The sequence below is a fragment of the Gadus chalcogrammus genome, chromosome 20, assembly GCF_026213295.1.
Source record: "Gadus chalcogrammus isolate NIFS_2021 chromosome 20, NIFS_Gcha_1.0, whole genome shotgun sequence".
NCBI lineage: Eukaryota > Metazoa > Chordata > Actinopteri > Gadiformes > Gadidae > Gadus > Gadus chalcogrammus.
The window spans coordinates 9,434,278-9,501,812 of record NC_079431.1 but is presented as its reverse complement, the minus strand read 5'-3'; the positions used below and the strand labels follow the sequence as shown (position 1 = coordinate 9,501,812).

At 43.9% G+C, this 67,535-nt stretch overlaps 1 protein-coding gene across 1 annotated transcript; it reads right to left on the bottom strand.

The window, feature by feature from the left end:
* Positions 1-7,094: 7,094 nt before the first annotated feature.
* On the bottom strand, positions 7,095-59,233 carry LOC130373611 (contactin-associated protein-like 5). The gene is made up of 23 exons (XM_056580226.1): positions 59,142-59,233; positions 54,205-54,398; positions 47,655-47,802; positions 44,352-44,564; positions 43,543-43,730; positions 42,921-43,064; positions 40,635-40,929; positions 37,820-37,963; positions 36,341-36,512; positions 34,329-34,435; positions 33,149-33,268; positions 31,295-31,495; positions 27,333-27,489; positions 25,877-26,004; positions 25,052-25,222; positions 23,977-24,195; positions 21,980-22,219; positions 14,763-14,987; positions 14,082-14,215; positions 13,294-13,381; positions 11,321-11,512; positions 10,745-10,810; positions 7,095-7,462 (listed from the first exon to the last, which is right to left on the bottom strand). The coding sequence occupies exons 2-23, from the start codon at positions 54,376-54,378 to the stop codon at positions 7,269-7,271; spliced, it is 3,720 nt and encodes a 1,239-aa protein (XP_056436201.1). The 5' UTR covers positions 54,379-54,398; positions 59,142-59,233; the 3' UTR covers positions 7,095-7,268.
* Between the last annotated feature and the right edge of the window lie 8,302 nt (positions 59,234-67,535).

The following is a 67,535-nucleotide window of genomic DNA, read 5'->3' as shown; positions in this document are numbered from 1 at the left end:
GAACACACCGTCACACCGCAGAGAGGTGAACCATTTAAACATCTACTTATAGCTGCCTGTGTTGTTGACAGATGCACTGTGGTACAGTTTTATTATTAATTTTTTTTTTTTACAAAACACCTCACCAATTATTTCTGAAAACATATGTTGTGAGCTAGCATCATGCCACGGATTCTTTGGCAGCCAAACATATGTACGTTTGGGTAAAATGTTTGGCACCACTCATGGAATATCCCAGGCATGCCTCGGGGTAAGCCTTGGGTGAGGAGGATTGCTGCCCGTTTATGAATATGAAAAATATTACAACTCTGGTAAAGGTCTTTGTGGTTGGTGGAGGATTCACTTTTTTTAACAGTAGGGATGTCGCTGCTTAATATTGTGCTGATTCTTTCAAAGGTCAAGAGTTGGAGGTAAAGGTCACGCATCGTGCATACTTCACCGAGGAAGGTGATGTAAAGTTGTGTTTAAATATTGTCCTCCTTTGTACGAGGGGATTATGTGAACATAAGAAAACCAAGGAATTGAGATGCCCCTGTTTCACAAAAGTATTGTTTTTTGATGAGAAATGAGAAGGCACATAGTAAATATGGTAAGTCAATTATGTAATATTATTACATCTTGTCTCCAACTGTATTCATATGGCAATGGCTTTAAAAAGTTCAATTTAATTAAAGTTTTCACACAAGTGTACACTATAATATTTGGATTGGCCACAATGCAAATAGCAAAGTGCACACACAACACCAAACAAACACCCAGTCCAATTAAGGGGCGGACTACTTTAGCCGCTAGGGTAGACCAAGAATTTTACGGTTCGATCCCTGATGTCCCCAGACTAATTGTTATCATTCCTGAGCAGGGTTCATAAATCCATACCTGTTGCTTAATAACTTGGGCTTTTATTAACCATGAATTGATTTGGATAAAAGCCTTTGTCCTGAATAAAAAAAAAAAGATTTGTTTGGACCCCCAGTGCCGGTTGTACTCAGTGCAGTGAATAATAAGCTGCGTTATGTGCAGGAGGAAAGCTAGAAATACCACCTTCCAGCAGGCTACATTAAAACATATTGCATTGTTCCCATTTTCAGAAGAAAAATCCAGGTCTTTGTTTTGACGTATTATTGTATTATACATCCCTCCCTAATCCATCACTGGTACTGTGCCGTTGACACTCACATATACAATTAACTTTAGCGCCCTTGGAAGTTTACAACATTACGACTCATAATGTGGGTAAATGATTAGTTTGGCACCAGGAACCAGCCAACCACTATTTTGATTTCTATAGTTCAAACGCTGTTAACTTACAAGTGATGGTGTCCTCGCTAATGGGTAATACGGGCAAAACCTACTCACTGAAACCTTAGTTTGATGAAGTTCATTCATCTTTTCCTGCCAGCACTCCTTTTTTAATTTCACTGCTCCCTGACTACACTAACACGGTTCATGACCTAAACCTAGCAGTTAGCTTTCTTTCTTTCATTCTTTCTTTCATTCTTTCTTTCGTTCTCGCTCTCTCTCGCTCTCTTTCTCGTTCTCTCTCTTGCTCTCTCTTTCTCTCTCTCTCTCTGTCCCCACCAGTAAAATGTCAAGGTTTGACATTTTTATTGCACGCTTGAACAATTTCGAACGCACACAGATTTTTTCTGTCTGTCTGTCTGTCTCCATCTGTATGTGTGTGTGTGTTTGTGTGTATGTGTATGTGTGTGTGTGTGTGTGTGTGTGTGTGTGTGTGTGTGTGTGTGTGTGTGTGTGTGTGTGTGTGTGTGTGTGTGTGTGTGTGTGTATGTGTGTGTGTGTGTGTGTTTGTGTGTTTTTTGTGTGTGTCGGTGTCGGTGTGTGTTTGTGCATGCGTGTGTGTGGGTGTCTGTGTTTTGTGTGTGTATGCACCTCTCTCTCACACAATATCTCTTTGCATAGTTTATCGCTATGTAAATCTATTTTCTGCTTTGGAAATAACTTTCCAAGAAATGATGTAACATAAAATATCTATACTAGCTACAAGCACTAATATACTGAAGTCTTTGAATGGAAATATGGGTTTAAAAGCAATACCCAAAGCAACCAGTTGATCAAACCATTTACCCAACCATTTATCCCCTGGCCTCTTTACCTCTGGGAGCTGGAACCTAGCTAGGAGAATCAGACTCCACTTTGAACACAGGTCTCTGGGGCTGGGGGGCAACAGCTGCACGTATTGCGTTTTCATTGTATCTACTGTATATATCCCTTGATACGATAATGCATGCTTGAATTGCATGCACTGTTTGCATCCAAAAGACCCAGACCAAACCTTGTAACTGAGACTGAGAATGTTGCAGCTGCAACATACATGTCAGTTTTATACACAAGAAAAAAAAAAAATATATACCTCTGATTGTGTCTCTCAGACCAAACATGTGCAGAATTGTTTTTTACTTTTACCTTCTGATAGGACACGCACAAAAAAAAGAAGAAGAAAAGTCTTTGAAATGACTGCAGAAATAGCCCATTGTTTTGTTGGAGCTGTCTGTTGACCACTGCCTCTTTATGATGAATGATGCAGAACAACATGATTGGAGGCATTCTTGTATGAATACTAGCTGACATGATGGACAGGAGGACATTTGATAATATGTGCTGCAGAAGCCAACAGTGGGAGTTTGTAATAACTGGGAATATGCAGTTGCTGATTACCCACTTCACAAAATAAGCTTAGTAGGACAGGTCAGGTAATAAATATTGCTTGAATGTTATTCTGCAAAACAGGGCAAACGTTAAGTAAAAATAAACAATTAAGACGATAAAAGACAGGTGAAAAGATACACAAAGAAAAATAAGCTAAAACAAACAACTTTTAACAAAAAATAAAAGAATGAATTACACACTGTTGTCTTCCTTAATTTTGACATGCCTCACTGAAATGAATTGAAGGGCTTTTTCTTTCCTATCTGCTTTCAAATCGAGCCATATCCTAGCCTGCATCCTCCGGAATAATTTGCCCATCATATCATTTTTTTCAAAATAAAACATCTGTTTGGCGACAGCACAGGTGGCCGGCTCCTCTTGCACACACAGCACCTTCCATGCAGCCACATCTGCTGTTAAATATAGGGCCAAATAAAATAAAACAAAAGTAGAATGAGGTCAGAAAACACCAACCCAAAACGAAAACCCAGCATTGCACTTGGAAAGCAGCTTTCTTATAATAAGAGCCTTTAAATATAGAATTTATCATAATCCAGGCCTGATATCTTCAACGTATTCAAGTGCAAGGCGACGTGATATAACGTCGAAGAGATGCTTAACGCATACCATTTTTTGTTCAGGTGTCTTAAAACCCACTTTTTCTCACACCCACTTTCACAGAAATGCGATTAATACGAGAGCGTTATAAGTTGGTTTGCGATTTCAGCAGATGGTCTAGTTGAAACCCTGGAGAACCACTTTAAAGATGCAATTGTTAAGAACATGAAAATGCCCAATTCAACAGCATATAAATTAACAATAGAGACACCTTTTGATAGCAATGAATTCTTACACCTCGGGTGCAGGAGACGACTGTGACGTCTATTTTGGGGACATTGCAGCAATTTACTGCACAAAAAGAATCCCTGGGCGGGAACGCTCGTCGTCACGAAGATGTCAAATCTGATACAAAGCTCATTCCTGCAAGAAGGTGTCATGGCGATAACAATAGGTCTGTTGTATTCCAACAACGTTGTTTTCTTCTCTTCTAAGATTCTGTTACACTTGACAGACATTGTCCAAGATCTCATTGGTCGGTTTAGGAGTCTAACTTCCATTGACAGCTATCAGGTTTTGCTTGCGTTGTACAAGAAGGACTGCCAGGGATGCCGTCAGTGTCTCTGGGTAATCAATGGAGAAATTAAAGGGTTATTCAAAGGCCTTGACGTTGGCTTGTACAAACCGTGAAGGGTCTCATTTAATTCTATGAATAGGCTGTCTGGACCACAAGCCATAAACACATCATTATACTTATTTAGTTTTCACTCTGAGGACACAGACAATATCCACACATGTGATTGTTAAGCTACGTCCGTAGCCCATACATAATTCTCTATGTCGTTTTTCCATTGTTTTACTTTGTATGTTGTATCTTCCCATGTACATGATTCCATTCGACTTTTGAATTAATGGTTTTGGAAAGGTTTCTTCAATGACAAATAAAAATAATAATTTTGCTATACTTTTGTCACTTACTTACATACTTTCTCCAGACAGCTCACCTTATGATTTGAATAGACCATTCTCAAACTCCATCATCTGCTTTAGTATCGTTATATATGGCAACTGTTGAGATGAGTCAACGATATATTTGACATCTATCCAACATCTTGATTCCCACCATGAGATTTATTGGCGATTATATGGCATGTTGAAGATGATTGACAACTATCTGGAGGAGGGAATTCTTTAGGAAAAACTCATAGCATTGGATAACTATATTGTCATTGTCTTTCAAGAAAACACTTGAAGGGTAATACATAAGTAGAAATTCATTTAAAATACACACTTCAAGAATGAATTATGAAGGGTGGATGCACAATAGCTTTTTTTATTTTATTGTTAAAAAGCCAAAGCCAGTATAGATGAAACTTTTTCCGAACCAATTCAAAAATGTATCTGCCCCGATGGTACTGATGACAGATTGTTAACCATGCAGTATTTCTTGTTCTAAACATATATGCTTCTGAGGCTGAAGGCGTTGGGAGATATGCATAGTTGTTAATCATAAATCATAATTTCAAAGAAATATATGCCAAAGATTCCTTCACAAATACTGACGAGAAAAAAATGTATATCAGTGTATGGAACACAACCTTTCAGGAGAATTGCAGGAAACAGGTTTCAGAAGGTAATTTCCTGTAATGTCTACCTTCCTCTATCTCTTATACTCTAAATGTATTTTGATGTCTCTCATTTATGTCATCCAGTCAGTTCCAAACTTTTCATAATTTTCACCAATTTCCATATTGTTATTTTGTGTATGAACACTTTGTATGGAAATGTTCATAATAAATGAATTGTTGATATCAATGGACTAGACCAGGAATGAGCAGAATTTATTAAATGGGTGAAGACAATATTTGGTTGCATTTCAAGCGTGCCATTAATCCTTAAACTACAGGAATAGTTTATCTTTAAATTAGACAAGTGATTGGATGAATGGTTATACGTTGAGGTGACCTTCTTGGCATCAAATGCTGCTGTAAGAGGAATTCATTTATAGATAAAATACCATTTTCAAAACCTCCTGCTCAGGCTCAAAGCAATTTAACACCCTGCTAGCAGCAATTAATGAGACCAGAATCAATTTTGTTCTATATTCACCATTAACATTTCAATTTAAACTCTTACTCTCCCATTTATTATGCGGGAATGAGGGAATAGAAATACAAAATTACAGTGCAACTGAGACTGAGAGGCAGGAGAAATATAAAGAGCGAAACTTCTTCTTTCAAAAGGCAATTCTTATTTTATTAAACATATAATAATAGTATACTTATACAATTATATCCATACAAAACCAGTCCTTTAAATAAACACAATATCAACATGAGTACAAAAAAGGTCTGAGTCTTCCAGGTTGTTTATAACTTGCTGTCAAGGACACTTTAATTGGAAAAAAAACAAGTTTTCAGACACTACTCTTGTCATTTCCTACCGTAAGTGTTTGTCAAACACTTGATAAAAGAAAATACGCTTGTTGGAAAGCCTATGCAGCTCACAAAAGTATTTTTTCATCTTCTGCTTAAATGATCTTCAAATTGCCATCAAGCAGTTACAAACCACGGCATACGCATTTGATTAGAAACAAAGAGCGACAGGGAATCCATACTGTCACAAATTTGTGACACATTCCAGTCTCACTGGACTTTGCAATGTGATCGACTCAATTTGACTGTGAATTCATCTTGCTTATTTCTGCTACATGGCTGTCCATCCATATCTACCTTGGGGAATAAAAGAGAAAGAGAATAAGAAGAACACACAAAGAAACTCAAAACAAACTCTCCAATTTTCTGATGAAAAAGTATCCGTTTCCAATCCACCCCACGTCCTCCATTCAAATAAGAAACAAATCCATAGAGCGTATTATAACAACCCAGCAGCATCTAACACAGGACTGACTGAAACAGACATAAATGAAGTAAAATATATAAAATCATAATATATCATATGGAAGCTAATTTAACACAATCACATTTTGTCTTTAAGGAAATAAAAACAAGGGGGAAAAAACATCTTTGTTGTGTGCGAGAGGTCAGACAGCAGGTGCTACTGTACACGTTGCTAGATTATCCTATTCTTCACTTGCTATGGGTCGGGCCTGCCAACAGTCTTTCAGGACAGGAGCAGCCGACAGAAAAGCAATCGAAAAAAAAAGGGTAAGTCGCTCCCATCGACCTGGCACTCCTTCCTCAATGCGTAAATGCATCTATTCACCACACACATTTTCCCGTGTGGCTTGAAACCGCTCCTTCTGAAAAGAATGACAAGAATTGAAATTGATTGGCCCGAGTGTGATTTGGACGTTGGACATCTCTGCGGTGCAGAATCTTCTAAATGCTGTGTATTTGTTGGGCTCCGTCCTCCAAAGGCCATTTGGGTGGCGTGTCGTTTTTAGACTGTATGCCTCATCCTGGACCACTGCGGCCACGTCCCAGCCAACCGCAGCTGATGCGTTTCGCCTCTGAAATGCCACACAAACCTTTGGCAGCGTTCATAGGTTTCAATCACCTGGCCCCGAGGACTTCTGGTGAACCTGAAGGACACCGATCCACACGTCTGTGTCGCCCGCGGCCCAAATCCTCACCTGCAGATGCCTCCTGTCGCCTGTTGGCAGCGCCGGCTTCGGCTGGGCAGGCACGCGCACACACGCACACGCACGCACACACACACACACGCACACCGATGTCACCGGCTAAATTACCTGTTCTACTGAGAATCTACGTCACAAAGCAGTTGTTGGTATAGTGGGGGGCGACGGCACTGGACATCGGAGATGTCCCCCCTGCACCACCCCCCCTCCCTCCCTCCCCTCATTCTGTTCCTCCCCCTCACGTTATACCGTCAAAAACGGTCCGTCCGTCTAATTTCTTCCTGCCGAGAAAGTCTGCGGACGTGTTTCCCTCCGTGGGGTTTCAAAGTCGGGTCATTTCCAGAGGAGGAAGAGAGCTGAGCGGTGAGTCTGAGAGAGGGGGGGGGTCCCGGAGGCAGAGCGCTTGATGGCGGTGCCCGCTGGCGTGAGTCCCCCCCCCCCGTCATATGTAGTACTCCTTCATGTTGTCCCTGACGCCGGCGCCGTGGAGGTGCAGCTCGGTGCGGTAGGCCGTCTCCAGGGCCTGGCGGTTCTCCTTCTCCTGGAGGCTCCTCCGCTCCGCCCGCTGCTGGTACAGGAAGCGGCTGAGCACCGCCAGCGCGCACAGCGCCACGAAGACCGCCGCCGTCACCACACCTGGGAGTGGGGGGGGAGTCACAGCGTGAGATGTGTATGGATGTAATGTATATACATATGGACGTGGCAATGTTTAAACCTGCGCTGTATCACTTTTCTACTGTGGTTGCTTTCAACTCCATTAAAAAAGTTCTCGACTAGAACGTTTCTCAACTATAAAAACGCGCCCATCCATGAGTCAATCCACCCAGGGAATTGCTCTCGGTGCATGGGTTTTATTCTGGTCCACTTTTGCCCCAATTCCCCACCGTGGGAAAATCGTATAGAGCTGTATCTGTAGCTTCAGCTCAATCCACTAGCCACTTCTAATGAAAAAAATAACGTACACAGGTCTAAAACACAGGTTTTACCCAGTGTTTGTATTTGGTTGAAAAAGAAATGTATCTGTGTGAAAAGGATGTCAAATCATTTAGATGTACTGCTGAGAAGCCGTTTGGGTGTAACTTAACCAACTGAAACTACCGTGATTTGATTTCACCGTGCGCATTCATGTGTGGCTTGTGTTGAAAACAAAACACTAAGCCTGTCTCCCTAGCTCGACCTATCGGCGACTACTTGACACACACCTCAGCCCAGAAGGACAAACTCATTGCCAAACCACTGGGAAGGAAAGCAAGTCTTTGTGTACATCTGGGTGGGCGACCAAGAAAAGGGGTCGTGCAGAGGTCTCCGAAGCAGTGACTTGGATCTTGTGGATGCGTGCTGGAGGCAAAAAGCGTAATTTGGTAGGGAACACGGTTTGGTACCTGAGCAGCAAACAGAGCCTTGACGCAGCACTTATTGCCCACACACATAACCCTTTTATCTCCCACGCAATAATGTCGATATTATACTTAATCCTCCCTTCAATCTGAACTGTGCACTCGCATATCCGCACTCTTGTCTCTCGTCGGCCACAACCAACCAAGTCATACAGGGACGCCTCCTCCATACGGCTTGAGATAACACCTTTATTGATCCGCGCTGGGGAAATGAAGATCAAAGTAAATCAGCGAGCGGCGGCGTGAGCGTGCGGCCGCCGCGGAGGAACATAAGGGGGCACGGAGCCTGCGTTCTCAGGAGGAGCCGCAATGAGGGGGCAGGAGTCTGTTCCCCAGCAGTGTGTTTTGTCATGCTTCAGAGATCTTTAATCATCGCGTCGTTCGTGTGGCTTTTGGAGAAAGGAGGTGCAGCGGCCGACCGATCGCCCTTGCTCTCGTTTTCCGTATGCTTCCCCTGACCACAGGCCCCTGACCAGAACTTCCTGACCGTAACTAAAGCTCACTGGACTACATCACGGTACAGCAGGGTGCAAAATAAGTATCGGTATAGTTCACCGCTCGATTTTCGCTGTCCCCTCATGACGTGACACACTTTTCCCTCGCCCACCCCCCTTGGTCCGTCAAACAGGGCTGTTTATCTTTGTGCACATGTTATCAGGAAAGCACGCTGTGAATGGAATAAGTGGAAAGATGATGTGCACAGCTGGAGTTCTATGCCAGTTGCAAACGACTGAACTGGCGCTGGGATGGAGAACTTAGTACATGAAAGACCGCCCTTACGGTAATGCAAACAGTGATATCTAAATTGACAGACCTTTATGGGAACGGCAGATTTTAAGCAACAAATCGGTTGATACATCTGGTTGGTTTTAAGCTACATTGTTTTGGAGAATTGCATGGTCAGATTAATCACATTGTTTCATTTTACCTTACTTAAATATCCTTATACCATTCAGCTTAATGTCTGCATGGGATCTTGGTTCAGTTACTACAGACCAATGTTGAGCCTGTAGGGAAGATGGGGGCTGGGGTGTGCATTGCATTTTAATTTGAAGCCTTTGTTGTCTCCTTTTCTGCTCAGGTGTCAGAGGCTGTATACCTTTGTCTTTGAGGAGGGCATTTGGCCAAAGCAACTAATTTGGCATCTTGTCTGTTTATTGTTTTGGCCTGGGATCACCCCCGAAGCTCCCCAGCTTGCTTACTCCGCTGATTAATAAATACATGCTCTTCTTTATTGGAACAATGTTGTTTACTTTGAACACACAACTTGTTTGTATCGATGATAATACTCAGGCTCCTGTGGAACAATCCAGCCAGTGTTCTGATGGTGCCGCCTCATTGGTCTCATATTGGGTCTCTGGTTGCCGTGTCAGAACGGAAATTATACTTGTGGTGAGATGGCAAACACACAATCACTTTTGCACAACAACATATATTCTACATCACTGAGCTTTATTAAACACAGACCTTGAGAATGGAGGAGCTATTGAATGGATCTAATGAAAGGGAAAGATGGCATAACATGTTTCCTACTTCAAGGGGCGGTGAACCTCTTTTAACCCGATTAAATGTCTTGTATTTTCCAAAACATAGTAATCAATGCCAATTTGTTGCTGCTCCTTAAAAGGCAGTTATTTTTAGAGAAAACAGGGGTCAAATGGTATGTTTCTGCTACTCTCTGTCAACAGTTTGTGAATGTTCCACTCTGCTCCAAAGGCAGGGAGGTCAATATTTTCATAATGTCTAAGTGCCTTTTAGTGTACTCCTAGATGTCAAAGGGTCACATGCGGCAAAGTGTCTGTGGATGTGTGGAGCTCCTTGTGCGGCAGTTGATGTTGATGGACGCGTCCGAGAGAGGGTGAAGCTCCACTGATATGCCACAGTATGTGGTGGCACATTTTATACATAACTAAGCTCATTATAACTCTCATACACAGAACTCTCATACACTACAAAAAGTATCACAAAGCTGGTTGTAACCATGGCGATAACTTGCCCACCTCTTTTCCAGAACTCTCAATGTGCAAAACACCTCTTTTTGTATCTGATAGTGTTCGAATTGGAGCTGAAACAAAGGGGTTCACTGACACTTTCATACAACATTTTTGGGAAAGTTTAGTGTGTTCTATTCCACACCCACCCCGACCCCGACAACCACCCATTACCTTGAAATCGTCAAATGTGACTCTGAGTCAATTTACAGCATCTTTCTTTGCTTAACAGTGCAAATAACATCCTCTTCATTTGTAATTGCTTGGCCTGACCCCCTCCCCCCACACACACACACACACGCACGCAAACACAAACGCCTGAATAGTACCGCATTATCCTGACTTGACAGACACACAATATTTGGAAGGAAATGTCAGCAAGAGAAAGAGAAAGCGTGAGAGAGAGAGCACATAAGATAGAAAGAGAGAGAAATGGAGAGGGAGAGAGGCAGTGATAGCCAGAGCTTATTTCACAGGAGACTGATTTTGGCAATTGAGCGCTTTAACAACTCGCCGATCTGAAAACTCACCTCCAATTACTGCCGAGTTACTTTGAGAGGCATTCCTCAATGGTTCCTTGCCTCTGTCAACCGTCTCTGAGAAATGTGGCGTGGCGGCGTTGGGAAACAGGGAGGGGACGACGTCGTTAGAAATGGATTCATTCATCAATTATTTTGTTTTGTTTTGGCAATGTTGCAGATCACAGCCCAGTAATAACAACAGACAAACGCGCCACGCTACGGATGATTTGGAGGTTGATTGGTGATAGAGAGTAGAGTCAGAGAGTAAGCATTTAATTTAATGTCTGACTTGGAAAGACATTTTAATCAACTATTTGATGCACATTGCTTGAGTCCAAAGGAAATGCAAAGTGAACCCTCTTTAATGCTAGTTTATCATCCTTATATTGGACAGGCACCCAAATCAGAAGTGTCTCCAATGACTTGTATGTTAAATGAGTAGCACTGTCAGGTAAGTGTTTTAATGCCATATATCTTGATACAAGTGGTCGTTTTCATATCCATATCGATAACCTGTTATTTGGGACTCAACACATTCCTGTTGATAAATCCTAAACTATCCAGTGTAGCATTAGATCGTCATACCTGAAACTTTGGAGTCGGCAAGCACACCGCAGTTTGATTCGACCAGCTGGCCGCGCACACTGACCAATGAGCTTCCTCGGTTGAGGAGTGCTGCCTTCAGTGGCGCGATGTGATTGAACTGCACTGAGGAGAGGCAGCCAATGAAGCCTTTCAACCCCGCCTGTCTCACCGCTGCGTCGGTGATGTGAAGCCCTGGATCGTAACGATGAGAATGAACACAGAAAGGTTTGGCATGTCTTTATCTTGCTTTTATTGACTTAGCTCGTGATGAATGCAATGCAAAACATTAAAATACAATTAGTTGGTTCTGCACTGGCAGTAATTCAGTAATATGTCAGTATATTTCATTTCTGGTCCGCCTTATCGGACATCAATATATATCCTCCTAAGTCATTTAGCAGACCAAGTGTATTTTAATAATATGCATCAACAACATTCATTCAATACAAACATAATAAGATTGTAGATTTAATTCTTGTGGCTCAGGAAGCCAGCATAATTTGTATGTGTGGATGATTTCTATCAGTAATTTAGTGCATGATGCTGTATTGAGATATTGACCTTTGCACTTGAGCATGCTATTTCCAAATAGGAAATGAATGGTGTACGCATGTTTGTTAAAGTACAAGCATAATTTCCCACCTCCAAACTTTACCTGTTAATTAGGAGCATTAGTTTGCTCCTGTCCCCCTGATAAAACAAAATGTGTGCTGTGTGATTTAAGAGAATACATAATAAAATTGGGATGAAATCTATTATTTCCATCATTTTCCCTATGGAGGTCATTAATAAGGGGTAACATGTCTCGCAAAACTTGGATAGATTATGGCCACTATGTTTGCGAGAGTGAGTCTTTCTCGGGCGCAGACGTTCATTTGAACCTAATGAATCCCTGGGAGACATAACCCAAACCAAGGAGGTAAAAAAGCCTGCTTTGATCGCTGGCTTGTACATATCACAGATAAAATAAGAGCTTGTTTGTGTTGTTATTCTGGCGAAGTCAAATGAGCGCAGCACTTTAATATAGAGAGCAGCTGCAGGGATGGCTATCGCGATGGATCCCAGATAATAGCCTCACAATGCTTTACCCCAATTGAGCTGTGCTTCCGCCCTCTTTGTTTTCAATTAATGGAGCAGTCAATGGAAGTAGGAACGCCAGCATATTATTGATATTTGTTTGTTAGTTATTTTGCTTTACAATTGTTTGTACAGGTTTTTTTATTATTGTAGAAGGCGCTTTGTGTTTTACTTAAAGCGTTTATAGGATTCTTATGTTTTTTTTCTCTCAAGTATTCAGAGGACAAACTATATTTATCCAGATGTTTACCGTTCTCCAATCACGATTCACCTGCCCATGCAAATGGGGAAACTATTGCTTTGAAATGCAAATGATGTCGTAAATTAGCATAGATTTGCTCATTCCCTGAGCTATTGTGAGCGTCTGTGTTCAACAAATGAGGCGTGATTCACTTAAGAGTTTCATTTAGCTTGTGATTAATACATAAAGTAATAACGTGAAACACACAACAATCCACGATTGGGGGAGCTAGCAAAGTGGTCGAGGCTGATTAGCTCATAGCAACCGCAAGGAATTTTTAAAAAAGCCCACCAACTGTTTTTTGTTTCAACAAACACTGTGCACTGAGCAGCTTCGCCGTTTATTTCTTACACGTCGGTATATATGTGAATGCATTGCTTTAAACATTCAAGGTGTGCTGTATTATAATTACTTGCAGGCTGCCTTTCTGGGCTCATACACAAACAGCAGAACTGTCCCAGAAAATAAGATTGTTTTTATCATAAATGTATGCCGGTCTTGTTTCATTTTCCACCATTACATTTGGTTTAATTTTGTTGTTGAAAGTAATAAACAATGGAAGAATACAACCTTGAGAGCATTTCTAAGGCATTTTTTCTCATTTCAAAACACAATCACTAAAAAAAATGTCAGTTCATTCCTCTCAGGTCCTCACCTGTGACTTTCCCCAAAGTCAGTGATTTGATTGAGATTAACTCTGCGTCGGATGACAGACTGTACCTGAGGTCTGTGTCCTTGTCAATCTGGATGAGTGAGAGGGTGGAAACAAACTGGTAAAAGGCTGTGAAGAGCTTTTTCCCGCCTTCCTCTCTCCCCTTGCATCACGGTTGGCTGCCCAGAGCTCTTTGCTTATTAACATGTTTTTCCATTGCCTGTGCCTGTCCTATCTGAAGGATATACAGCCATGATTCATTAAGATGTCTCTCTTCTCTGTGATCCCCGGCCTCTAACATTGAAGCGATATTTCTCAAGTCTTTTCATCTTTCTCAACTCAAATGGGATGGTTAAAAAAAATGGGGAAAAGGGTTAGTATATAGTCCTCTTTAATCCTCTGTGGATTCTCAAAGGGCTTTCAATCGATGCCTCCCATCTCCCACTTCAACACCCTACCACTTCTAAACACGCTCAACCACACCCACAGGAAGCACCTGTTTACTATTTCCCCAGGACTATTTACAGCCAATTTCATCCAAAGCAACTTCCTATGAATTTGAGAGGCATGCCGTTAAGTTCAAGGGTACCTTGTTGGAGGGTACCTATAGGAAGCCCTGTGGCAATTGGGATTTGAACCCAGATCCTTGTAGCTGGGGGTCATAGACTCTATGTCCAACCCCTCATCTAGCCTGCACCCAATCTGCTGCTGCACAACATGTTAAAATGTAGCTTTCATACTTCCAATCTGTGGTTCACACACAAAGTGGTGCGAATACATGAAGGACTCACGTGCACGTAAACGTCTCTTCCCTCTCGGTGGATTCGGACCCGATGCAGGTACCCGTCAGCCAGGTTCTGGCGGCTGGCGCAGAAGACGTCCGGCCCTCTGTCCGCGTGGAGCCGGTACCACACCTGCAGAGACCCTGCACCACCGCGGCCATGCCCACGCACGCAGGCGCACAGAAACACACACACACACACACACACACACACGCACGCACGCACGCACGCACGCACGCACGCACGCACGCACACGCACACGCACACGCACACACACACATGCACACACATACGCAAGGACATGCATACACACACACACACACACACACACACACACACGAAACACACACACAACACACACACACAGGCACAAGAAACACACAAACGCATGGGGACACAAACCCACACTGTTTACAAGGCTGTGATTTCCTGCCATTCGATTTAACACTGAACAAATCCCCTTTAATGTGTCATACATCACAGTGGGCAAAAACGGAATCGACATTCCATTCGATCTCTCACCTTGCACAATAATCACGATCATATCACGTTATCAATGCAATTCGACCCTGTATCTCCACGTCACGGACGAGCGATATCATACACATATTCACATCATACAACACTCAGCCCTGAAACTATGGCTACAGATGACAGGCTGGAGGTGGTGGTGGTGGAGGTGAAAGGTACCGTTGGTGGCCAGGATGACGGCGATGTACTGCTGACTGAAGGTGCTGACGCTCAGCAGCATGGCGGGCCGCTGGGAGGTGAGGAAGCTGAAGGCCACGTTCTCCCTGGCTCGGCTGCTCTCCCTGGACACGCTGGAGGCCTGCGAGCTCCGGTTCTGCATGACCGAGAAGGGCTCCTGGAAAGTGTAGGTGACCGAGGACTCGCTGTCAAAGGACACCGACACCTCTGGAGAACCGCAACGCAGGGGGAGGGAGAGGAGGAGGGGAGGAGGGGGGGGGGGAGAAAGGAGAGGGGGAGGGGAGAAGAGGGGGGGGAGGAGGGAGGGAGGGGAAGCAGTTTCTCTCAGTCAGAAGTCAGTTGATTTTTTAGCCTAGTAAACCTCATTCTAAAAATGGACTTTTCCCTGACTATAACCAACAGAGCTCTTTTTACAATGGTTCAGTCACAGCATACCGTAAACACATGTCTGGCTGATAGTTAATTCACAAGGGGTCATTAATCCTCCCTGCCAGATGGGAAGCAGTGTTGAGCTGAGAGCATGGCCTGTGTGTGATGCACGGCACATATGGTTGCTAGGTGACCAAGATTAACAGAACTTTTATCTTGTGTAGCACAGATCAGACTTTCCGTTATTGTGAAATTTCGATACAATATCTTAGGGCATTTTCCGCTATTGAAACTATCTCTATTATGAGAGCTGAGCTAAAATTTAATTCAGAGCCTTAAAGGTGCTGTACGATACTTCCTGTATTTTGCAGTACTTCGATAGTGTTAAAGGTCAACAAAACAACAGAGTTGAAGGTCAACAAACTATAGAAATGAAGAGCATTTGGAGACTACAGCTCTGACAAATGCATAATACCGTGAAAACCCTTTACGATGTTGTACGCCAGTGCACCTGTGTATTATTTGGATACATAATGGCTACAGGTCTGGATATCAGCATAAGGGAGAATCTTCTAGGTTTTGAACCAATGAACCAATCGTTAATTGTTAAATGCTTGCTGTGTCTAGTGATTTCCTGCTGTTGTCAAATGACTTATATTGCTATAATGTCCAGAGGTATAGCAGAACAATACAGGGCATCACATTCTTGCATGTTCTCCTTGTTCTGGTCCTTTTGATCTTCAGTCTTCAGACCTTCAACCCGCTTCACAAACCCACGACTACAGAGGTTCTGGGGGGTAGACGGCACATTTATTTTATTGATTTATTTGACCTTTATTTATCCAGGAAGGTCGCATTGAGATATATTATCGCGTCTTCCAGGGAGTCCTGGTCATATAACCTTGGCAGAATATGAAAGGGGCGGATTTACACCTTGTTTCCTGATTCGTGATATTCGAAGAGAAACAAATTTGTGTGTGTGGATGAAGTTTTTATCAGGGGATTTGTAAGTATTTCTACAGTGGCCTGTCAACGTGGTGTTCATTTTAAAACTTTACTGACACTTTCCCCAAAGAAAGTTGGTGTCCAGACAGAATATTTGAGCTTGTCTTCGCGTTTGGAAATGTTTACCATTTCTACCCAAGTTTGTGACCGATGTTATTGAAGAGCTTACAGATCCCCGCCTCCAGCAGCTTGATTGGTCAAAACCAAACATGAAGTAAAAGATAGAGAAACTTCTCATTCACCAAGATTTGAACTCGTCTGCTATCAGTCTTGACATTTTTCATCTAAAGTCTGATTTGTAAGACGACAGCGGACAGCAATGGATCCGTTTTCCTGACATTTTTCCGCCATGGTGATACACACACAAACACATGTACACAAACACACACACACACACACACACACACACACACACACACACACACACACACACACACACACACACACAGGGCTTTACCAATAATCAAACCACGGAAGATATTGATTACGCCGGCGGGACATCCTCTAAGTACTACTGCTATCGCAAATCCAACCCTGGAAGATCGATGACCTTCTCTTTCCAATGGGGAAGCCAAAGTTAATCACATCTTGATATCCTGTTTTACCTGGAAATGTGTCATTGCGGTGGGAGAGTAGGAGGGTTATTTCACGCTGGGAAATGCATTGCGCAAGCATGACTTCATTGACACAGGCAACAAAACGGCGCATTGATGCCGAGTCGAGATCAATGCTTCCTAGAAATAATATGATAACAGATAAAACGAAAAAAAAGATGTAGAAAAAACTTTTCTTAGTCAGCCTCCATGGTGAATTGATTTATTCAAAAATCGACAACCGAAATCTTTACAAACTAATTTGGGCGGCTTCTTTTTGTGAACAATTCATGGAGGAATTAATTATGGTGAAAGAGCACAATTCTTAACTTGGCTGAGGAAGATCTCCCTGAGGGTTCTTTGAGATTTGAACTTGTCTGCTCTCAGAGCGAGCGATCAGAGCGTTGAAAACTTCTGGATCGCAGGCATCGTATGTTCTGGATCAAACCGGATCCGTATCGTCGACAGCCCTGTGGCAGTGCCGATTGTCAGAGAGGCTCAATCAACTGTATGGGGAGGGGGCTTTATTGCAATGGTCATATGTCTCTTTTTGCCAAGCAAGGGCATACGTGATATGTAGGCTAATTGCTAATCAGTCTGTTTTCATAGATCGTTTTCCTCATGGTGGAAACAAAGGATGTTCAGAACAGCCGTCAGCTGAACTGAGCAAATATTTATCAAATATATTATTTAAAATAAATAACACAAATAGGATCTATATAAAAAGGAATTTGTACATGTGGAAGGAAGATGGATGTTGAAGACTTTACATTTACATTTAGGGCCTTTGTCAGACGCTTTTATCCAAAGCGAATTACAATTACGGATTGCAAAGTACATTTGTCAGAAGAACAATTGCTAGGTCGACCCATTTCCCATACACAACAAAGATAGCTAGGACAAGATGCTACACGATGCTATGTAGCATTTTTGTGTAGTGCAAGTGCATACATTAAGTGCCAGGACGTACACTAATACAATACAAAACTAATACAATTATCTCACACACACACACACACACACACCCACACGCATGCTCACACACATACACAAACACAAACATTTCCTTACATGGCTTAAGCAGGTCCACTTTAAGGTCATGAAGGTTCTTTGAGATTCAAGAGATGAGACAGTATGATGAAAACCTCTGGATCACTGAAATCATATGGTCTGGATTATCCCGTATCCACTACCAAACGGCCTATGGGCAAGTCAATACACAGTGAGGGCCATAGACCAGTAATTATTGGTTGTACATCACCTTTGGCGAAGCAGAGGCAGACACTATCTGTAATATGTGTCAGCCTATCTGTCTGCCTTTATAGATCCTTCACTGAGTACAGCCTGAACTGAACATGATATTCGTTAAAAAAGAAGCTAAAAACATCTAATCAGTAGATCTTGTGGCTGTGTGGTTATAGCATGAAGGAAGATCAATGTTGATGAGTTGTATGCTACCGATGAGGATCCCACACAGACGTGTATGAGATGATTTGATGATGGCACAACTCCTTCACAAATGTGGAAGTTGTGAAATAAGCGTCAAACACAAATGCAAAGAAATACTGAATAGTGAAGATCGGAGCGTGAATCGGAATCTCATGTTTCCCCTTCTTTTCACCCTCTCAGCGGCAACCTCCGTGGCTCCGGGCTATCTTTAGACTACAGTATCAGAACATGTTCTCTCCTTAAGAAGATAGGCATGTCAACGCTTTTAGGCAGCAGGCGACACCTTCTTGACAGTTGCTCCAATCCTGTGAGATATCGGAAACTGAACCTTAGACGCTGCTGCCGTCAGGCGCCAAGCGTCGAACCAACGCGAATGTTTCAATTCCGATTCTGTTCTTAACATGTCCATCTGACGTGTCACCTCTGTAGATCTCTGCGGGGGGCTGGGTGGGTGGGGGGGGGCGGGGGGGGCTGTGAGGACAAGCAGGTCAACGACGGTGTGTGGGTGGTAAAATAAACAACCAAAAGATAATTTCTAGTGTTTGGCCTTCCTGTCTCGACGGACGACTACATGCAATGTTGTCCACGTTTGAAGGGGATTGGTCATGTGACGCCAACGAGGTGCAGGTGAAGGCATGTGTGTTAGGGCTGGGCAATATGGACCAATACTCGAATCTCAATATTTTTTGTTCGAAATGAGAATATATGATATTATAACGTAACGGGCAAAGTTTTAACTCCACGCCACAAGTATACACCATTAACCATTTATTTAGGTTTAGTTTTCTTTTTTTGCTCAACGAAGCACAGCTGTGCTTTAACAACAGATATGTAAGGGATAATGTATAGTTCGCCGGTCATTATCGGGAAAATAAGACCCGACCGGGCAAACCTGAAGGGGCTTATTTTCGATAATGACCGGCGACGTTCTATACATTATCCCGCTTATTACACGGCTACTTGCCTAAACGAAAAAATAACTTCATGGACTGTCTTTCTCCATTTTATTATTAACCAGCATTCATAGTGTTGATCAGCAGAGAATAGTCCGCCAAAGACGTTGACGTCGCTAAGCAACCGAAGACGCTGGAGTTGACAAGTTACCTGACTATTTGCGGGGTGGTACCAAAGTCATTAGAGGCAAAAACTCCTTTGTTAATAATGAATTATCAAATATAATTCATTATTAATTTAAAAAGCCGACAGCAGGAAAGGTGTAACCCTAACCATCTCGTAGCTGGAGGCAAGAGAGTATACATGCTCCAATAGTGCTTGTGTGTGCCCGTGCCGGCGATAAATCACACACAAGGCAAAATCATTCAAATGAATGTGCTTTATTTTTATCTCGCACTATTGGAACAGAACAGGTATACTCTCTTGCGCTCTGCCTCCAATACGAGATGGTTAGTGTTACACCTTTCCTGCTTTTAGCTCCCAGACCAAGGAGCACAGGGGAGACGTTCCCTCCAGGGCCGATGCTCTCTCGGGGGCAACACCCTTCACTTTCACCGGCAGTGGGTCTGCTTAGAGCTCGGAATATGGTCGTAAAGAAGTGGCCACCGATTCTTGACAGGCTGGGTCTTTCTTTACACACAAATGGACTCGTTCATTACTTCACTAAACTGACACGCACGCTACCGCTCGCTCTTCTCGCTCACTCGCTGACGACACACACACACACACACACACACACACACACACACACACACACACACACACACACACACACACACACACACACACACACACACACACACACTGCGAGATACTTTCATGTGCGCACAAGATACTTTCTCGTGCTCACGAGAAACGTTAAAAACTGTATTGTTTACCCCATGTCCCTTTATGGGTTCCCTACTCTCTACCAGCGTGTCCGCCATGATTTTGTTCAAAGTTTGTTGTGATGCGTAACGTGGGTGGGAGAACACTACGTACATATAAGGGGCAGGATTGAGCAGCTGAACATGGCTTGTAGGCTCAGAGAGCAGCGGTCAGCCTTATAAAATAGCGCTCGCAAGGCAACATCAAAATATATAATATAGGCTACCGGTATGGCGATATTGTCTCAACTACATATTGGTATGAAATTTACTACCGGTATATCGCCCAGCCCTAGTGTGTGCACCCACGGCCGTGGCACCAAATCCTGGGCCCTGTATACAAGAGGTACTGATGCCCCCCCCCCCCCCGAATTCCCCCTACCAGCCCCCTGCGCTGAATTGTTGACGGGGGGGGGTAGAGAACAATTGTTGACGGGGGGGGGGACGGGGGGCGGGGGGGGGAGACGTGGCCGTGTGTGACTCCTAACACTATGGGCTGGTGGATAATTCAAAAGAAATAAAAACCTTTTTTTTTTTTTGTTGTATTTTCTTTTTTTTTATTGCCATGGGCCCCCCCCCCCCCCCAGGACTGCCTCACTTTCCCCCGCAGTCCGTCGGCCCTGTGTGCACCCTCCAGGATCGCCGTGACCGCCAAAGTCCCTTCCCTTGCATGCGTAATGGTCCGTTGTCATGGAAACCTCCACTCAACGTGACTCACATTAAAAATTCTGTGAGCTGATGGGTGAATCCATTGTTGGCATGTTACATAAAATGGATAGATATATTTGCTTTTTCTTTCTTCTTCTTTTTTTTTACATTGAAATTCAATTGGTGCTTAATAACTTATAGGGTAGACCAGCTTGCCTGAATGGAGCGGCTGCTTTCATTTTGAGTATTGGTGCTATATAGTACCTGTGCTAAAGTAGTCATTGGACCAAAGGTTAAAATGCATGTTAAATGCCAGGTGTGCCTGCCATCCATCTGAATTACAATCTTTATACAAGCTCCCAGGTGTGAATGCGGCTCCAGTTTAATGCAAAATATACAAATATACAGAATAAATGTAGTACCACCAGTCAATGCGTTCTCCTCGAGAAGCGAGTCCTCTTTGAGGCGTCACTGTGATAGTTATTGTTCCATCTGTGTTTGTGTCACGCAGCTTGCCTTTTATTTTTGACACAGAAGAAGTGGAAAATACATGTTGCGGTAGAATTAAAGGGTTGAAATGAATAAAATAAATGAATACACAGAGCTTTATGTTCAGCAGTGGTTCTCCTGACTCCTGAGGGGAGACAGTATACATGATCAGCAAATATAGGCAACAGCCTATTTCTGACGAATAAAACTGCAATGGACATGTAGCAATTTCGTAATATCTGTGTAGCTGAAAACACAGATCTGATGACTTTATTTATTAATTGATGGGTGATCCTGTTAATCTATTGATTTCACTTCAAACTAAACTTAACTGAGTATCCAGCTTGGAAAACATTCTAGATTTCATCTAGAGTGTTGTGTCAGACCAACACAGCCCACCCACACATGGCATTCAAAACTCGAGATAACAACTATTCAGTGCCACTATTATCGGTTTCATCAGTCAATTCAGTCTGAAAATACCAGAGATTCTTATCCTCAAGCAGTGTGGCAGGCCGTGCCTTTGTGGAGCACCTGCCTCTCTAGCAGAATAGATTCTCAATCTCAATCGCACTGCTGGATTAACTAAACGTTGAAGTCAAGGCATGCGGCCATGCTGGAACCGGCCAAAGCAATGTTTCAAATGTCTGCGTTCAAAATAGACTTCGGGTCCTAGACAAAGTGATAAAAAAAAACACAGCTACTGCTACTTTGCTGCTCTCGACTGTGTGCTTTGCTCCCTTTAAACAATGGAATCCCATGTGCTTTGGCTTCGCGAAAGAGAACCACGGAAAAAAACCTTTGGAGTACGATAGAGTGGGCCCACCTTCTCTGCAGGACGGGCCCCCGTAGGCGGACTGGGAGCAGTCGCAGACGTAGCCGCTGCTCTTCTCGATGCAGCGTCCCCTGTTGTGGCACAGGCTGCTGGAGCCGCTGCAGTAACCGGGGCAGCCGGAGCTGACGCCCGGCGTCATCCTGGCCCTCTCCTCCAGGTTAAAGTGGACGCCGTTGATGGCGAGTGTTCGGATGCAGCCCAGGAAGCCCCTCTGCCTGGAGGCCGTCCCCCCTGCAGGAAGAGACCGCCGTTAGTCATCTTTAGAGGCCGGCAGCGCGCCGCTCCGCATCTATAACTGCTTTATAATCATAACTCCCGTCCGCACTGATGAGGATTTACGATAAGCCCTGATTTAAATCAAGTAAGACTCTGGAAGGCGACTCTGGAAGCACTCAACTATGTGAGGTCTCATTAAGGGCTAAGTATGCAAATATGGAAGAATATCTATTAGGGTAAAGCATTGGGCTGACCTTTTAAGCTGTTATAGCCCAGAGGCACCAGCCAAGCCCAAGAATGACAAATCTGAATTTATGGCTTCCGCAGATTCTATCTCTGGCAGGCTTATGGCAAAAATCTAAATCCCTTCAACTGTGTAATTCGTTGGCATAACAAGAAAGTTAGTGTGTAATGAAAAGGAATGTGGGAAAAAAAGCAGGGCTTTACCATCATTATAATTCATATCACCACCCGCTGGGTATCACAGGGCCACCCCATGTCTGAGACAAGCCCAGGGGTCGGGTGAAAAACAAACAGCTACCCCATGTCTACGAGTAACCACGGGTGGGGTGAGAAACAAACAGCCACCCTGCCATGTCGTAGACTGGGAGAAAAAATACAACCGCAACACATAGCATCATGTGTTTAGAGGGAAGGTCCCTGGGTTAAATTCCCAAAATAAGACTCTGTATTAGGGTACATTGTCTAATATTTTGTTAAAAAAAGGGATACTGTCGGATACACACCGGATACTGTCCTGAGACCCTTAAGAATATATGGTAAATTATTCATAGTTTCAATAATGTGGGCATATACATTCAATAATGTCTACCTCACCTGTCAATAAGCTTTACATAAATGTTAGTACTCCTCCTAGTGTGGAAATACTGAATATATTCACTTTTTTGTAGTTTTCACTCTTATTTAAATTCAACACTGCTGCTGTCGTTGTGATTTGAGCATTCTGAAGAGAGAGAGCAAAATAAACCACGATTTAGAAAATAAACAACCCCATGAAAAATACACCCTCCCTCCTGGCTCCTTATCTCTTCCTATCTCCTTTATGTTTCAAAGGGTTGCATTCATGGACCTGTGGTGGAGTATGTGAGGAACTGGCCAGATAGATTCCCAGAACCATTTATCTTGGATCCTATGTTCAGTCCTATGTTATAGCAGAACTTCTTGGGGGTGATGGAACCGACAACTGAAAGGAGTTAAGCCTTGTTTCCTGTTTCGTTATGAGACATTGTACCAAAGAAAAGTCAATAGTTCATTAGTTAATAAGTGTATTTCTACAGTGGCCAGTCTGCACTGTGTTTATTTGAAACCTTTCCAGAAGCTTTTTTTCAGCTTACTACTGCGGGCCAAATTTCCGTTTTCCAATAACACCCTTACAGATCCCAGCCTCCAGCAGTGATCCGAAACAAAAATAAAGCAGAGGAAACTGAAACGCCCGATTCCCCCAGATTTAAACTCGTCTGCCATCAGACTTTAGATATTAATCTTAAATCCGATTTTTAGAGACTAGTCAGAAATGAAGCGGAGGATGGCCCAAAGTCGAAACGGTCTCATACCGAAGCAGGCGTGCAGTCATCCGAAACATATATTTTCACAGAATTAGGTCTCACTCTAATAACCGACCGATGGCTACTCGAGGACACTCAAAATTACACCTCTTCAATCTCACCACCTTAAATCAAGCACCCTCTAATCTGATCTGCATCTTAGACCAGCCAGTGCGGCGGAACCGGAGGAGTTTTGCGGGTGCTCACCCACAAACAGCTGGCTGTTGAGCTGCAGGCGGACGTGTGCGTCGGCCGGCGCCTCCAGGAAGCGCAGTGGCAGCTGGTCCACCTGCAGCGAGGCCTCCTGCACGCCGCGCTCCGCCCGCACGTAGTGCCACTGCCGGTCGTTCAGGGGCACGTGGGACTTGACCGTCAGCACCACCGGCCCGTTGCCCACGTCGAAGGAGAAGGCCACCGCCGATGGAGCTGGTGGAGGCGAAAGTATATGAAGGTCAAATAGGGTGGATGGTTAAATCTGCACTATGTTACTTTTCTAGTGAAACTCTAGAAAAAAGTTTCTTCACTAGAAGGTTTTCTAAGAATAAAACAAACCCATCCGCGAATAAATCCATCCAGGGAATCTTTCTGCTTCTGCACCCCCACGCATTAATGAAAACGGAGCTCAACTCAAGCCACTAGAGGCTGCTGATGGTTAAAGTTACATGGTGCAGGTTTAACTCAAAAGCAATCTGGACGTGTCTTTTTATTCTCTGCGGGATCCACCGACATGCCATTGACATGCATATTGAACCCCCAGACTATGTTTTCTCTTTTTTTCTGATGCAAGAACTACACAAAAACTGCAGTTTCTCTAATGCTTTTTAAAATGGGAGTACAAAGAATGAATGTCCTTTTGACCCCTTTGAACAAAATGAAATTGAATTTAATATCTAGTTGGTGTGTGCGTTAAAGTCCTCCATGTGTGTCCCGTTAACTGTTTCTTTCTAATTTATTTCCTATGTTTTGCTGAGCACCGACCTTGCCCATTAAGTAGCTTTCTGGTTTCCGTATTTCAAGCTGCAACTCCCATCCAATCAGCCGAGCTCATCAATCCAAACATGGTGTTCTGCTCCACATAATATCTGTTTTAATGGCTTGCTTCACCAACACTTTGCTGGCAATGAATGACTTTATATAAATTGCTATGCTAGCAATAATGATTCCCATGCATGTCTTTGTAGGTAGCCCACAGAAATCTGTCTATGCTACGCTTGTTTAAATGAGGCTGGGTTTGATTTAATGGAAATCGCGGGTCAGGTTTTGGAAGTGTAATTGCACTCACAGCTGAGCTCCACTCGGATGAAGTCCTTGAGGCCCAGGTTCTCCAGGAAGACCCCCGAGGGGGCGCTGGTCTTGAAGTAGAAGGAGATGTCGGAGCCCAGCTCTGCCTGGAGGGTGGGGAAGTGGAGGTACGAGGACTCCTGGTAGAACGAGGCCGCGTTCCACGTCGACTCTGTCAATTGCAGAAACACCACAGGGCAAGTAAGAAGATTGGGGGCAGAATAGGTGAAAGGTGGTGAGGGGGATAACAGATCAGAATGATAAATTAGAAATTAGGGCAACTGAAGGGAGAATCAAAAAATGAATGAAGGAAAGATGAATTGAAAGTTAAGTGACGCATTCGCTAGGTTAAAGGGACCCCATTTCTTTCAAGCAAAAATTCTGCTTTGTTCCCAAAATGTGATGGATGATTTTATGAATGTTTTACTCAATCAATTTGAGAAAGATCCTTTCAAACTTAGGGAATGGACATGCAGTAATGTAAATCAAATCTGTTCTATACATATTTTTATTTTCAGAATGTAAATGTTAAACAAGTCACATGCTTTGGATAAAGAAAAAAAGTATACATCTGCGGAGAAGAATGCAAAAGAAAATTAACCCCATGGTAGATGGTTTCTGATATCCTGTCGGCAGTGCTGATATTTAAATTAGCCGAAAGAGAAGCGAGGAAGAACACTGACACTTGTCCAAAACACTCACGCTAAAACACCATCACCAAATCGTCACAGCTGGTAATAACAACTAAAGTGAGGAAAATAATGAGAAGAAGTCACAGGATTTTTTTTTTTTTTCGTCTTCTTCCTTTTCTTAACAGTTCACCTACTGTCGCCATAACAACGCAGAGCTCCGACTCGGTACACCGCCTCTGAACCTGTTCGGTTTGTGTCTCCGATCACAATCTGGCTCACTGGCAAGTGTTCCTTATAGGAGAGCACTCCTGTGTCGTTAGACCTGTAATGAAAACCAGAGGAGGAAGACTCGTGGGTAAACCATCTGGGAAAACACGCTCAGTTCCTGCCTCCATCCTGCACTCGAGGAACCCAGGCACAACATTTAGAGGCAGAGGATACCGCAATACACCATCTGGGCAGTAAATTGGAAAAGAAGTGGTCAATAATAAATATCAATATCGCTGCTTCTCTGCGACTTTATACCAGCCAAGGGAAGCTATCTTCCTCCAAGAAAGCTGATGTGGGGGATTAGGAGAGGGTTAGAAAAGGGTGTGTGTTGTGTGTGTCTGTGCCTTTGTGTGGATGTGTTTGTCATCCATGCTTAATGTGTGTGTTTGAGTGAGTGAGTGGTTTGTGTGTGTGTGTGTGTGTGTGTCCCCGATAGTATGTGTGTGCGTGTGTGTGTCTGATGGTATGTTTGTGTTTGTGTGTATGCATAATGTGTCTGTACGTGTATGTGTGTATGTGTGTGTGTGTGTGTGTGTGTGCTTGCGTGCACACTTAATGAGTCTGCCATTCATAATGTGTGTGTATGTACGGTCTGTATGGGTCTATGTGTGGGGGATGTAGGTTTTCTGTGTGTTTGTGTGTCAGTGTGTGCACATTAATGTTTGTAGAGCTATGTGTGTGTGTGTGTGTGTGTGTGTGTGTGTGTGTGTGTGTGTGTGTGTGTGTGTGTGTGTGTGTGTGTGTGTGCGTGCGTGTGTGTGTGTGCTTGTGTGTGCGGTAGAGCGTGCTTATGTTGACACCAAGGTCAGGAATCACAGAGGGCTGTGGGCAGAAACAATCCCAGAGGAACCCAAAAGCGCCCTTGAAATGTAAATGGCCGAAGCAAAAGTCTGCCCCTAATGAATCATACTTTGTGTATGCTTGTTTGTTTGTTTGTTCAGTTGGAACATTGCATACACTTTATATTCCATCAAGCTATTTTGGACAACGTTAGTTACAGTGAATACATGTCGCAAAAGGCAGTGTTTGTGTTGGGGAGCGAGGGACTGAATAAGATAATTAATTGGTTTTGAAGATGAGCCGTTGAGTGAGATTAGATCAGTTTTAATACGTGAATAGACACAAAATGGGATTAGACCTGGCACAAAAGAATATTTATCTGAACCTTCTTTAATATTGGTAATTCAGATAATTTTTTACATTATATTTATATATAAATATATATAATGCAGCCAGCCATCATTGCAGACATCATTAGATACATATTATGTCTGTAAATATATTTTTTATTCCTGATGGGATCTTATGATATTGGTCCACTGTGCTCTATAACTTCGTAGATTTCAAAAATAAAATAGCAAGACAGAAAAAAACACCCACCATTTGTTGACGTCGGCGTCGCAGTTACAGAAGTAGTTCATGTCCTGGCAGTTCTCCTGCAGGCCACAGGAGCACTGCTGGACCCCAGGCAGGAAGCCCCCCCAGTAGGTCCTCCTCTCCCCAGCCTGGTCCAGCCACCAGGACATCGGGGTGCCGTCTGCCACCGGCCACCAACACAAAACACAGTCAGAGGAAACGGCCCCCACGGCCCACTGGAGTTGCCGCTGCTCTCCGATGCTTTATAATATATAGCACTGGAGATATCATCATGTCATATTCCAGTGCTCTACGCAGAACCCAAATGCATATTATGTGTTTGTGTTCTGGGTAGAGCACCGCAGTGTGACGTGTGAAGGTCCTCGCCCACTGCCCCGACAAACACAGCATCCGTCGGGTCAGTGTGCCACATCCGTTGGTGCTCAGTAGTTGTTGTCGGATTAAGGTTTCTGTTGTCCAATCGGTGACTTCAGGCAACATTCTAAAGTCAGTTGCTGGTGTTTGTTGGAGACGTGGGCGAGGACCATGACAGGTCAGATTCCAGCGCGTTACGCATAATACAGACTCGCATACATGCACAATTCTATTATAAAATCCATACACTCCTCAAACGTATTCTATCTAGATGCAGCCACACAAGTAGTGGCTGAGAACGAAATAGGGCTATGGTAAGGGCCTGTGCGTATTTACCAGCATCAGCCGCTGTTTGTTTTCTCAGAATGAGACCATCATGATGATTGTAGCTCCTCCTTTGTGTTGGGGTAACCACTGCTAACGGGCCGTAACTCGTCTACTTAAGGCCTTATCTCTGACAGCAGGTGTATACTTAAAGGCATTACTGTCCGTTGTTTGTGTTTTTCTTAAACAATAATAAGAAAGGCAAGAATAGTGTTATAAAGTTGTTTTTGTTGCAGTCCAACTGGAAGACTATACCCAAACATGAGCCACAGCCGCAAACAAAATAAACAAACCCTAACTACTTTTCTCTTCAAATAAAAGTCTCTCCACATTTAGCCTTTTCACCATGTCCCACTGTCTCAGTGTCACATAATGTGTGATACGGCTCGCACGAGGCAGCATCTAACATGAGGCAGCATCTAAACAGAATTGTGAAAGGCTCTAGGTAATGGAACATCATGTATCACTCAGACATTGAGGTCATGAAGCTGACAATCAGAAGCCATCCGTTTATGGGAAAATCAACCTTTAAAGCGGTGTGAACATGAATTAAATCGGTACATCATATGATGAAATCCATGTCAACATCCAATCAGATTCAAAGGGACGGTTCTGTGGACTTCATGAGCTGATGTGTACTGTGATCTCTGCACGACAAATCTAAACTCCAAAATTGTATCAATACGAAATTGTTCGGAACTAAACAATATTGTCTTACCAAAACACTTCAGTGTATCAAAATATACTTAGTACAAATGGGCTATTCATTTAGCCGTTTTAAAAATTGGCATAGACATACTACAAACAGATTCCTCTCAAATCTCATTTCTGTCAATAAATTTAATCTGTCATGCATCCTTTGTGTTTTGCTCTGTATCTCGTCCACTGCCTTAGTAAATCCTCTTTATTGCCAACTTCCAAATATTTGCTGCAACGCGATTAACCAGCCCAAAGCACAGTGTCTTTTAAGCCAATTACATCCGTAGAACTATGGGCACACTAAATAATCGACTTATTTTGATGTTAGTGTCTTGGTCTAAACCAAACAAGGCTAAATGCAGGCAATCCTTTTGATGCCTATAACAAAGGTATGTTTGGATAAACCTGAGGTTTCCCTAGGATGGGATTGTGTGTTTGTGTGTGTGTGTGTGTGTGTGTGTGTGTGTGTGTGTGTGTGTGTGTGTGTGTGTGTGTGTGTGTGTCTGTGTGTGTGTGTGTGTGTGTGTGTGTGTGTGTGTGTGTGTGTGTGTGTGTGTGTGTGTGTCATCTGTCTGTCTGTTAGAGGAGGGGGCGGGGATGGGGGGAGGCTTGCAATCTACTGGTATGCTTATTTCCAAGTAAGACAATAATTAACAAATGAGCCTCATCACGACATGAAGGACAGTTGACACGCTATGCTAAAGTGCTCTGATAGTCATAGTGCTGCTCTAATCAACAGCTTTTAATGAGAAGGCTTTGAAAAAATAAAGGAAAACAATAAAAAAAAGACACTCCTCATTAATGTCTGGGATGGTTTTCGAGCTAGATAGTGATTACATATTGAGGTGTCTGGGGAAAAAAGTTCCTGCTTAATAATTTAGCAGCGTCAAAGCACAGACTTGGGAGAGCTGTCGGACGGACATGCGAGAGAACACTGAGAACACACGGGTTGTAAACGGTGGAAGGCAGGCGATCGAAGAGGGAACAGACTTGTTCCCCTGCGAACGAGGCTCCTCATTTCGGTGGTGACCGTGGTTTCGTGATAAGATAACGGGACCTTGGTGAATGTGTTGTTATTCAGAGAAATCACTTGATCACCGTTGGGACAAAGGAGCATGTTTGACGTCTTGTTTTCAAAAACATTCACAATCACAGACTGTGGACGGTCCCAAATGAGCATGGAAACTATGATTGCGGGGATTCTTGTGAATGTTCTAGTGTACGTGCGTGCGTGCGTGCGCATGTTTAGGTGTTCCTTTGTGTGTGCGTGCGTGTACCTGTGTGAGTGTGTGTGTGTGCTTTTGAGAGACTGTGAGTGTTCCTGTGTGTGTGGGTTTGTGTGTATCTGTGTGAGTGTGTGTGTGTGTGTGTGTGAGTCTATGTGTGTGTGTGTGTGTGTGTGTGTTTGAAGGAGACTTTGAGTGTTCCTGTGTGTGTGACTGTGATTGTGTTTGTGTGTATGTTGGTGTGCATGTGTTTGTGTGTATGCGTCCAGACTGGCATCTCAGCACAGCTACCCATGGAGTATCTGCTGTCATGCTGGTCCAATTACTGCACGTTGTGTTAAAATAGAAAAAAAGAACACAATACTGATCCGGTGGCAATAACTGAAGCATCCAAGTAAAGAATGAAAGCAATTATAGTTTGGTCTGTATCTGCCGGGGTTAAAAAGAGGCCCAATTTCTTCCATTAATGATCCTGTTTTATAATAAGGTTGTTTTTTATCCTCTGTGCCATGATGTCATCTTAGAGAGTTATGCCCACATCAATTTTTCATAAATGATGAGCTTATAGTATGGCCTCCCAAGGCATCATACTTGTGACTGGAAATGTGTGTGTGTCTTTGTGTGTTTGTGTGTGTGTGTGTGTGTGTGTGTGTGTGTGTGTGTGTGTGTGTGTGTGTGTGTGTGCGTGTGTGTGTCTGTGTGTGTGTGTGTGTGTGTGTGTGTGTGTGTGTGTGTGTGTGTGTGTGTGTGTGTGTGTGTGCGTGCGTGTGTGTATGTGTGCATATGTGTGTTTGTGTGTCTGTGTCTGTTTGTGTGTATGTGTGGTTGTGCATGCATGGGTATGCAGAGCTGGATGTTACATTATTCAGCTCCCAATTCTGCTACACACACACACACACACACACACACACACACACACACACACACACACACACACTCACACACACTCACACAAGCCCACACACTACACAATCTCACACACACCCACATATACCCCCACACACACAGTGTTTAATAGAACACACTCAACAGGGGGTAAGAATAACAGTTGAGCAATACACAAACAATGTATAATAAATGGTCATAAAAAAAGATCTTTCTGCATAGTGAGGTGTGCAAATGTGCTCATAACTGACACGCTCTGATCCAAATCCCCTCCCACACAACTACACACACACACACACACACACACACACACACACACACACACACACACACACACACACACACACACACACACACACACACACACACACACACACACACACACACACACACACACACACGCACACAAACAGACACACACACTTAAACACAGTTTGAGAGGGAAACAATTTGGGATGGAAAATTGCCTGGACTGACCCCATGCGTTGAAGAGACGGGACTTCCTGCAGCGGTACACCACTTCCTGTTGACACTGCTCGGAGCCCGTTACTATGGCGCGCAGCTGCTCCGGTGAGGCGCTGTAGTTGAACCTCATGATGTAGGGCTTCTGGGGGGAGGAGCCCTGCACCCTCACTGGAGCACTGCTGCTGTGGTCCAGCACCGTCCACACCTTGTCCTCTGAACGCACAGTATAACACACACACACACATATTGTATTTCATGTTCACACTTACGTAGATGATGCGTGCTTTGTTGTAAGAATTGAATTGCGCAGAACTGCGTTAGACTGTGCATCGGATGAATTCAAATCTCGACACTCAATCACAAACGCACGCACGCACGCACGCACGCACGCACGCACGCACGCACGCACACACACACACACACACACACACACACACACACACACACACACACACACACACACACACACACACACACACACGCACACACACACACACACACACACACACACACACACACACAAACACACACGCACACTGCCTAAAACGATTAACCTCAAGATTATCACTTTTGCTCACCACAGGAGATCTAGACAAAGGGTTAAGCAAGATAGAAGAAATAATGTAACCGAACAAAGCACTTCTTCGACCAGACAATGTGTGAACATGTCTTTTCGAGTGTCTGCCACAGCCATGGCACAGACTCTCCCTTCTATGTTCGTATGCCTCGTCTGTCCCTCCCTGCTGGGTATCATTAGATATTCATTCCTTCTGGAACTGTGTATGAGTAAGTTGGCTCTGACAGAGTGCGAGAGAGATTCTGCCCTGCGTTGCCTTGCCATAGGAGTGACTATTCACACACCGATAATCACAAACAGCTTTACCGAGCCTCAATGTGCCAACAGATGCATGCTTTAAAAGTAACATGGTGTCAGGAAAATTAGTATTCTTGGTGGTAAGGTGTGTGTTTATGTGTGTGCTATGTGCTTGTGTGTGTGCGTGCGTGCATGCGTGCGTGTATGTACGTGAGTATGCGTACACCTGTGTGTGTGGAGATACTAGAATATGGATGAGGACAGAACAGAAGAGGCCCACTGGAGACCCGTCACTCCAGCCGACTGTGAGACACCAGGTCTCTGCCGCCCGGCTTCGCCGGACCTGTCATCTCTGGGCGTCACCGTCATGACAACCCATCCTGACCACAGGATTACCATGCACACAACACAACACGCTGCCTTCCCTGCACGTGTGAGGGAGATAGGACTAGGTGGAGGGATTACACTCAGCCCCCCCGCGGACGAACATAGAGCAGAGAAGCAGGCCTGGAGATCTGCCCCGCATCGATCACGACGGCATGTTGGATTAGCCAGGAACGCGTATCATACAACCCGCACAATAACACACTGCACAATAACAATCTGCACAATAACACACTGCACAACAACACACTGCACAATAAGACACTGCACAATAACACACTGCCCAATAACAGACTCCCCATTACTCTTGATTAGTTCCTTCCGAGTCAGGGGGCGCAGCGTTACAGGGCTTGCTCATCAGAATGCATCATGGGATCTTTTTTTCGTGTTGACTCGAAAGAGTTGTAGTAATGTAAAATCATAAATAATCGTAAAATATACCGTCACCTATAGGCTAAACAGAACTTTATTCAGCCATTCCTGGAATCAGAAATCAAACGCAACAAGGTCGACCGATAATGGAAAAGAGTGAACGATTAAACAGTAAGCAATGATCAAAACACCAAGACGACCTATATCATTCTTATGCTCCTACACTTCAGACATGGAGGCGGACGTCAGGGTGCACCAGCACTAGTGGACACAGAGGGGGAATGCGGTGAGCTCACCCGTCATGTTGCAGTAGACCCGCGCGGGCCCCAGGGGTCCGCTGCCATCCGGATCAATGGAGTAGTAGCCCGAGGAGCTGCCTGTCAGTTTGTAGGCCTCGCAGGACGACTCGTAGAGGGCTGGTGGCAAGGCAGGGCAAATTCGTTTTTCAGGGCGCATTTCATACACACAAACGCCTCCTCACAGAGCTCGATGGCTCAGAGTGATGGTTAATAACAGAGAGAGAAAAAGACAAAAAAAAATGAAAGAGGAAGAAAGGTTACATCCCCACGGAGGGTGGGAGGGGGGGGGGGTTGGGGTGTGTGTGGGGGTTGGTTTGATACTGCTGCAAGGTTTCCTAATAGTAAATCAGAAGCGCACGTAGAAAACATAAATAAATAGGGGCAAAAACAACGACGACAAGGACTTGGGTGATAATGAGGAGAAAGGGCCATTCTTGACTACATTCAGGAGGCAGAATCACGAGTCCCAGAGGAGTCTAACATCCCCCCCCTGGCACAGATTAACTTCTTTGCGTTCCATGTTGAACTGCCTGCACAGCTCCTCTCTCCGGCTGGCTGGGCTCAGGTATAACCTAGAACCGGCGTGCAGAGATAACTGTGTTTCTTTCCTCCCTACGCCTTGGAATTAGGCTGGTGATGGATGGATATTTTCCACTCAATCTCATTTTCATGGCTCAACGGAGGCAGCATGACATCTCGCCAGCTGCTACGTTTTGAGCTATTGAAGTGAAACTCTGTATTTTAGGAGTCTTCTTTTCGATAGCTTTATGTATGCATCCGTGATATAGTATGTGACATATTATTGCGGGTACAAGCGACTATGATCAAGAATCGCTGGCATGTCAATGACAAACGGAAGCCGGCAGCAGCGCAAACCAAGTAACTGCTTTAACACATGTTTATCCTGTACATTAGTCTAACCATAGACGAATAGTGCAACATCAGAAGGAGACCCAATTAAAACCACCATGTTGTTTGTTGTTTAAAAAGGCGTTTGTTGCGCCTTTATTTGTGGAGGATTGTTTGTTTGGCAAACACAAGACATATCAATTTCCCCAGGGGATGCCCCCTCAATGGCACCGAACCATCAAGAGCATGTTTTCCCATCTCTCGCTCTCTCTATAGACATAGCTGGGTGTTTGTTAGGCAAGGAGATGCCAAAGGGTGTCCAACGTACAGTTGTGGCAGGTGGCCCCCGAGTACCCAGTTCCCGAGCAGTCACAGTGGAAAGAGCTCCAGGTCTGGGAGCACTGGCCTCCGTGCTCGCACAGGTTCGGCAGACATCTGGCAGACATGGAAGAGAAAGTGAAAATAAACAAACACTAGACGGTTGGTGATTCGATATACGTACGAGATTCGAAAAATGCCCGATAAAAGATAAAGGTCGGATTCAAAATCGGTTACTATATTTGTATTGCACCATTCAATATGAAATAGTATCGTGAAGGACATGGCTCTTTAAACTGCAATGTCGTTTGGCATCCTTGAATCCCATATGAATCGTTTCAGAAAGATAACAATGCTTCCTGTTTAATGGTGGAATATACGGGCCCCTAGCGAATTGTAATCACACACGTGGGAGAGAAGTAGAAGGAAAGGCAAATGTTTACACTTCCGAAATAACATCCTGCATTGCCTGCTAATGTATGCTAATAGAATATTGATACGAGTATTTAGACACATGCGTTTAGATTGATTTAATTAGCAGCAAAGATAGAAATGGAGGGTGACACTGGAGAGCCCATCAAACATATACTTGTTTGGCAACCCCTTTTTCAATTTTGCTAATAAGTTGGGTCAATGGTAGATAATGCAACCTTGAGAGGTGAAAGAAAGGATCATGTTCCTTTTCAACCGAGTGAGGACAAACAATCATTCAAATTAAAATGCCTCCTCCTCTCTTGAGCTGTTTGCACAGTGCGCACATTTCTTAAATTGCAGTCTGACTTTCTATTCAAGCCTCCATAAATGAGTTCAGTCCCTTTGTTATGTATTTACATTACTCTGCCTTAGGATTTCCTACGTGAGCCTTCATTTATCAACACAGGACGGCTTCCATTCCGCTGTTAAATGCCGCGGTGCCATTCGACTGCCTGGCAGTCTCAGGTGTAGGTTTAATAATTTCGGTGAGTTTCCTTTTCTTTAGACATGGAATGGGGCCTTTGTTAACCGCTGAAATTATGCCACCCGGCACGCAGAGTTCTCCCCTCTATAATAAAAGGGGCAATGAAGCTTTAGCACTAACGCAGTAGAAAGAGCAGTGGAGCAAAAAGCCATTATCTCCAGTGGCTGGGTAAGGCCCGCCCCTCCCTCGCAGAGAAACGGGTGGTTTCAGACTTTTGAAGGTGGGGGAAAAGGCAGAAGGATGAAGGAATAGCTGAGGAACACAGCCTAGATTTAGCTAATGAGCATTGCACATGACCAACACCAACGCTTGCATAAAATGGCAGACAGAGGGAATTTGGAGGTTGTTACATGTGTTATGCGAGCTCTTTCACACACACACACACACACACACACACACACACACACACACACACACACACACACACACACACACACACACACACACACACACACACACACACACACACACACACACACACACACTTAGACAGAGCCAAAACACATACACACAAAAACAGAGACACGCACACAGACACATGGACACACTCATAGAACCACCCACAGACACACAGACACACACTCGCATACACACACAAACACACACACACACACACACACACACACACACACACACACACACACACACACACACACACACACACACACACACACACACACACACACACACACACACACACACACACACACACAGACTTATACAAAGAGACAAAGCCACATACACAAGAACACATAGAGAAAATAAAAGGGTTTTCTGGTAATTAGCATCTGCTCAGCATCATTCAGTGAGGAGGTCAGCATTCTCAATGTCACATATTAACACTAACAGTTGTTGATAAACGGATAAAAAAACTGATCATCTTTCAGAGTCTTGTGCTGTATTTCTCTATGACGCTCAGCCGTCACAGAAAAAAAACAGAAGCCTTGCAGAAAGTCGCCTGTGAATTTTTGATCATTACAACCCGCCACCAAAAAGGCCTATCCCACCGCATCCTGGTCACAACATTTTTCTTAAGTTCCCGACCCTTGGTCAAATTGTCATACCTGTCATGAATGGCGCACATGTCAAAGCTAAGGCCGTTGTAGTTCCCCAGGAGGCCATGCTGGACGTCGTGGAGGCTGGTGGGCCGGCCGTTGATGACTATAAGCCGCATGCAGCCCTGAAACGCCGTGGTAGGGTTCTCACAGTAAGAGGTGCTTGTTGATGAAGGGCAACCTAATGAAACACAACGGTAGGTTTTTCATGTATCCGGCAGCTGTCGTAAGAGCTTCAACTGAATAACTTTGAACAAAGAAAAACGGGCCTCGGAAAATATGGTAAAGTTATAAGAGGAGATTGTGTTTTGCTGTTGTCCGCTGGCAACAGAATACAAACCCGTCTACACAACTGGTATTTTACTGATAAAATGGTATGGCTGTATTTATTGGAGTGACAGTTGTGTGGCGATTTCAACATCTGTGCAGGGGATATAGTGCTGGTGAAAAGAGAGGCAGCAACATCAAAACCAGCACGACTGTATTATGCAAGTTGACGGCTTTAAGAGAGGCTTAGTAAAATGCCACCACCAGAAGATTTGAGATTTACAAGGCAAGGCAATGGAAGCTGAAGCTCTGTAGCAATAATGAGTAAATCTTTGCTTAGCAGCAGTTAGGATTTAGAAGCTGAGAAATAAATAAATGAATGGAAAGAGCTTCGTTGTCGGCTTTCACGTGCAGCATTCCCGATATCATTCATCCAAAATATCATCCAAATATTTCAATTATGTTTGTCAACAAATCAAGATTTTAATCAAGTGTGTTATTCACACATCGTTTGTACGATAGTTAAATTCATATTTTCCTCAACAAAAGCTAATTTACATAAACGACAAAATAGATGTCGGTTTTTCAAGTTCTTCTTTCAAAGGTGTGTAGCCTGTGAACGAGACGAATCTGCAGATGGTCTGCCCCCCTTACCGCTCAGACAGATGTCCAGCCGACCGTTTATCTAATACGAGGTTCGGGTATTCGTATCAAATATCGTATTATTTGATATGATGACCGAACAGAGGAGCTCCGTTGAGGTGTTATTGTAAACAACCAAGATGGCGGCCACTGATGTCGAACGGTCTGTTGATTCAGCTGTCGCGACAGTATTAAACTAACTGGACGGCATATTTCCTCTAAAAGAAGAACAAACAACTACGTCTAAAGCTTTTGTTGATAAGATATATGTGTTGGCGCAGTCCCAAACGGCTTTTGAAATGGTTGGTTGTAATTCTTTCCAATTGCATTCATCGGCCTCTTGGTATGCTCCCGTTGATAAGGCCCCTTGGAAATAAAAAATGAACTGAGGATCCATACTAATATGGTAAGGGGATGTCAGGCCATGGGGTGTGCTCTGTAAGATAAAGTATTCTGTACTTTATATTATTGTCTACATATGGAGGCTGGAGTATTAGATACAATACCACTTCGTGAAAAACCACTTGAACGCAACTCAAAACCCAGCAAGTGGTGACAAAACTCCCAAAAGAGACTCACCTCCAAAATAAACATGGTCCACGGCGTCCAAACGCTCTCCTAGTTCCACAGTGGACGCTGGTTCATTGTCCAGGCTCAGGCTGATCTGGTGGTTTTGTGTGTCCAGGGTTACCGAGTGCCACAATCCATCGTTCAATCTGTGCCCTGTTGACAGAGAGTTTGAACAGTTTTACCTCGTAGGCCTTGAGCAATTCATAAGCATTGGTTTTGGCTGTTTTCTTCCGTACCTACAAAACTGCGTTGTTTTTGTGCTCTATTCCAGCTTTTCATCATTGGGTAAGATCTACTTGTACTTGAAATGTTACGCATGGTATGCCAAATATAACTGGGAAAGAGAAAGGGACATTTTTCGTGGTCAAACTGTGCTCGGCATTTCCTCACAGCGCTTTTGATTGCATTTCTTTCTAATGTTTGTTCCACCCTCCCAAAGGAATATGTGGCACCAAACTCACAAACACGTTTTTTTTATTACATTTGTTTTCAATTCTTGTTGCTTTTGTTTTTAAGGAAACGCAAGGCCCGACATTCAAGGTCGTCTGGGTTGTTCCTCTCTGTGGGTTGCCTTTGCAAATCCTCTCAGCTCTAACCATCTGCTAGAGAGGTGAGGGAGACCGGGAGAGGTGCGGGTCATCTCTGCGAATTTACATTCAATTACAATTAAACCAACCGGCGGATTTCACACAGTTATTGTCTGGAACAAACGGAAAAAAAAAAAAGGAACAAAAAGAAGAAAAAAATTGTGCACCTGGTGATAACACACATCTCTGGGAATATAAATAAATAAAACAAAAGCGCCGGAACCTGCAACAGATGGAGGGTGACCTCTGCTTGTACTTGATCACATCTGGCCGTTGTTGTAGGAAGTGATCGGCCCCACAGGGGCCCACAGACGCTGATGCCCAGAGAAGAACGGCTCCCCCCTCCAGCAAGGCCGAAGAAACAGCCGTGAGTGACTCAATCCATTCTTATGCATTATTCATCATTTGTGCTGTTTCCGAAAAATGGACCAAAACCAAAGCCAAGCCAAGCCCATCTCTCCTTGGGAAGATGGGGCTGGGGGATGGATGGGGTGGAGGGAAGGGAGTGGGTTTTTTTTAACCGAAAGTTCAACTGCTTCGATGATCGCTGTTCCATTGATGGCTCTAAAACACACACAATGTAACTATTTCATGTCAACCGTCTTCTTCTTCCTGCTCTAAGTTATTTATTACAATTCTGCCCAATCCGTCACCAACCTTTGTTTGAAACTATTAAAAGTTAAAGATAAACATCTAACATACATCAATCCATCCACTAGAAGGGGTGATATGATACAAATTGAGAGTTTTATCATCATCTTCAAAAGTATATTACATGAAATCAGATCGGGCCAACCCTCACATCTTGAGAATAACCTACGGACTAGAGAGAGAATTGATTGGGGAGAGGCATACCATCCCAGTGATTGCTCTCAGACAGTGTAACATCGAGTTCTAGGAGCAATGCACAGTTTGTAAAGACAACAAATAGAAAAGGCTTTTTTCAACAAAAAAAAACCCAGCTCTAACTCCAAATCTGGGTGGGTTATCTGTTCTGGTACTGTCTCTTGTACTTAAAGCATACATTCACTATGCAAAAGAGGTGTGCAACCTATGCAGTTGCATACACTTAACATATATTTATATAAATATGCAGACTATTTGCGTCTACATATGGTGTTGATAATCATTGATAAAATTTAACATTATCAGATCTGTTAATTGTATACTGTTATTTAAGAAAAACTCTTAATAAAATGCAGAATTCATACTGAATATTAAGACATTATGAAATATATCTTCAAAATGACTTCATAATGAGGCACCTTCAAAAAATACAGCTAATTATTAATATTTTATGATCGCAAACTTGACAACCACATCAAGTGCAAGTATGGAGCAAATTTTTTTGATTCTGTAAGAGAAACTGGAGCCCATGTTGGCAAACAGGATCCTAAAATCTACACTAAATCCGCTTTTGGCCAGAGGTCATACTTAGACACAGGCATGCGCTCACACCCACACACATACACACATACACACACATACACACACACACACACAGATATATTCACACACACTCGCCCACACAAAAGCGCACACAAACACACATGCACATGCAAGCAGACCCACGCATGTGCACACACACACACACACACACACACACACACACACACACACACACACACACACACACACACACACACACACACACACACACACACACACACACACACACACACACACACACACACACACATACACACACAAATAGTTAACATAGAAAACTCTGGCGTGGGTTTCCACTGCTGAGCAGACCTAGATTCAGAACTAGGTTTGATGGATGGGATTCTGTAGTATTTCAAGTATTGCATGCCAAGCACGATATTTAGACCTTAGCTAAATCTTTTCCCCAGGATCCTTGCAAACAAATTACACAATTTCCTTTCTCAGTGGTGCAACAAAAAGATATGCCTTGCAAGCTTACATTTTCCATGTCAAAGTATGTTTTTTTTTTTTCATGCAAAATCACGAATGTCACCGCAGAAGTGATGCCCACTTCCGCATAGAAATAATGTGGTGTAGTCTATATTTGACTATTTCATTTCAAGCTGCGGTGCCCTGGTTTGGGCAATCACAAGTCTGTGTGTGTGCATGTCTGTCTGAGTGTGTGTGTGTGTGTGTGTGTGTGTGTGTGTGTGTGTGTGTGTGTGTGTGTGTGTGTGTGTGTGTGTGAGTGTGTGTATGTGTGTGTGTGTGTGTGTGTGTGTGTGTGTGTGTGGCCTGGCGCCCCTCACCAGTAGAGACCTGGGACTTCTGCTGGGCAGAGGTGTGGAGGGTGAGACGCAGCCGGCTTCCGCTGATCTGCAGTTCCACTCTCTGGGGCTCGGGGGCCAGACGGACCGAGAGCAGCAGCCCGTCGGCGTTCCACGTCCGGAACTGGAAGCGCAGCGAGAACGCTCCCCCCGTGCCGCCCGCACCGGCCGCCGCCGCCGCCGCCACCGTTGCCGGGAGCGACAGGAAACTGGCGCTGGAGCTCAGGAAGGTGGCGGCAGCCTGCTGGGGCTCTGAGCAGGAGAAGGTCACGTTGCCCTGGAGACCAGAGCGAGACAGAGTGCAGTGTCACCTTGCCATCCCCGGAGTCGAGATCAACTCTATTTGCAATACTGTTTAATTAAACAGACGTGAATACATATTTGAATTCTCCAAAGTAGCTGCAAATCCCTCCCGGTTCTTGCTTCATTAAATGGCTGATCCAGGCAGCCAGACAGACAGTGAGTCACACACACGCACAATTATTGCAATGTCTCTCTCGGCAATAGAAAGAAAATATCTGTAAAAACAATGACCGGTTCACTGCGTTTGAATTGGTCGACTCAAACTTCAGTATGAGGTTTTCAGCATGATGAAAATAATCTTCTCCCAAGTCAGCCACGCGTATAACAATAGAGGGATACATATCCGATTGTTCTTATTTTCCAGCGGCCCTGATCTAGATTGAAGAAGATCATGCAGGAAGAGAGGGAAAATGATGTAACTTCAAATTGACAGACAGACAGACAGTCAGACAGACAGACAAAAGGACGGGGTACTGGGTTAGGCCGGGACGGTGACACTGCAGGGAAGTGGGTTAAATGTCACCCCCATACGCAACGGAAACGCCCAGGGACAGCAGGAAGAGAACAGAGGAGAGCCGCCTTTTGGCAGGCGGCGGCGGAAAGGTCACGCCAGCGGTGGCGTACTGCGCATGGCCGCCATCGATCCCCTCAGACCCGGGGAGGAGGGTAAAAGATGAGAGCGCCCGTTTCAGAGTCCGACCATCTGCGGTTCCTCGCGGGAAAACGCTCAGGGCCAATCGCAAGGAAAAGGCTGGCAAGCACACACCACGTTCAGTCGGAATACATTAGGTGTCAGACGGTATCAAAGTGGACCGAGCGCGTTTCGGCTCGCCGCCCGCCCGCCCCGCGACCGCCGTGTGTGGTTCCACGTGCGCGGCTCCACGTGCACGACGTCCAGCTGCGTTCAAAGGAGTCCGCCCGGGTCCACGTCTATAGCCAGGACGGTGTGGATCGAACCAGGCGAGAGGAGCGAGGCGTGAGAGTGGAGGGAAGGTGTGTGTGTGTGTGTTTGTGTGTGTGTCTGAGTGTGTGTGTGTGTGTGTGTGTGTGTGAAGGAGGCGAGGGGGGGGGGGGGAGTTGGGGACTGGGGGGGGAGGGGCGGTGGGCTAACTTCAATAATGCAAGTCACCTCCGGGCTAGAGGTGGGAGGTAATAATAACTTACGCTGGCACGGATCAGTGGACACACTCCCCCGGCCCCCCCGACTCCGTCCCAACACAGCGCACAACCAGGCCTCGCCCTCCTTCTAAAGTGGGACCAAAGGCAATTCCACTTTCCATCTCTTTGTCCCTCTTGTGTGCTTTACACCAAAAGATCCACCGCCACATCCACCCCACCCTTCCCTCCCTCGACCTTCTCCACGCCCTTCCTTTGCACCTCTACGCACCAACCCCCCCTCCACCCCTCACCCCACCCACCCTCTCCGCCACCATGAGCCCCCCCCCCCCCCTCCCGCCTTCTATGTAACGGCTTGTAATTTGCGTTGTTACCCGCCATAGCGCTCTCTTCGCTGTCCCTCTTCGTTGATTCGGCTGGGAGGAAGTCCAGAATGAGGCATTGTCTCTCGATAGTTAACTCCGATGCCCAACAACTAAAGGAGGACCTTGGATTGAACCCCTGCTGGGGACTTTTGTGGTTCGTTTTCGAGTGTGTATATTTGCTTGTTCCAACAGTGTTTACATCTGCTGCCCTCCGGCGTACTCTGCGTGACCTACCACCTCTAAATATATTTGATTGTGTTGCGGTAGCAAGGTACCGCTGGATAAGTAGCACCTGGCCCTAACACTCACAGCAAGGCTGAGCATGGGGTAAATAAAGGTGACATTCGGCGGAGGGAATAAGAACAATTCTTTGTTTTTGCCCTTCCACTCCGCTGCTTTAATGAAGAAGGGCCTGCATAATGGATGACATTAGAAGTGCAGTGGAAGGGAATGCAGCATGTTGGCGATGGGAACAGGCTCTCACCACGCTGTATATCTGGGGCTTGCGTCTCTTGGCCAGGTCGATGATGTTGATCCCGTTGTAGTACAGGTTCTCAATGCAGCCGTGGAAGTTCTTCCTGATGAAGGTGCCAGGCTTGCCGGGAAGGGGGATACCCCCAAAACTTAACTTGGAAAGAAAAGAGGGATCTGGCATTAGCCATGCCTTTTAAAGGCGGCTTCTGGTTGTTGTACAGCTGTCCTAAGACACATTTAATGTAATCCAAAAACAATTTCATTCATTCCAGCAATATTGTTCCTTATAATAATCGTTATTATCGTTATTAATTTTTTATTTTTTCCTCTGTTTGTATTGAAGTTACAAACTGTGGATTACCAATTGTGGCATGTACTTAACTCAGTATAATTATATTGACTGTACCATCTAATTCCAGCAACGAAAAGTGCTGCCCAAACACGTTTGGAAATCAACCTGATAAGTGCGCGGGGCGTGTTGTAACAGTATAGGAGCAGAGACATTGCATTCTCGTCGCTGTTGATGCTGTTATCGCTCGCCACACGCTCAGCTGCATCCGAATTAAAAATGCATCTAAAAATACCCGTCCACAGGTCGGAAGGTGTGATGTGTGTTTGCATGGGAAACATACCTCATAGTCCACCTCCAGGGAGTCCCCTTCTCCCTTGGTGCGGAAGTGCTGTGTGTGGGAGTCCACCGTGAGGTTGACCTGCTTGTTGAAGCGCTCGATGAGGACCGAGTGCCAGTGCTGGTCGTCCAGAAGGCTGCCCAGAGAGACCGCCACGCTACGCCCACCGCTGGATCTCAGCCTTGTGTCGTCTGGAACGCGGCCGCAATGCGAGGATGAGAAACGGGGCATAAATACTGGAGAAGCGGGGCAAGGCTGGTGGTGTCGTTAGGAGTTTAGCTTCTTTTTTTTTTGCAGCGTGTTCAGATCCCCCCAGAGTGAACCTTTAAATGGCTGAGGCCACCGAGTCATTGGAGCTCAGGTGCTGAGGTAATTGGAAAGGCAAAGAATGAAAGACACACACTCACACCGCACAGATGGGATCACACACACACACACACACACACACACACACACACACACACACACACACACACACACACACACACATGTAAACACCCAATCACAAATAAACTCACACTTGTGTACAAATGGAGTATGTAGGACTCACACACACAAACACACACACTATCACACAAGCACGCTCATACTTTTTGTACAAATGTAGTATGTACATCGCACATACATGCACACACACACACACACACACACCCACGTACACACACCCACAATTATACACACACACACACACGTACACACACACACACACACACACACTCACACACAAACAAACACCAACCTCTAGATGGTTACAAAACAGGGCTTTCAATACTACCTCCCCCATTTTCAACACCCCTCTCCCCGGCCCTCACCCCTCTCGTCCAGGTTGAGGTAGAGCGCCAGCCGGCCGCGGTGGAGCTCCAGGGTGATGTAGTCTCCCCTCTGGCCCTCCCCGTGCAGCAGCACCCCCTCGGCCTGCCGGCTCTTGAAGCGCAGGGAGACCACGTCCTTCACCGTGGACATGGACTTCTGGTTGAACCGGTAGAGCAGGGAGCTGCGGCCGTCAAAGTCCGCCACGTACGATTCTGCAACGGAGATCCATGAGGGAATGTTAAACAAATTGAATGAAATGAAGACGCTTGGGAGAAGTGTCGCCTCTTGCATCTGGAGCTGCTGATGCAGTGTTTATTAAAATATGTATAAATATATATATATATCACATCCCATCTGTTGAAAGCCAGGCTGAAGCAGTGCTTCACATCTGTACAGGCGGCGATGGGATTGTACTTGAAACCTTCTATATGGGACTTGAGTTGTGTTTCATATTTCTTTTCATGCGTTTATTATTGTTTTCATCAACAGGAGTGAATGCAGCCTTTTGAAAGCGCCCCTTGCTCCCAGGAGTATTCCGTTCTCAATAAAAAAACAAAACATGCAAAGAAATAACCCCAGTGGTGCTTTGACAGGGGAAATGTTTGCAAAGACATGAGTGTTTTATTTGATTGTAATCTCAACAGGAGTGTGAGTAGTGCAGGTGAGCTTCTTTAAGGGAGAGGCGAGATGAAAAAGAAGGTAGCCTACAAATAACTAGCCCCAACCCTGTCCTTAAAAGACCGAACCAGACCAGAACCAACAGAGTGGACACAACTAAACACTTACACCATCCACTAAGATAAAACCGCCCATTACGAACTCTGTTGCTCTTTTCTTCTCAATACTTGCACAAATCATTTCAAACGTTAGTCATCTTTATATTTATTTCCCAGCCTGTTGCCTCTAACAAGAGAAAGACATTCATGGCATGTTTCTCCTTTTTTTACCGTGTAGAAAGGACTGCTCTGCAGGTATAAAATACACACATATGCTCTCACTTGCCATAGCAAGAATATAATTATATTGCATTTAATGATATGATGTCCGATGTGTATGTGTTCATGACATGTTAGCAAGTGAAATGTGTCAACACTTCCATTTCCCTGATGGGAACACTTTCCCAGATTTTCTATTATGTCTGTGCAGATAAATATAATTTGCTACCATCAAATGTTCACAGTTATACAAAGTATATCCCACCTCTCAATATTTCATTGTACATGCACGGCTTATAGGCATGCCCTTTAATGATTTAAAAAGCCTCGCAAATCTCAACCGTCATCGTCATCTGGTCGTCATCATCATCATCATCATCCCTGAGGGAGTTCTCATCGGAAAAGAGAATCTCCTCTACAGAACAACCCCACACCCTCTGGTGTAAGTGCACCTTCATCATCCTTGACGCACACACACGGTATTGCACAGGTGCGGTCGCTCTCCCCTCAGCTGTCTTTGTTAGCCGCCGAAAGCTAGCGCGAGTGTTCTTTTTGCATTAGCGCGGAACATAGTCGAGGCGGGCTGCGCGTCATGCAGCATTCATAACCGTGGCGCGAGCACGCTCATCCAACATTAATACGACGGGGAACAGCGTGGCGGAACGGTTGGGGCATTATAAAACTGCTCACTCAGGGATAATTAGAACTGTCTTTCACAGGGCAGTAATTCACTGGCTCATCCCCGTTCAGGGGCATCGTGCTACGTGTGGCAGAGGAGTCGCCGTCACACCCTACGCCCCTCCCTTCCCCCCTCCCCACCACACCTCCCCCTAATCCCTCGCTTCTGTTATATTTATTTTGTATCAGCTAGAACAGCAGTTTGCTGCCTCGCAACTCTGCAGAAGCTGTTGTCTGTGTGTGTGTGTGTGTGTGTGTGTGTGTGTGTGTGTGTGTGTGTGTGTGTGTGTGTGTGTGTGTGTGTGTGTGTGTGTGTGTGTGTGTGTGTGTGTGTCACCTCACAAGCCTCTGTATACACCACGCATTCTCCCAAGCACCGCCCCCTGCCAAACCCCCAGCGAAGCCAAAACCCACAAAATGTCCATCACCCCTGCTATCCGTGCTTCTCATGTGACGTCTTAATAGTCATAATCATAGCATGATAACGATGCTCTGGAATGCATACGCAGGCGAGAGAAAACATGTGGCAGCTTCACGACGACCAATGAAACACTGGATTACCATGACTGATTAAATATGAGATGCGCTAATCATCAGATTGACTTATTATGGTTGATAAGAGCATTAAATTATGTCGTAATCATAATGCCTTCGCCATATCCCTACATTAATCCATTATATGTGCAAAATATGATTTGATTCTTGAACCCATACATGTATCTTTTATTTATAACACTCTAATACTTTTCCCTAAAGTAAAAAAAAAATGAAATTCTGTCCAGGCAACTGTTGGTAGAAAATATGGATGTTATGCCAATATTAGTGACTTTTATCATAAAAACTAAATGGCAGCTGTCTATCCATATGTTCTATTTGGATCTGCATGCAGTACAATAAACGAATAGGAATGGATAGGAGTAGTTAATACTGTCAGTTGAAAGTGCATTTGAGAATATTTTCCAAGAATGTACAAATTATGTGTTCAATCAGCGCTTAGGGGAGGAAGTTCCTGTTCCAACGAACGAGCAATGCCAGACCGCCAAAAGTGGAGCTATCTATGGTGCAATCAAAACGGTTTTATCCAAAATAGTCTGAATAATAACGTTCAAATCAAATCGTCAAGGAAGGCTTTTTTCGCAGAGGAAAATATGTTCTTGCTCTGCTTCCAACTGGTTACGGCAAGGGCAAAGAGAGCAATAGGGTCAATAGCTATTAAATACCGGCTGTATTTTGTTAACTAAAGCCGTGCCCATATTTGGAAATCAATTGCTTCCTACTGAAGGCCAGGCTGAACACACACCTCAATATCTGGGTGGTCTCACAAGGCTGGCGTTTTGATGCTTGTCTTATTAAAACGTTTTATGAATGGTTCATCATGTTCCCACAGATATCCAATGCATTCCTAACATTTTAGAACTACAGAAAGAGTAAGGAGTCAAGAGGAATGTGTGTGTGTGTGTGTGTGTGTGTGTGTGTGTGTGTGTGTGTGTGTGTGTGTGTGTGTGTGTGTGTGTGTGTGTGTGTGTGTGTGTGTGTGTGTGTGTGTGTGTGTGTGTGTGTGTGTGTGTGTGTGTGTGTGTGTGTGTGTGTGTGTGTGTATGTTTGTGCATGTGTGTGTGTGTATCTGTTTGTGTGTGTGCTCCTACTAGTGTGGGTGCTTTAGAAGCTGTCAGGCCGGTGGAGACTCACTGTAGCCACAGCCGTACACCTCCACTCTGAGGCCCAGCCAGCCACTGGGGTTCCAGTCCAGAGGGAGCAGCCGCAGGAAACGTGTTCTGATGGAATGGGAGAGCTTGTTCTGCACCACGGCCTCAGAGTTCATGTTCCCAGGCAGCCTCTGCACAGAGGGAGACAGAGAGAGAGAGAGAGAGAGAGAGAGAGAGAGAGAGAGGGAGACAGAGAGAGAGAGAGAGACAGAGAGAGAGAGAGAGAGAGAGAGATAAAGAGATTGAGAGAGAGGAAGAGAGAGCAACAACAACGGAGACAGAGAATGAGCGAGAGACACAGTGAGTGCGTGTTCGGAATTGGAACATTATTTCCTTTTCTTTAGTAAAGCATCATTGTCCCTTAATGTCAAATAAGATTATCAATATACTGTATACTGTATAACAAGGCCCTTCAACTTTTTTTTAATTTTAAATAAGTAAGCGAATTAAACATTCTCTCCATCAGATTCTTCATGTTGGATCTATCGTTGACCCAGACAGAATAATCTATACACTGTAGCATGGCGAGACGGCCTGAATACATATATCCCTCCATTGGTTGAGGAAAGTTTCCATCGAAGAAAATTGCAAACAAATGTAATAAATAGGCAGCAGTGAATCGGCAAGAACTCATACAGCACGAAGTAGCCACTTGAATGAAAAGAACATGAAAGTGAATTTGGAGAAAGATTGCTGTAATGGTGGAGCAGAGAGAGTTTAGCTGGCCTTATTAATACACTCTGTGCCTCTCGTTGCCTTGACATTTGAGTCAGTTATCGCTGGATGACGGAAACTGGATTCGCAGCTGTACTATTTCTAGCGTCATACCTTTTTTTGTATGTATGCTCCATTAGCTTAACAAGCATGAATTGGGCATAAATACATACACATTGGATGCTAGACATTGTCGCCTTTGGATTCACGCAACAGCCTACAGGATTTCACTGTTATGTGTTATGTGAATGTAAAAGTGCAGTGCCCGTTTGATACGAGCCCGATCGGAAGGGGCTATGGCTTGGACACTGAAATTGCCACTTGATGCTTTCTAAAGAACCGCTCATCCAAACAACTTCACACTCCACACTGCACTTCCTTGGTGTCCTCAGCAATGCACCCGCGATGTGGGAAGATGATCGGATGAATGGTTGTCAATCAAATTGAAGGGCAAACATACATAGCGAGACGCCTGTAATTATGGTGAGTGGACCGGACACGTTTCAGCCAATCCACGAGCGTGCAAAGATTTAAAAAAAAAACACTGGCGCAAATCGGGATAACGAAACGCTACGAGAAGGGAAAAACATCGCTTTGTCCCTTGCAAATTGTTGGCGATGGTTGGTGTTTGTTGGGGCAGTGTTCAAACACCCTTAGAGAAATATTCTACCCTTTAAACCTTATTCAAAAAATACTACACCTAGTATCCAAGGACCAGGGAAATAGTGAGCTGCAACAAGTGGCTGTAGCTCGGCAACCATGCGTCGATACTGCTCTCTAACCTCGTCACCACTGAGCGTTCACAGTTGGATCTTCACTGAAAGCCATTGTACAAGCCGCTGAACAAATACGCTTTTGTTGGAGCCAGGTCTCTCCCCACCTATTTTCGCCCAATGATTGCTTCTTTGGTTCAAAAACACATTACCAAAACCTCTTCAGGGTTGTTATGACAGTTAGGCTTCATGTTGTTTCAGGTATTTGCAGCTGTAATACCTTCTGACTTTAGAATTTAATTAGCTATCAACCATATTATAGCAATAAGCCCAAATTACCAAAAATGTGTGCATTTCAAATGCCCAAATTGCACACAGTTGGACATGGCTTTCATGAACTAAACTTTTGCCATATCTGTAATCTTGTCGACCAGCAACTTTGATCAAACACCTTCAAAGTCTTTGAAGTGCTTAAACTGAATCAATTTCCTGCATCAGACACACTTCAGACAGAGCAATCTTTCCGACAACATCGATGTTGCCGTCGTTGATATAAACTTAAAGAACAGCCAACTTTCTTACCTAAATGGACTATTTCACTTTGTACACTGCATTGTGTTGCGTTGCTGATGGAGTGAAAGGAAGAGAGAGAGAGAGAGATTCAGACGGCAGAGGGAAAGGCGGACATCTATGGTAAAGGTGTATTAAAAACCTTCCCTAATGCATTTGCTATCTTCACATATCTTAAGTGCACCTTGAAAGGGGGCTGAGGCAAAGTGCAATGCAACTTTGATGTCGATAACGTTGCCTCATATAACTGATGATAATCGAGTGTGATAGATCGAAATGTGTGCTTGGATTTCAATAACCTCAGTGTGATAAGCAATGCCAAATCTCCTTCCACTGCATGAATGATGCATCCCTTTAGAGAGACTGTTGATTGCCTAAAACACACACACACACACACACACACACACACACACACACACACACACACACACACACACACACAAATACACACGCACGCGCGCGCACACACATACACACACACACACACGCACATACACTCTAAATTGTGCAGTGCGGTAGCCTTTCATAGTGAAATATCCTCATATTTCTTTCATTTACTTCAATTCCGCTTGCCTGGTGTGGAAAAGCAAATTATATTTTTAATTCGCCCACAGTCATTAGTATCTTGTTTTAAAATCCTCTGGAGATGTACATTAAGAGTTACACTGCACACTGCTGTAAATCATGCAATTATGTCAATGTCGTCCCACATGTTTTACATTACATACATACTACATATATAAATATCAAAGGGACACACAATTTACACCTTGAAAACCGTATGTTTTTTTGTATAATACGCTTGCTCTATTTGAAAATCACAGAAGAGACGAGTCCTCTCCCAAAGTCGGCCTCGTTATCGGGGGGTTGGGGGGGGGGGGGGGGGGGGAATGTTCGTCAAAAGACCCTCCCAATTACCGCTGGATTCAAAGCAGAGACCTCCCCGTGGGGAGGTCATCAGCCCTGTAAACAGCCCCTGATCCCACAGCGAGGTTGTTGTTTCCGTTCCTGCATGCAGCGTTGAGGGTCTAGGGGCTGAGGGACTGCCTTCCCTGTGCATTACCGAATGACGTTCTTTGGATGACGCTTCTGGGATGAGCAGTATACTCCTGTGACTCCAGTTGGCTCACCGCGTACTTGTAAACGTGTGCGTTAGAACGCGCTCGCATGAGGATACTTGTGTATCCTTGTGTGTGTGTGTGTGTGTGTGTGTGTGTGTGTGTGTGTGTGTGTGTGTGTGTGTGTGTTTGTCTCTGTGTGTGTGTCATGGAAATGTAAGGGCCCTGGGGGTAGTGGATCCTACCCTCACTTGATGCACAACGTAGACCCAATTTGAGGTTAAAGCACAAACACACATACAGTCAAGCGCATGAGTCAAAGCTATTTTCAAAGAATATCGGAAGGTGGACAGAGGAGGGTGATTATAGCCATATATTATAATAATAATAATAATAATAATCATAATAATAATTGATCAGTTTTTTATAGCGTTTTTTATAGTACTCAAAGACGCTTTACAAATAAGAAAAGAATACATACAGACAGTACAGACAATCAAACAAAAGGGAAAAAATAAATAAACAACACCACAACAATAGGCAACACATTAAGAAAGCGGGAGAGAGTGGACGATGGCGGAGGATGATTTGTCAAATGTTGTAGATGAATATGAGAAGAAATCGTACCCATAGTCGATATACCAAGACAACCTTAAGCAGACGGGAGGTAGTGGGTAGAGGGTTCTGCTGTTGAATCTAAAGAAATATATTTTCCTTTTTTGATATTGGATGTTTCTCTTGCGTGGTCCCCTCGGGCCAGATGGACCCCCTGGACTGAGGCGGGCTCGTAATGTGTCAAAGATCGAACGCACCTTAGTGCCATGGCAACCGACGGGGCCTGGCGCAGAGGCGAGGACGGAAAAAGCTCTCCCATGGGGCAATATAAGCGCTTCTTTCTTCTACTGCTTGTTTCCATTCCGCTACAGTTGCACATCAGAGGAGGGGGGGGGGATATATTATTTACTCTGTCCAATGAGGGGGAAAAGACAGAATAGCACCTGGGACAAGAAACATTCAGGAATCTCGTTCATTTATCTGGAGCAGCATCTCACACCGAGATGGTTTTCAGAGGAAAGAAAAAAATGCTAAATGTATTTGACCTTTGATCTAATCTAATTCCCTAGTAAATGCAAACGTCCCTTGATATCAGTGTCACACATCTTCCTATATCCCCGCAAGGAACTTTTAATTTAACCCAAACAGCCGAGGGATCGAACAATAGACCTTGTACAAATGGGCCCTTGCCAATCCAGAATTCAAAGGATTCCGACCTTAGCATGGTCTACAAGAAAGGTTTACCGTACTTTGCTGTGTTGAGGCTGTTTTGTTGTTCAGAGTAGATTAAAAGGCTGGAATATATAGAGAAAGGAAGCTTTTTTCCACTCTCGATACCTCGACATGTTCATCAAGGAGAAAGTAATAGAGCTCTGATGCTCAGACACAAAGCAGAAATGGATGAATCTAAGAAGACGATTAACCTCCAATTAAAGATCCGCTTTTCTTCTTTCGTTTTATTTTTCAAATCAGTTTGAGGTTCCCGATTGTTTGTCGGTGTCCGACGGAGAAAGCAATCCTCAAAGCCTTTGGCCGTCTTTCAGTTGTAATAGACTCCATATTGATCAGCGGCGGGCAACCCCAGCCCCTATGTAATATCGCCACCACAGAAGAAGATGGGAAGAATGGGATGTCTACCGGTCACGAGGTCAGCAGGAGGTAAAATGATCTGCATGTGACATCTGCTCCATCAGAACTCACCCACCTCCCCCTCCGCCTCCACCCAAGACTCCCTTCATCCCCTTTGCAAATATAAGAGGCTTATTGCATGCTGTATGATAAAGAAGAAACAAGAAAAAGCCAACTACAATGCAGAATAGTGGAATGAAAGTGTTTTCTTTGAGGACCTGTCACTCCCCCATTGGTATGCAGGTGAAACCCTGACCACAGCTGCATTGCCCTGTCACATTCTTTGATCCGGGCACTTTAAAATTACCAGCAGCATGTCAATGGACAATGAATATACTCGTACCCTTCTCTCCTCTCTCTCAATTTCCCTTGCTTTCGACTTCGAAGATGAAGAAAAGAATGAACAAAAAGTATCTCATGCCGACTTCAAAAGACTCACTTACTGCTTTCAATGAGAATAACGCTGGGACGCACCCTCTGAAACCAGCATGGCACAATAGATTGAATCAGAATAGCATTCCCCGCTTCTGATGAAGGATAGGGGAAATCTCCAGTGGAGTTTTAAATGACTTTAATAAAGATACTTGGTCTTTCTTGGTACCAAGACCAAGATTTGTCCAGTATCTTATGCAATTCCACCATGGCCATATGTCAGCTGTGTAATAGCTTTCTATGTTTGACTTTTACTTAACATGGATCATATTTCATATTTAGAAATGCACCATTTTACATGTATGTGTGTATGTATGTAGTGTGTGTATAGATTTGTATATTTGTATATAGGTATTTGTGTATATGTAAATATAACTGTATGCATATCTATTCCCAGAAAATGGCTTGAATCACATTTTAAAAACACTGCTCTCTAAAGAAAGCTTAAAACCGATATGCAAACGCAAAATACAAATCGAGAGAAGCAGGTTATCTGGGCAGCATGGCAACACAACGTCCTTGAACGTGACGGATGCTCAAGGCATCTGAGCGAAGTAGAAAGACAGTAATAGAGTGCAGCACTTTGTACTGAGAGTATTCAAAGTTTAACTGCCACTGAGTGACAAGCCAGTGGCAAGATAAGAATGGTGGACGCAGTACAGTGACATGCCGCTATTGTGGAAGAGAGGGTGCAGTGGATGTCGGCAGTCTCGATGTGAAGTGTTATCAAAGATAGGTTTGAGGCACTAGGATTTGTTCACTTTCAATCAAACAAGGTAAAAAAATAAAGGAAGGAAGAACATTTTCTTCAATTGATGCCGGTTTAATAACCGGAGCATAGCTTATAAAGTCTGAATGGCTTTCGGTTATGATTCTGATGTTGGCTATAATGCAATACGTCACAATGTAGCGTTCTTTTTCCAACCTAGTCATATAGGTGTGCATGGATAGCTGTAATTTTGTATTTTACCATGGCAGAAATATAAAGATAAAATCATACAATGATCAATGTGAATATCTAATATTGATTCTTGACGCCACCCAATAGACTTTCCTTCTCTTCAGGTCAATCTCCCATCAATAGCAAAGCACATATTTATTTATTTATGTCCATCCTTTCTTTCTGTTTGTTTCACCTAGATTGAAGAAAGCAATGCACTTGTTTGGAGAACATTACATCTCTTGGGACGTGATTTTCCCATGTTCTCCAAAGACTGTACACACCTCTCGCTATGCTTGCTCTTCGTCTGCACTGCACCTCGAGAGAAACCCATCTTTATTGACCCAAAAAGACTGCAGCAGCAGTAGTAGCGCCTAGCAGCACTGAGCGATCGAAGCTCCTCCGCACTGAGGCGGGACTCACCCCGACGCCGTCCTCCTGCCGGTACTGTTTCCAGGCCCGGCCTGTGTCGCTGTAGAGGAGCATGTAGCTGCTGACCCAGTCCGAGCTGTCGTAGCGCCCCTGTGTGGCCACCGCCGTCACCTCCATCCTGTCCCTGAGGTCCAGCTGGAACCAGGGTTCCTTCTCTGTCGGCATCGGAGACCAGCCTCCCCCCCCTATCGGAACCCAGACACAAAGGAAACAGAGGAAACAACGACGACGGCATCTTCATTATGGGAGGGTAGGGTTCACGGAGATGGGCTGAGTTCGCCCGCGTCAAGCCGACATGAACATATACATATGGCTGGGAGCTTGACCTTGAACAGATGGTAGACGGCCACGCCATTTTACCTGCATATATGGGTCGGCTTGATCGTATGTGTGTGTGTGTGTGTGTGTGTGTGTGTGTGTGTGTGTGTGTGTGTGTGTGTGTGTGTGTGTGTGTGTGTGTGTGTGTGTGTGTGTGTGTGTGTGTGTGTGCTTGTCTATGTAGATTTGTAAATGTGTGTGTGTGTGTGTTTGTGCATGTGTGTATACATGTGTGTGTGTGTGTGTGTGTGTGTGTGTTTGTGACTGTGCATGTGCGTCTGTGTGTGTGTGAGAGAGAGAGAGAGAGAGAGAGAGAGAGAGAGAGAGAGAGAGAGAGAGAGATGAATGGCTAGCAGAGCAGATGAATATGGATCAGTGCAATGCTGCATGTGGTGTTGTGATGTTCTCAGTGTAGCGTGTTGATCTGCCAGAGATGAAAGAACCGTTTATGCATCGCCACTGACAAACAAAACACAAACACACAACATAAAAATGAGGAATAGAGAGTCCCAATATTTGTTTCTCCTCCCCGAGTGTCAATGGGAAATTTTATTAGACTTGAATTTATGCTGTCTATTGTGGATTATTAAATCGATAAATTAAAGACAAATATTGGCAAGCCCTTGTGTCTAAACTGGCAAAATTAACAGTTACTTTGGACTAGTTCAGAAAACCTCTTTGCGGAGGCCCGCATTTGTAGCCCTCTGTGGAAGAGACACTGACAGTGAAAAGTAATTTTGTAGGTTACTCTATAGCGTCTATTCCTTCTCCAATCACAGCCCCAGCCGTGGTAAACCCATTGGACACCTCGGCCATGATCCATTGATTTATTGCACTTCTTTCAAACTTCATCTTCAGAGAAACAGAGCTAAATAGAAATTGGGAAATTGACCTTTCTATTTGAGATTGAGGAATGGTTATAAACATATTTCAACTGCAATCCTGTCTAAGTGAAACAAGAGTTCTAAACGTTTCTGCGTTCAAAATGGTGTTCTTGTTATTTTATTCTTGATGCCGTTTTAAATATCCTCAGTTCGCACTATGGAAAAGTCAGTCCGACAGATTGGAATGCAATGAACACATACAGTCAAACACATTGACGCAGAATGCCCACGCATTTATTCATTATTTCCGTGCCAAAACAAACTGTGTTCTTGTCTTTAAATTTTGAATTTCTAGTGACTCCTGAGGTTTTTCCTCCTGTCGATATTGAATGAAACTGTGTTTTTGTGCCATCTAGGAATGTGGATTAAAACCCTTGTAGGGAATTTAAGCTATTGTGTAATCTTTTGAGATGACCAACGCATGCTTGCGTACGGATAGATAGCATGTCTGACAGTAGAAAAAATACAAGGTTGTTATTGTTTTGAATGCATTGATTGAATGTTTGCTCATGGTGCAAATCACACTTGATAATGGACTTTCAACTAGCCACTCAGATGGATCAATAGTAGCTATTTATTCACGTCATAGGAGGATTTAATAACATACCAGGGGTCATATCACACACACACAAAAGTGTTTTTAAAGTGTCTTGATCGCAACAGCAAGGAACAATTGACGTGAGCTAAAGGTTTCAAGGCTAGCTACACGTTTTTTGCTGGTTAAACAAGTTATTTATTTGATGGCATCAATTAGTAATTTTTTCCCAAATCAATTACATGGCAAATTACGGGAAATGCGTCCCAGGCCTCCCTCGGGAGGGATGTAGGTTATTGATATGACCACGGTAACTAGATAGTGGAAGATGGGAGAAAATTGATTAATTATGATTTCCGTCATGTTTCGGAAAAAATTATGCACTGGCATTTCATAAGGAAACTAATATAAATGTTTCATCCCCTTTCAGGGCGTGATTACATGTAGATATCGTGTTAACAGATAAAGTAAATGAACATTTAAACCATGTATGTGAGTTATATATGCGAAGGTATTTGCTTATATCTTTTCTAGCTAACAAGCCAATTATGTTTGTTGTGCCAACAATGTGTACAAATGTTATTTGCTCATTCTGACCTGATCCTATTGTTTTACAAGACTTAGGAGGTATGGCTTTGTAGATTACTGAGACATATTTTAATTGAATCGTGAAACACACAGCTTGCTATTAATTCCTATTACGCATTTTGTCATTTAGGTGTGTGATTATAGTCAGCTATCCTGCTTTCTCAAGATGATGAGAATATCACACAGTGCATAATTTATGGAGACATGAAAGCTACATATCACATGTTGTTCCCAAAATAAAACGTTTAAACATCATCTGAAGATGGTGTGAATATAATTTAAAAAGGAAAACTTATTTGAACAAATAAAATGGGTGATAGCCGAAAAATACGACAGTGTAAGAGTTACACCAGATCAATTAACAACACAATGATGTGGTCAAAGATGGTGGGTTTAATTTGGAGAATGGGGCAGTTGGTGACCACTGCAAATCACGGGTTTAAGGCGGTAGTTAAAATAATAATTCTTTCCCACATTTATGTCCGGCAGAGTTTTTTTTATTTGGTGTGTTTTTTATTAAGTCTCTGACACTGACACGCAGTCTTGGCTTGTCCTCTGGTGCCTGCCAGGTCCGTTATGATGTGGTGGAAATTCAGGGTCGTGATTAAAGTGTGTGTTGGATAACGGGAGGCATCATGAGTTTCATGAAGATGTGTTGTCCCTGGGGGTCTCCTCCGCTATCAGGTTGAAGAAACAGGTCAACTCAGCCAGGGAGGTTCATTACTCAGCGGCTATGGGGAGCTCGGGATGTGGCGGTTGGGTGGGGGGGGGACACCAGCATGGGAGCAGATGAGTGCGGAATATCAAGCCGGAGTCTCGGTCACGGAGGATGCAGCGTTTACTAACCGACCACTCAATAACCCCACCCCTTTCTCCACAAGCTTTCCTGTCGCTGTGGTGAAGGTTGAGGTCCGGGCGGAGGAAAACGTGTCCATGAAACAGGAGGGGTGGACCTGACTAGCATATGATGTTCCTGTTAAACATGCAGGGGTTTTCTTGCATCATAAACCATGCCCAGAGTCTTTTCTCTTCTTTGGCTGCATACAGGGTTGGCCGTGTTCCAAGGGGGATGGCCATTTTTCCCTAACCTAGATTTTTTTTTAAGCCACTGTTTTCACAGAAGATGAATTATTGCATCTCTGGGATCAGCCGCCTTTAAGGGCTAATCTTTGTATTACTGGGGCATTTTCTCCCGGAGTCTCGTGACTTCAAAGATCTCTAGGTATTTTTGTCCGGGATCTGTTGCTCTTGTTCTGGCATTGCTGCAGAAAAGCAGGCCAGCTGAGAGGAATCTAATAATGTTTTACTTCCAAGAAGTCACACAGGTGTTTACTGAGTTTGGGGATCCATCTTCCATTTTAGAATGACACTCGACGGACAAGAATGCCATTCGGCCTTCATATAGATAGCTGTTAATATTCTGAAATCCATTTGGCTTATTTAGTATTTATGAGTCATTCGGGAGAGCAACTACACATGCTCAAGGTGGTGGTGGTGGCCGTGGTGGAGCTTTTGAAGGACAAAGAGTTTTGCCATTCCTTGGAAATTCACGAGAAGCCATGATCTATGTGGGACACAGTTCCAGTTTATCAGTTTAACAGCCAGACGGTTGTCTGGTTGCTGTATACACGGTGTGCACACCATCGCGTGCCTTAAAATACGGGCTTTGTCTGCTGTATCTACAATGTGCTTGTTCTATAACTCCTATCGTGACAGCATGTCACACACTGTAACCCAGAGTATACATTTTCTCCTTCTGAGGGGCTGTCAGGGGCTGTGTGTTGTTGCTACTGATGACTTGCTGAGAGCCAGAGCAGGCATTGACCTCGCCTCTGTCCTTGAATTACTGCCGGAGCTGTCAAAATTAGCGCACAAACACAATGTGACTTTTGCTGTTTAGATTAAGGTACACATTAGCTTTGGTAATGGACTTGGCTGGGTGGCATGCTTTGTTCCTTTTCTCCAATCCAAATGGCTCTCACGCTTTTTTATTAACATATTTGATATTTTTTTCTCCTATAAATAACATTTTACACCAGCCAACTTCAATGAAATCCAATCCGCGGATTAGTCAAAGCACAAAACTATTTGATGATGACTTTAATCAATGAATGGGTTTATTGAATATATTTAAAGATTATAAATGAATTACTTATCACTTACTTATAGATTCAGGAAGGGCAATATGTGGATAGCTGTATAAAAGTAATTGTTATTGGCAAATACCAATTGCGTTATTTTTTTAAACAGATTGAGTTCTGTGTGCGTAATAGACAGGCACACACAATAGTCCATCATCCATAATTGTACTTTGTGCCGATTCGTTGGAAAAGCACCAAACAAAAAGTACAATCACACTGGCTTTGTCTTTCAACTATCTACCAAGTGCAAATGTTATGCAGCAACAAAGCCTGAAAGCAGACTTTGCATTGTTTTCTATAAAACTTACTTTGTGAAACAATACATCTCCTTTTCAATACAACGGACAAACAATTTGTGTGACCTCACAAATGGAATTAATTTACCCCTTTATACCGGATGAAAAGAGTGTGGAAACAGGAGACACATCACACACCAACCACCACCCACCCTTTGTTACTCACCCTCTCGCCTGTTCAGCTTTGCAAACTGGGGCGCATTACCCACAGAGGACTGGGAAGAGCTGTGGAAAGAGGCGTCAGGCAACGTGGACACCAGTGGGCCATCGCAGTTATCTGGGGGATTAAATGCAACAAGGAAACAGACGGGTTAGATCAGAGCTATTTGGACTTGTTCTCAACTCAACGCACCTCGCTCCCATGCAGATGTATCACTTTGCGCTCCCCTGTTCAACTAAACTGTGCATAGTGATGCCTCAGAAAATGAAATGCGTAACAACAACAACAACAACCAGATAATGGGAAATGGATCACATCGGAATGGCACAAATCTCAACATGATCCATGTCTAATGTTGGGCTTCTGTGGACATCTATATAATCACAGGAAAAGGGTTACCCATTGGAAACAGGCATCAACCACGGTTCACATTGAAGATCAACGATGGATTTTAAATTGGAAATTATCAGCAGGCTCTGCCATAGTCTCTCTCATTTGATTGCCGCGGCCCAGCTGGATGTTATCTGGAGGGTCTGTCCTTATAGGGTTTTGAAATTGTTTATGCAAAAACAAGAGCTCTTCAAATGACCATCAGCAAACAGAATGAGAATAGCAAGAAGGGACATGGCTCTGCCAAGCAGATAGAAGTCACTTTAATCTGCCAATGCTGGAAAAGAGTCATTTTAGAGTTGATAGGAAATCAACAAACATCACCTCCCCTTTCTGATAAAAGACCAGAAGTTGTTTTTCTTCTTTCCCGCTTTCCCGTTATTTTAGGTTTGTTTTGTTTGTCTCTAGTCCCCTTTTCTAAATTCAACGCATTAATATATTCAGAGTGATGTCAGAAAAAGCCCATAGGGCAATCCATTTGAGGTTGCCATGTTCAATGGCTTCACAACTTCTACTGCAAGGTTTCACTTGAATTCCTGGTGGACTGTCCCTCCCTTTGAGCCGTAGCTATTGTACACAGAGCCAGAGGCCAAAACCAAGAGAAATGTTTCATACTACCTCTTCAGACAAAAACTGGTTTGAAAACAATATACATATTTAATGTTTTTCTTCACCTTTCTTTATTGTGTGTTAATTATATTCAAAATGCAATGGTACAGTAGTATGGTATCATAAGACTTTGCGGTCAGGTGTTTTACAGTACTGTATGGTCTAATCTGGATTTCATCTGGTGTGGTAGCATAGGATAAAACTCCTCTGCACCATTTTACTGATGCATTATTGTTTATTTGACTTTGGCTATGAACGACCGGAGCCGCCAATGCGATGACAGTCAGTCCCATCCGAATCAGGACCGAACTGTGTGTGCCGAACACACACAGGATCCAAACAAGAGTCGATCATTACTGTAACAAGTACAAGAGCCCCCTGCTGCCAGACACGTCTGCACCACGCGATCTGATTACGTCGTGCGACACAAACGGATGACAACGTGTCTTTAGTGTGTCTTTCGTACAACGCACGGCTTGTTGCTACAGTACAAGAAAGACAAGGGCGTTCATTTGCCGCTTTCCCGGGCCGTCCCTTCAAGCCTATCAAGATGTACTGGCCATGAACGCCTCAGCTCATTGTCTTCGTGGGGCCGGGGTGCGGCGGATTATCACAGCCCCTGGAGGTTCATAACCCAACAGTGAAAGCTCCCACACATCGCTGCACACTGCATTCCATTTCATCACAGAATTCCCCCCCGCAGTCAAGTATAGTAGCCGTCCATATGCGGCGTATGCATTGGTATTCTTTTTTATGTGAAAGTCCATCTTTGGTTTTCTCTGCGTCTCTCCCCTCCCTTGTGCATGTGTTCTATAGATAACACACCCACACACATACACACACATATCTATCAGTGAAGGCTTAGAGATGATGCTCAGTTCATGAACAATTTGTATATTAAATCACTTAGGCTGCAATTTATCGGAATACGAGTCAAAACTTGAATTCCGAGGACTCCGAGAGCGTTCTGCCAATATTCAACACTATATGCATATGTTGATGAAGATGGAAATTATTAACATATGAGTACAACAGAGATGTGTGTATACTTTTCAATCGAACAGTTCAATATAAATTAACAAACATATGTTATGTATGACACATCCATACACTTTCAAAATGTATAGCTAGGGTTCCTAAATTCTGCCTAGTCCAAAAATTTTCTTCAAGAGAGAGTCCATTTGAGTTAGTAAAAATGCTGACAATGTACAGAAACATACCGTTTTAAATTAAAATCACTCCCACACAACTGGAGTTGCTAGAACATCCACTTTTAGTAATATATGCCACATCCAAAACAACCACTTGACCAGAGCATAGATCTGCTCTTGTTCAGATCTGCTCTCTAAATGTTTGGAAAACATAAAGCGATGGGCAATCCCAGGTAGCTAATGTGGAGGGTGAAAAACACTTTGGCCGAGCCAGTATTGTTTTGGGTTGAATCCTGTGCTATTGTATTTAAATATGAGCCTGACTCACTGGACATTGTGAAGTACGCACTCATAGAATAACCTTTGCCTCACCAAACTGTGAATCCAATAACGTCATCTAGGATTGTGTGTCTGAAATGGAGTCTGCGTCATCTAATGACATGTTCAATGTTCTAAGACAGAACAGCTTAATGCATAAGCATATCACCCCCACTCCCAATGAATAGCAGAATAGGGTTAGGGTTAGGGTTAGGCTGTAAATTAGGCTAAAAACATTTTTGACGTAGCATCTTATGTTTGTTTTTCACACAACCGTTTTGGGCTATAGATTTACCTTCAATTAAGTTACTGAATTATGTTTTTGGCCACCAGCAGCTAAAGGGATCAGTATTTTGGGATACGAGGGTGTGACGTGATCGGCCGCCAATAGTCTATGGGAAAAACATATTTATTCATTAATAACTTTTTATTGAAATATAATTGCCCACCAGGATCACGCATCATTCATAATATGAAGATGGTCATTATATAGACTCCATATACAGAAGTAAATGATTGGCTTTGTAATACAAGCCTGAAAGGATTTTTCTTCCTGATGTCTTAGAACGGTGGCCACCACCTTCGCCAACCACCTATAGGCCGTTAGAGGAACTACATGTTAGCCTCTTCCGCATGAGCCTCAAGCAGATGGTCACAGCTGACGCTTCAATGCAACACACTCAACCAGAGAATGCATGTGTTGTTTTTACCAGTTCCTCTTTGCCAGCAAACACAGAGCCCAACCCCATGTCATCACTCACTCCATCACACCTCCATTTCAGCAATATGCGACGTACACCCACCGCAAACTTGACTTGTGAAAGTGATTGACTTGTGAAAACTGTGTGCTCGACTCCATTCTCCAGGGCTACTACGCTACGCACCACACACACATAGACAAGAGAAGACCAATGTTGAAACAGTACCTTATCTACACTAGACAATTTTCCTTACCCTTGACTGCACAACTACTATCGTCATTTTAAACAACGCTCCGTCTCCGCAAGACATATGCATTAACCGGCATGTGATGGCTTCACATCTGCATTAGACCCAGCAAGGGGGTTTCGGAAACATCTGCACTCAATTCATTTTCAAAAGGTAATTTGCAGTCGGGATAGTTTATCCCCCCGATGGCATCCCTGAGTGTCTCGCTGCCGGCTTAAAAAGTAGTTTCAAGAGGTAGCTTTCAATTCCCCACGGTCATAGATGCAATTAGATACAGAGCACACCGAGTGTGTACATGGGGGGCAATTACGGGTCGGTACAGGTCCACGTCTCCACTGTGAAGATTGCATGATCGTTACTTTTCTTTCTATCCATGATGGGAGCTGAATTATGGACTTGAGTTGTTGAGATGATTGTTCTTGTGTCGTCGTCGTCGTCCCCCCCCTCCCTCCCTGCTCGGTAGAACAATCAAAAAAATAAGATTTGTTTTGCACCTCAATCAGAGGACTTGCCTCAATGATTACATTACAGTTTAGCCGCGTCACCTGCCCGGAAAGTTCATGAATGGACTTCGTAACTTCCACAGTAAGGGGCCACCATAGGAGAGAACATCTGAAATGACCCAATATGGTGGCAAGAGGTCATTGAAAAACACACAAACCTGTCACGTATTAAAATAATTGGAAGTACCCACCATTGACAGAACACAATCAAAATGCGATTATAAAATAGAAGTAGACCCATTCAGTGTGGTTACCAAAGCAACATGCAGCACTTCACTCGCAGAACCCACCTTTAGTACATTCAGCAACCCCCACATCTTTTATGCAGGAGGTTTTTGTTTCAATATATGCTTTTGTTCAATACACTTCAAATAGAAACCCCAGGTTCCTTGAAATTACAAGCAGTGCAATTTTAGCACTGGGGGTGGGCTAACCAATTTACACGTAGTGGGCAACTGGACAAGCAATAATAAATGTTTTTCGGGCAGAGACAAAGCCAACGCAATACTGTGATGGTAGGAAACCAGTAGGTATAATCATATTTACACTTACTGGAAGCAAAGAATTAGGAGACCGTTTGCCAAGCCTGTTGAACACTATTATAGCATGTCTCATAAGTGATCTCAAAGGTGTTGATGAGGGATTCACAACCGTGCTAAAGATATCCAGAGAAGAAGGAATCTGTCAACGATGCATTTCAACATTTCAGTTGTAAACATGAAGAAGAGGGGGAACCTTGTGAGAATGGGCTGCGTTGTCTATAGTACACGGCATCTAGTCGACACTAGCGTCTGTATCTTGGGGCAAATTCCTTAATTAACCGGTACATTGCACTTTCACAGGTCAACAGCAGCCATCAGCAGCCAATTAACATCAGTAGTGAAATTTGATCCTGGATGGTACTAATATGCATTCCTTCCACACCTCTTTATTGTAGTAAAAGATGTGTGTGAGATTGTGCTTCTCTATATCTAACGATTCTTGAAAGCGTTGTTGTGAAGGCTGGCAGATTCCTCTGGCAGGAAGGCCTCTTGATAGTTGCCTTGATTAAATCTGATTGGCCTAAACAGCCGGAGACTTGACACCCGCCACGGCTGGCACCCGGTGCAATTCCTTGCTCTTTAGCTCCTCTCTTGCCCTTTCTCCATCTTGTCAGTCGGCAACACCACCGTCTCCCTGCCTCATTAGCAGTGTCTGCGTCTCATCTCCCCGAGCTCCCCAGGATGTGTTTGGGACAGCTTTTCTCTCCTGAGTTCAGGCCATCCCCCTGCCTCAATGCGAGCATCTGGTGGTGTGCGCACTGTCACTGACCCTATAACTCTTTCTCTCTGTGTCTCAATGTCTCTCTCCCGGGGGGAACTGGCAGGTAAGAACCGAGTGGGGGTCGCCTCCCTGCATCCACTTGAGCGTCCTCAGCGGTGCATGCATTACTTTGACGGGCAACAGCTTCTGACTGGAATTGCTCCCAGACAGAGTCCCTGAAGCCAATCCCCCCGCATTGTTGTCGGCCGCTGGCCCAGACCTCTCCACACTCACTCCTGGGTTCAGCCAAAAACAATAAAAATGAAATAAATGCAAAAGCAAAAAGAAGGGGCTGTGTCTCCCGGATGGTCTTGTGCCTTTAGCTTGTTTAAGTTAACAGTCCCCAAGGTAAATTATTCGGCCAATTAACATTTAGGAATCCGCTCGTTGCGCTCGGTGTCGGATGGAAAAAAGGAAAGGGGAAAATGAAAGAGAATATGGCTGGAGGTTTTTTTGAATCGATTTGCACACACTGTATGGGAGTGACAGCCGGGGTTGGACCCCCTGCTGGGGGAAGGGGAGGGAAAGGGCAGGAGATGAGTGGACGCCCGCTGCAAACTGCAGGACATCAGCGGGGGCCTCCCACCCGTTTATCTAATCCCATGCGTGGCCCCTTCCAAACATCAGAGTGCATACACTACAGAGACGCTGAGCCGCAACACCAGGGCCCTCCCCAAAATCAGGGTTTATATTTCATTCAAGTCGAGAATTTAAAAGTCTAGCGACAGGTTCAAAAGGCGTTAGTTGGAGACTTAAGCTGTGAAGCATGAGTTGTGCTGGTGGAATTATACGATAGCACAGTGTTAATCTTACAGCCGTGACTTAAATACCTAAGGGATGGGGGGGAAATCTGTTCCGACACCTACAGGGTGTTAGATCTCTTCCCTTTAAACCTCCAGTAACATGGTGTCAGGGCAGTAGGCAAGCCCTTTAAAGCAAACACACACACACACAAACACACACAAAAACACACACACACACACACAAACACATTGCTATGGTTAAAAGTAAGATGTGCTTGTGCATGCTTGTTTTCCATTTAATACAAGGTTGTTTGTTTGTGTGCGGTTGTGTGTTTGTGTGTGTGCGCGTCTATGGGTGTGTGTGTAATTTGTGTGGGAAATCCTGAACGACAAACAACAAAGTATAGTATAGTTGAATAATATCTTATAGAGAATATAGTATAAAGTACATAAGTGATTAATACCCAGGGGTAAATGATAGGGAAAAATTAGCATACTGAGATATGACATGTAGGAGAATTATGTTGAATTGGAATTGTAAAACGATGATTTTAAGGCATAAAAAAAGTGATTTAACTGAGGCGTAGACTGCAGTTACTTTGCACAATTTCCTTTAATCTCTAGTGTGCGGCGACATTGCTCCCATAGGATTCTATCTGGTGTTAATCATTCACACACCTAAGAGAAGGTGGTTCATGATTATTAGGCATAATTTCTGTCTTATGACTTAACGTTTTTAAAGACTATGTACTGAAATAAGGTTAGGATCCACTGGTCCATAAAATGAAAATGAAATAAAATCTCCAACACCCAAAAGTCTTGATAAAGCAAAATCACAACTGGAAAAGTCTTTGCATAAGGCCAAAATAAAACACAAGATCTCACCAGAGGCCAGTTAGGCCCAGAAGGCCTGAGAGCTGAACCATCCAAGCTTTATTTATTGTCAAAATATATATCACCTACAATTTGTGAGTATGTGTCAGCAGCAGCATTAGCATGAGACTGCATAGGAGTCTGTCCTAGTACACCAACCAACAGTATATCATACCTGGACCGATTCTGAATGCATCATATAAATCAGCGACAACACAATAACCAGCAGCTATGGCGACTTAAATAGCCACTCTGTGTTCTCCAAGGCCCCAAGGTCATGTAATGTCTCTCCATAAAGCAGGCACCCATTCAGAAAATGCCCTAGCCTTGCATTGTACCGCTTGCTAATAACACAGAACATTTTCCTGATGCACTTTCTGATAGGACGATTCCTGCAACCTAGCGTGTGCATAATAGCTGACACATAGCTATTAAACATATTGGATGCAATGAGCTCTGGTGTTTGGGCTACAACGCTTTTGGAATCAGAAAAAAAGTCTTTAAATTCTCCTCATACTGATATATTAGGCTCTTTTGGGTCTGCTCAAACATTGATATTTATTTATTCATGTGCATCTGCACATAATTCATTTCTTTGAAGTTCTTTCTTTTGAAACATTTACCTCACTTTCAAAAGCTGTGATGTGTAATTAAAAATAGACACAGAGAGAGAGACAATAAACACGCCCTTAGATAATCCGGCTCGTTATTTATCTGCTTAGATTTATTAGAAAACATTCTGTAAACCTCATTTACTGTTTTGTATAATAAAATCCTTGGCTTAATCCTACTTGATAATTTAGCGATACTGCATGTTCCCAGACTATATCGGACCAAGTGACTGAACTTTTTAGTTACCACCTTGAGACGCGGTAGAAGCGGTAGAAAACCACATGACACGCTGCTATTCAATGTTTTTAGTACTAATATCAGACATTGATAAAAGGTCTGCAATTCCAATTCCTTATTCCTTTATAGCAAAAGTTAATGAAGCAGCATCAATGTAGTCCAACAGAACACTTCAGCAGTCATTTGGACAATCCATAGAACCCCAACAGTGTTGTAGGGTTGATCAACTAATACAAACACATGATTATTAAGGAAAAAGATCACTTGAGATTTGTATTCTTTTTTTAATTTTACAAACAGGCGTGGCTCCGGGCTCTAATGATAGAGCATGGATTTTGTGTCAGTTATGCTTTACTAAAGAGCCCAGACTGACACTGACCCCACTCTAGAATAAAGTTAATGGAAGGCTACTTGCTAGTGGTCAATGCAAAATACAAAATACCATTAATACTATCTATAGGAAACATGCCCTACAGAAAGTCCTGGATATTATCTGCAACAACAATCATTTCTCTATACATATATATCTATATATATATACTACATATGGTATACACTCACACACATGCAACCTTGCACGCCTAGAATTCACACACTCTCAGTGTCGTTGCCTCTCAGTACCATTGCCTTTATAAACATTGCTTTGAAAAACGTTTCTGCTCCAAATGACAGTTTGCGCTGAGATGGTCGCTCTACTTTGCATCACAAGCAGTT

What these genes read in the sequence shown, in the direction of transcription:
- LOC130373611 (XM_056580226.1), bottom strand. Translation starts at nt 54,378, where the DNA reads ATGCCGACAGAGAAGGAACCCTGGTTCCAGCTGGACCTCAGGGACAGG. An exon ending in GACGCCGACGTCAACAAATG is followed by an intron (nt 26,005 to 27,332) that starts GTGGGTGTTTTT and finishes TTTTCATTACAG; the next exon opens with GTCTAACGACACAGGAGTGC. An exon ending in GACTTTGGGGAAAGTCACAG is followed by an intron (nt 11,513 to 13,293) that starts GTGAGGACCTGA and finishes GTTACGATCCAG; the next exon opens with GGCTTCACATCACCGACGCA.